The sequence below is a fragment of the Synchiropus splendidus genome, chromosome 4, assembly GCF_027744825.2.
Source record: "Synchiropus splendidus isolate RoL2022-P1 chromosome 4, RoL_Sspl_1.0, whole genome shotgun sequence".
In the NCBI taxonomy this organism is placed as follows: domain Eukaryota; kingdom Metazoa; phylum Chordata; class Actinopteri; order Syngnathiformes; family Callionymidae; genus Synchiropus; species Synchiropus splendidus.
The window spans coordinates 33,599,723-33,671,811 of record NC_071337.1 but is presented as its reverse complement, the minus strand read 5'-3'; positions in this window follow the sequence as shown (position 1 = coordinate 33,671,811).

Here is a 72,089-nt window from a genome sequence, read left to right as displayed (position 1 = left end):
AAACTAACACTCAGCATGTTCAATGAATCTAAAACTGTCATGGCTCCGCTTCCGGGCTCCTAGTCCTGGTTTTGCTTCTCTCCCTCTGTTTCCTTTGGCACACGGCTGGAGCCGATTACCCCCTGATTGCGGTCTTCAAGAACACCTGGGCTCCAGCAACGTGTGCCAGATCGTTGTCATTGTTTCCTGCCAGTTCTCCAAGGCCCTGTGTGTTTTCCACTTCCCCTGTGATGTTTCCTCTGGTTCCTGTGCTGCTGGACTCCTCTCGTTCCCCCGTGGTAACTCCTGATTCTCGTGTCTCTCCCTGTGTTCGGCTTCTTTCGTTCCATTTGTTAGCTCTCCTGGTTCTCGTGTCTCTCCCTGTGTTCGGCTTCTTTCGTTCCATTTGTTAGCTCTCCTGGTTCTCGTGTCTCTTCCTGTGTTCGGCTTTTAGTTCTGTTTGCTAACAAGTTAATTTAACTCGTGGCTCTCTTTGTTTTCGTTCTCTTGTTTCTGTGCGCTTGCTAGTTCTTTTGTTACACTGTTTAACCCTGCTGCCTTGAGTTAGTGTTTTTGGTTTCTTGCTGTTTGCCGTGTTTCTTTGTTTTCTTTTGTAGTTTATTCTCGGTTTCATTTGTGATTTAAGTTCATTTAACTCCCGGTTCGGTGACGCTTTCTGTTTTGACTTTTTACTTATGTTTGTGCACTTCCGCTAGTATTGGTTACTCTGTTTTTACATTCTGTGTTCGCTCTGTTTCTCCCGGTTCGGTGACGCTTTCTGTTCTGTTTTAGTTTGTTTAATTATTAAATATTATTTATAATTCCCTCCTGCCTCCTGTGCCTATAACCACTTGCACTTGGGTCCTACACCACGTCCCCCTACGTGGCTTTAGCTCCCTCGTCCCTTCGTTCCCGTGACAGAAACGATCTGGCCATAATTATGGACCCAGCAGTGGTGAAAGGCTGGCAGGAGGAACTAGACGCTCAGGCCACCAGTATAGGTAATATGGAGAGGATGACTCTGTCCATTTTTGAGGTGTTGGACTCAATAGCTCAATCAGTCACGCGGCTTTCCTCCCGCTCTGCTATGTCCGGTGTTCCACTTGCTTCTTCTGCTCTTCCGTCGGAGCCAATTCTGTCTGTTCCCGTCCGTGATTTTTTTTTTCGTGACTCTTGTGTTTCCCCGTCTTCGCCTCCCGTGGTCTCCGGCGCTGCTCTCAAGCCGCCGCCTCCCGTGGTCTCCGGCGCTGCTCTCAAGCCGCCGCCTCCCGTGGTCTCCGGCGCTGCTCTCAAGCCGCCGCCTCCCGTGGTCTCCGGCGCTGCTCTCAAGCCGCCGCCTCCCGTGGTCTCCGGCGCTGCTCTCAAGCCGCCGCCTCCCATGGTCTCCGGCGCTGCTCTCCAGCCAGCGGCTCTCCAGCCGCCGCCTCCCATGATCTCCGGCGCTGCTCTCCAGCCAGCGGCTCTCCAGCCGCCGCCTCCCATGGTCTCCGGCGCTGCTCTCCAGCCAGCGGCTCTCCAGCCGCCGCCTCCCGTGGTCTCCGGCGCAGCTCTCAAGCCGGCCCTTCCCGTGGTCTCCGGCGCAGCTCTCAAGCCGGCCCTTCCCGTGGTCTCCGGCGCAGCTCTCAAGCCGGCGCCTCCCGTGGTCTCCGCCGCAGCTCTCAAGCCGGCGCCTCCCGTGGTCTCCGCCGCAGCTCTCAAGCCGGCGCCTCCCGTGGTCTCCGCCGCAGCTCTCAAGCCGGCGCCTCCCGTGGTCTCCGCCGCAGCTCTCAAGCCGGCGCCTCCCGTGGTCCCCGGCGCTGCTCTCAAGCCGGCGTCTCCCGTGGTCTCCGGCGCGGCCCTCCAGCCAGCGGCTCTCCAGCTGGCGCCTCCCCAGCCGGCGCCTCCCGTGTCTTCCGGCGCGGCTCTCCAGCCGGCGCCTCCCATGTTTTCCGGCGCGGCTCTCCAGCCGGCGCCTCCCATGGTCTCTGGCGCAGCTCCCCAGCCGGCGCCTTCCCTGGTCTCCGGTGCGGCTCTCCAGCCGGCGCCTTCCCTGGTCTCCGGCGCGGCTCTCCAGCCGGCGCCTTCCCTGGTCTCTGGCGCGGCTCTCCAGCCGGCGCCTCCCCTGTTTTCCGGCGCGGCTCTCCAGCCGGCGCCTCCCCTGTTTTCCGGCGCGGCTCTCCAGCCGGCGCCTCCCCTGGTCTCCGGCGCGGCTCTCCAGCCGGCGCCTCCCCTGGTCTCCGGCGCGGCTCTCCAGCCGGTGCCTCACCTGTTCTCCGGCGCAGCTCTCCAGCCGGCGCCTCCCCTGGTCAGGCCGTCTCCTCCCGAGGGCCCCTACGCGGCTCCCAGGCCGTCTCCTCCCGAGGGCCCCTACGCGGCTCCCAGGCCGTCTCCTCCCGAGGGCCCCTACGCGGCTCCCAGGCCGTCTCCTCCCGAGGGCCCCTACGCGGCTCCCAGGCCGTCTCCTCCCGAGGGCCCCTACGCGGCTCCCAGGCCGCTGTCTCCTCCCGAGGGCCCCTACGCGGCTCCCAAGCCGCTGTCTCCTCCCGATGGCCCCTACGCGGCTCCCAAGCCGCTGTCTCCTCCCGATGGCCCCTACGCGGCTCCCAAGCCGCTGTCTCCTCCCGATGGCCCCTACGCGGCTCCCAAGCCGCTGTCTCCTCCCGATGGCCCCTACGCGGCTCCCAAGCCGCTGTCTCCTCCCGACGTCTCCAGCGTAGCTCCCAAGCCGCCGCCGCGGCCTCCCGACGTCTCCAGCGTGGCTCACAAGCCGCCGCCGCCGCGGCCTCCCGACGTCTCCAGCGTGGCTCACAAGCCGCCGCCGCCGCGGCCTCCCGACGTCTCCAGCGTGGCTCACAAGCCGCCGCCGCCGCGGCCTCCCGACGTCTCCAGCGTGGCTCACAAGCCGCCGCCGCGGCCTCCCGACGTCTCCAGCGTGGCTCCCAAGTCGCCGCCGCCGCGGCCTCCCGACGTCTCCAGCGTGGCTCCCAAGTCGCCGCCGCCGCGGCCTCCCGACGTCTCCAGCGTGGCTCCCAAGTCGCCGCCGCCGCGGCCTCCCGACGTCTCCAGCGTGGCTCCCAAGTCGCCGCCGCCGCGGCCTCCCGACGTCTCCAGCGTGGCTCCCAAGTCGCCGCCGCCGCGGCCTCCCGACGTCTCCAGCGTGGCTCCCAAGTCGCCGCCGCCGCGGCCTCCCGACGTCTCCAGCGTGGCTCCCAAGCCGCCGCCGCCGCCTCCCGACGTCTCCAGCGTGGCTCCCAAGCCGCCGCCGCCGCCTCCCGACGTCTCCAGCGTGGCTCCCAAGCCGCCGCCGCGGCCTCCCGAAGACCCCAGCCGCAACTTCCCACCCGCCACCTCTCCAGTACCCCAGCTTGTCTTCCGGGTCGCTGCAGCCCGGCTCTTCCAGTCGCTCCAATGGGCCTCCTCCTCCCCTCGTCTACGACGACCGTCCATCCAGGACTGGTGGAACACCAAGAGGTGTTCTTTAAGGGGGGGGTACTGTCATGGCTCCGCTTCCGGGCTCCTAGTCCTGGTTTTGCTTCTCTCCCTCTGTTTCCTTTGGCACACGGCTGGAGCCGATTACCCCCTGATTACGGTCTTCAAGAACACCTGGGCTCCAGCAACGTGTGCCAGATCGTTGTCATTGTTTCCTGCCAGTTCTCCAAGGCCCTGTGTGTTTTCCACTTCCCCTGTGATGTTTCCTCTGGTTCCTGTGCTGCTGGACTCCTCTCGTTCCCCCGTGGTAACTCCTGATTCTCGTGTCTCTCCCTGTGTTCGGCTTCTTTCGTTCCATTTGTTAGCTCTCCTGGTTCTCGTGTCTCTCCCTGTGTTTGGCTTCTTTCGTTCCATTTGTTAGCTCTCCTGGTTCTCGTGTCTCTTCCTGTGTTCGGCTTTTAGTTCTGTTTGCTAACAAGTTAATTTAACTCGTGGCTCTCTTTGTTTTCGTTCTCTTGTTTCTGTGCGCTTGCTAGTTCTTTTGTTACACTGTTTAACCCTGCTGCCTTGAGTTAGTGTTTTTGGTTTCTTGCTGTTTGCCGTGTTTCTTTGTTTTCTTTTGTAGTTTATTCTCGGTTTCATTTGTGATTTAAGTTCATTTAACTCCCGGTTCGGTGACGCTTTCTGTTTTGACTTTTTACTTATGTTTGTGCACTTCCGCTAGTATTGGTTACTCTGTTTTTACATTCTGTGTTCGCTCTGTTTCTCCCGGTTCGGTGACGCTTTCTGTTCTGTTTTAGTTTGTTTAATTATTAAATATTATTTATAATTCCCTCCTGCCTCCTGTGCCTATAACCACTTGCACTTGGGTCCTACACCACGTCCCCCTACGTGGCTTTAGCTCCCTCGTCCCTTCGTTCCCGTGACAAAAACATCTGCATAAGACATAAGGGGTGTCTCTAATGAAGTTAAAACTTTCCACTAAGGACGACAGCTAGAACACGTGATGAAAATTAAAACTTTCCACTGAAGATGACAAGAACACGTCACCCATTAATGACGCATTGGGGGATTGTTTATTGAAATCGGCAATGTTGCTATAAAGGTCTAGGATAAACTGACCTCTCGCTCTCGCTCTTGATCCACGCTTTTGGCTTCATCCGTTTGCTGTAAGGTCTTGTATCTTAACTTGGGACGGTGCTCTTGCTCTTGCTCTTAGGCCATTTGATTTAACTCTTTTTGTTGTTCTCTTATGGTTTTTTTTATTATTGATTGGTTGATTTTTATGATTAATTCTTTTGACTTATCTCTTTTATTGCATATACTTTGAATATATTTTTTAGGATCTTTGACTTAATCCTTTTTATTGTGTATGCATTTTGATTGTATGATTTTTGACATTTATGTATGTGCACTAGCGTCTGGCAGTGCCTTTGACTTTGTTGGGTATTAGCGTCTGGCAATACCCTTGAGTTTATTGATGTTTATTGATTTTATTGTTTTCATTATCCTTTTTTGAATTTTATTGTTTTATTACCCTTTTATCATTTTTGTATTGAATTTTATTGTTTTATTACCCTTTTATCATTTTTGGATTGAATTTGATTCTTTATTGATTTTACTGTTTTGTTATCCTTTTTATAAATTTTTTGGAGAAATACTTTTGACATAAAAACAAAATAAAACTGAGTACGAATTAAGTACTGAAAAGGCACAACGGCATTGATCCCTGACTACTAAGAATCGACTGGCTCCTGTACTACCATCAACTGGGTTATAGGTGAGTTAATACTGGATTGAATTAATGTTTGATTCCCTTTCCTGTGCACATGTAGTGAATGTCTCGACTGGTAGCATTATTCCATCCTGAATTATTATGTCAATGATAAAGTGGTAGTTCAGAAGGCTGAGGTAATATTTTATTTAAGGAATGGATTGAGGATCTAATCATGTGTCCCTAAACAAAGCTAAGTAAAGAGACTACGGTAGAAGGTGTAGCATTGTAAGGTCAAGAACCTGTTTCTCAACAGGTCGGGCGAATTAAATAACCCGCTCGGTGAAGCGCCGACACTACTCACTAATATAATAGGTGAAGTAGATACATCTATTATAGTTTTAGAACCGTGTCTGCAACAAGAGGCTGACTGAGTTGACCACACGAGGGGGCCCTTTACCAGAGAGGCAGAGGGAGGTAGTGTACTCGGAACTAGGGACGGCTTGTTACAGCCAATTGCCCTGTACACAAAACCTTGAAATCCAAAACCCGAGCGACAGAAAGTTATCAACATTTTTATGTTTGGCGTTCCGGAACCCACCTTGTCTCAGGCTGAAAACGCGTTTTCTGCATTGTGCCATAACTTTGAAGGAAAGCTTCAGAGCATGAAATTTTCACCTCCCACTATAGCAGAAAGGGTCTTTCTCGTAGTTGCACATCAAATCTAAGCTATCTGAAGTGTTTTTCCAAAGTTATCAACATTTTTACGTTTGGCATTCCGGAACCCACCTTATCTCAGCCTGAAAACGTGTTTTCTGCAATGTGCCATAACTTTGCTGGGAAGCTTCAGAACATGAATTTTTCACTTCGCATTATAACAGAAAGGGTCTTTCTAGTAGTTGCACATCAAATCTAAGCTATCTGAAGTGTTTTTCCAAAGTTATCAACATTTTTACGTTTGGCATTCCGGAACCCACCTTATATCAGCCTGAAAACGCGTTTTCTGCAATGTGCCATAAGTTTGCTGGGAAGCTTCAGAACATGAATTTTTCACTTCGCACTATAGCAGAAAGGGTCTTCCTAGTAGTTGCACATCAAATCTAAGCTGTCTGAAGTGTTTTTCCAAAGTTATCAACATTTTTATGTTTGGCGTTCCGGAACCCACCTTTTCTCTTGCTGAAAACGCGTTTTCTGCTTTGTGCCATAACTTTGCTGGGAATCTTCAGAACATGAAATTTTAACCTCCCACAATAGCATAAAGGGTCTTTCTTGTAGTTGCACATCAAATCTAAGCTGTCTGAAGTGTTTTTCCAAAGTTATCAACATTTTTATGTTTGGCGTTCCGGAACCCACCTTATCTCCGGCTGAAAACGCGTTTTCTGCATTGTTCCTTAACTTTGCAGGGAAGTTTCAGAACGTGAAATTTTCAACTCCAACTATAACAGAAAGGGTCTTTGTAGTAGTTGCACATCAAATATAAGCTGTCTGAAGTGTTTTTCCAAAGTTATCAACATTTTTATGTTTGGCGTTCCGGACCCCACCTTTTCTCAGACTGAAAACGGGTTTTCCACATTGTGCCATAACTTTGCAGGGAAGCTTCAGAACATGAAATTTTCACCTCCCACTATAGCAGAAAGGGTCTTTCTCGTAGTTGCACATCAAATCTAAGCTGTCTGAAGTGTTTTTCCAAAGTTATCAACATTTTTATGTTTGGCGTTCCGGAACCCACCTTTTCTCTTGCTGAAAACGCGTTTTCTGCTTTGTGCCATAACTTTGCTGGGAATCTTCAGAACATGAAATTTTAACCTCCCACAATAGCATAAAGGGTCTTTCTTGTAGTTGCACATCAAATCTAAGCTGTCTGAAGTGTTTTTCCAAAGTTATCAACATTTTTATGTTTGGCGTTCCGGAACCCACCTTATCTCCGGCTGAAAACGCGTTTTCTGCATTGTTCCTTAACTTTGCAGGGAAGTTTCAGAACGTGAAATTTTCAACTCCAACTATAACAGACAGGGTCTTTGTAGTAGTTGCACATCAAATCTAAGCTGTCTGAAGTGTTTTTCGAAAGTTATCAACATTTTTACGTTTGGCGTTCCGGAACCTACCTTATCTCAGGCTGAAAACGCGTTTTCTGCATTGTACCATAACTTTGCAGGGGAGCTTCAGAACATGAATTTTTCACTTCCCACTATAGCAGACAGGGTCTTTGTAGTAGTTAAACATCAAATCTAAGCTGTCTGAAGTGTTTTTCGAAAGTTATCAACATTTTTACGTTTGGCGTTCCGGAACCCACCTTATCTCAGGCTGAAAACGTGTTTTCTGCATTGTGCCATAACTTTGAAGGAAAGCTTCAGAAAATGAAAGTTTCACCTCCCACTATAGCAGAAAGGGTCTTTTGTAGTAGTTGCACATCAAATATAAGCTGTCTGAAGTGTTTTTCCAAAGTTATCAACATTTTTATGTTTGGCGTTCCGGACCCCACCTTTTCTCAGGCTGAAAACGGGTTTTCCACATTGTGCAATAACTTTGCAGGGAAGCTTCAGAACATGAAATTTTCACGTCCCACTATAGCAGAAAGGGTCTTTCTCGTAGTTGCACATCAAATCTAAGCTATCTGAAGTGTTTTTCCAAAGTTATCAACATTTTTACGTTTGGCATTCCGGAACCCACCTTATCTCAGCCTGAAAACGCGTTTTCTGCAATGTGCCATAACTTTGTTGGGAAGCTTCAGATCATGAAATTTTCACCTCCCACTATAGCAGAAAGGGTCTTTCTAGTAGTTGCAAATCAAATCTAAGCTGTCTGAAGTGTTTTTCCAAAATTATCAACATTTATATGTTTGGCATTCCGGAACCCACCTTATCTCAGCCTGAAAACGCGTTTTCTGCAATGTGCCATAACTTTGCAGGGAAGCTTCAGAACATGAAATTTTCACCTCCCACTATAGAAGAAAGGGTCTTTCTAGTAGCTGCACATCAAATCTAAGCTGTTTGAAGTGTTTTTACAAAGTTATCAACATTTTTATGTTTGGCGTTCCGGAACCCACCTCATCTCTGGCTGAAAACGCGTTTTCTGCTTTGTGCCATAACTTTGCTGGGAATCTTCAGAACATGAAATTTTAACCTCCCACAATAGCATAAAGGGTCTTTCTTGTAGTTGCACATCTAATCTAAGCTGTCTGAAGTGTTTTTCCAAAGTTATACACATTTTTATGTTTGGCCTTCCGGAACCCACCTTATCTCAGGCTGAAAACGCGTGTTCTGCATTGTTCATTGACTTTGCAGAGAAGCATCAGAACATGAAATTTTCAACTCCCACTATAACAGACAATGTCTTTCTAGTCGTTGCACATCAAATCTAATCTGTCTGAAGTGTTTTTGGAAAGATATCAACATTTTTATGTTTGGTGTTCCCGAACCCACCTTATCTCAGGCTGAAAACGCGTTTACTGCATTGTGCCATAACTTTGAAGGAAAGCTTCAGAAAATGAAAATTTCACCTCCCACTATAGCAGAAAGGGTCTTTTGTAGTTGTTGCACATCAAATCTAAGCTGTCTGAAGTGTTTTTCCAAAGTTATCAACATTTTTATTTTTGGCGTTCCGGAACCCACCTTATCCAAGGCTGAAAACGCGTTTTCTGCTTTGTGCCATAACTTTGCTGGGAAGCTTCAGAACATGAAATTTTAACCACCCACAATTGCATAAACGGTCTTTCTTGTAGTTGCACATCAAATCAAAGCTGTCTGAAGTGTTTTTCCAAAGTTATCAACATTTTTATGTTTGGCGTTCCGGAATCCACCTTTTCTCAGGCTGAAAACGCTTTTTTTGCATTGTGCCATAACTTTGGAGGGAAGCTTCAGAACACGAAATTTTCACCTCCCACTATAGCAGAAAGGGTCTTTCTCGTAGTTGCACATCAAATCTAAGCTGTCTGAAGTGTTTTTCCAAAGTCATCAACATTCTTATGTTAGGTGTTCCGGAATCAACCTTATCTCCGGCTGAAAACACGTTTTACGCATTGTGCCATAACTTTGCAGGAAAGCTTCAGAACATGAAATTTTCAACTCCCACTATAGCAGAAAGGGTCTTTCTAGTAGTTGCACATCAAATCAAAGCTGTCTGAAGTGTTTTTCCAAAGTTATCAATAATTTTATGTTTGGCGTTCCGGAATCGACCTTATCTCAGGCTGAAAACGCGTTTCCTGCATTGTGGCATAACTTTGCAGCTAAGCTTCAGAACATGAAATTTTCACCTCCCACTGAAGCAGAAAGGGTCTTTCTAGTAGTTGCACATCAAATCTAAGCTGTCTGAAATGTTTTTCCAAAGTTATCAACATTTTTATGTTTGGCGTTCCGGAATCAACCTTATCTCAGGCTGAAAACGCGTTTTACGCATTGTGCCATAACTTTGCAGGAAAGCATCAAAACATGAAATTTTCACCTCCCACTATAGCAGAAAGGGTCTTTCTAGTAGTTGCACATCAAATCTAAGCTGTCTGAAGTGTTTTTCCAAAGTTATCAATATTTTTGTGTTTGGCGTTCCGGAATCGACCTTATCTCAGGCTGAAAACGCGTTTCCTGAATTGTGGCATAACTTTGCAGGGAATCTTCAGAACACGAAATTTTCACTCCCACTGTAGCAGAAAGGGTCTTTCTAGTCGTTGCACATCAAATCTAAGCTGTCTGAAGTGTTTTTCCAAAATTTTCAATATTTTTATTTTTGGTCTACGGGAACCCACCTTATCTCAGGCTGAAAACGCGTTTTACGCATTGTGCCATAACTTTGCATAAAGCTTTAGAACATGAAATTTTCACCTCCCACTATAGCAGAAAGGGTCTTTCTAGTAGTTGCAGATTAAATCTAAGCTGTCTGGAATGTTTTTCCAAAGTTATCAACTTTTTTATGTTTGGCGTTCCGGAACCCACCTTATCTCAGGCTGAAAACGCGTTTTCTTCATTGTTCTTTAACATTGCATAAAGCTTCAGAACATGAAATTTTCAACTCCCACTATAACAGAAAGGGTCTTTCTTGTAGTTGCACATCAAATCTAAGTTGTCTGAAGTGTTTTTCGAAAGCTATAAACATTTTTATGTTTGGAGTTCCGGAATCGACCTTATCTCAGGCTGAAAACGCGTTTTCTGCATTGTGCCATAACTTTGCAGGGAAGCTTCAGATCATGAAATTTTCACCTCCCACTATAGCAGAAAGGGTCTTTCTAGTAGTCGCACATCAAATCTAAGCTGTCTGAAGTGTTTTTCCAAAGTTATCAACATTTTTATGTTTGGCGTTCCGGAACCCACCTCATCTCTGGCTGAAAACGCGTTTTCTGCTTTGTGCCATAACTTTGCTGGGAATCTTCAGAACATGAAATTTTAACCTCCCACAATAGCATAAAGGGTCTTTCTTGTAGTTGCACATCTAATCTAAGCTGTCTGAAGTGTTTTTCCAAAGTTATCAACATTTTTATGTTTGGCCTTCCGGAACCCACCTTATCTCAGGCTGAAAACGCGTGTTCTGCATTGTTCCTTGACTTTGCAGAGAAGCATCAGAACATGAAATTTTCAACTCCCACTATAACAGACAATGTCTTTCTAGTCGTTGCACATCAAATCTAATCTGTCTGAAGTGTTTTTGGAAAGATATCAACATTTTTATGTTTGGTGTTCCCGAACCCACCTTATCTCAGGCTGAAAACGCGTTTTCTGCATTGTGCCATAACTTTGCTGGGAAGCTTCAGAACATGATATTTTAACCACCCACAATTGCATAAAGGGTCTTTCTTGTAGTTGCACATCAAATCAAAGCTGTCTGAAGTGTTTTTCCAAAGTTATCAACATTTTTATGTTTGGCGTTCCGGAATCCACCTTTTCTCAGGCTGTAAACGCTTTTTTTGCATTGTGCCATAACTTTGGAGGGAAGCTTCAGAACACGAAATTTTCACCTCCCACTATAGCTGAAAGGGTCTTTCTAGTAGTTGCACATCAAATCTAAGCTGTCTGAAGTGTTTTTCCAAAGTCATCAACATTCTTATGTTTGGCTTTCCAGAAACAACCTTATCTCAGGCTGAAAACGCGTTTTACGCAATTTGCCATAACTTTGCAGGAAAGCTTCAGAACATGAAATTTTCACCTCCCACTATAGCAGAAAGTGGCTTTCTAGTAGTTGCACATCAAATCTAAGCTGTCTGAAGTGTTTTTCCAAAGTTATCAACATTCTTATGTTTGGCGTTCCGGAATCAACCTTATCTCAGACTGAAAACGTGTTTTCTGCATTGTGCTATAACTTTGCAGGGAAACTTCAGAACATGAAATTTTCACCACCAACTATAGCAGAAAGGGTCTTTCTAGTAGTTGCACATCAAATCTAAGCTGTCTGAAGTGTTTTTCCATAGTTATCAACATTCTTATGTTTGGCGTTCCGGAATCAACCTTATCTCAGGCTGAAAACACGTTTTACGCATTGTGCCATAACTTTGCAGGAAAGCTTCAGAACATGAAATTTTCACCTCCCACTTCAGCAGAAAGGGTATTTCTAGTAGTTGCACATCGAATCTAAGCTGTCTGTAGAGTTTTTCCTGAGTTATCAACGTTTTTATGTTTGGCGTTCCGGAATCGACCTTATCTCAGGCTAAAAACGCGTTTTCTGCAATGTGCCATAACTTTGCAGGGAAGCTTCAGAACATGAAATTTTCAACTTCCAGTATAGCAGAAAGGCTCTTTCCAGCAGTTGCACATCAAATCTAAGCTGTCTGAAGTGTTTTTCCAAAGTTATCAACATTTTTATGTTTGGCTTTCCGGAATCGACCTTATCTCAGGATGAAAAATCGTTTTCTGCATTGTCCCATAACTTTGCTGGGAAGCTTCAGAACATGAAATTTTCACCTCCTACTATAGCAGAAAGGGTCTTTCTAGTAGTTGCACATCAAATCTAAGCTGTCTGAAGTGTATTTCCAAAGTTATCAACATTTTTAGGATTGGCGTTGTGGAACCCACCTTATCACAGGCTGAAAACGGGTTTTCTGCATTGTGCCATAACTTTGCACGGAAGCTTCAGAACATGAAATTTTCACCTCCCACTATAGCAGAAAGGGTCTTTCTAGTAGTTGCACATCAAATCTAAGCTGTTTGAAGTGTTTTTCCAAAGTTATCAACATTCTTATGTTTGGCGTTCCGGAATCGACCTTTTCTCAGGCTGAAAACGCGTTTTCTGCATTGTGCCATAACTTTGCAGGGAAGCTTCAGAACATGAAATTTTCACGTCCCACTAGAGCAGAAAGGGTATTTCTAGTAGTTGCACATCAAATCTAAGCTGTTTGAAGTGTTTTTCGAAAGTTATCAACATTTTTATGTTTGGCGTTCCGGAATCGACCTTATCACAGGCTGAAAACGCGCTTTGTGCATTGTGCCATAACTTCTCAGGGAAGCTTCAGAAAATGAAATTTTTACCTCCCACTATAGCAGAAAGGGTCTTTCTAGTAGTTGCACATCAAATATAAGCTGTCTGAAGTGTTTTTCCAAAGTTATCAACATTTTTATGTTTGGCGTTCGGGAATTGACCTTATCTCAGGCTGAAAACGTGTTTTACGCATTGTGCCATAACTTTACAGGGAAGCTTCAGAAAATGAAATTTTGACATCCCACTATAGCAGAAAGGTACTTTCTAGTAGTTGCACATCAAATCTGAGCCGTCTGAAGTGTTTTTCCAAAGTTATCAACATTTTTATGTTTGGCGTTCCGGAACCCACCTTATCTCAGGCTGAAAACGCGTTTTCTGCATTGTGCCATAACTTTGCAGGGAAGCTTCAAAACATGAAATTTTCACCTTCCACTATTGCAGAAAGTGTCTTTCTAGTAGTTGCACATCAAATCTAAGCTGTCTGATGAGTTTTTCCAAAGTTATCAACATTTTCAAGTTTGGCGTCCCGGAACCCACCTTATCTCAGGCTGAAAATGCGTTTTCCGCATTGTTCCATAACTTTGCAGGGAAGCTTCAGAACATGAAATTTTCAACTCCCACTATAACAGACAGGGTCTTTCTAGTAGTTGCACATCAAATATAAGTTGTCTGAAGTGTTTCTCGAAAACTAGCAACATTTTTATGTTTGGCGTTCCGGAAACGACCTTATCTCGGGCTGAAAACGCGTTTTCTGCATTGTGCCATAACTTTGCAGGGAAGCTTCAGAACATGAAATTTTCACCTCCCACTATAGCAGAAACGGTCTTTCTAGTCGTTGTACATCAAATCTAAGCTATCTGAAGTTTTTTTCCAAAGTTATCAACATTTTTACGTTTGGCGCTCCGCAACCCACATTATCATAGGCTAAAAACGCGTTTTTTGCATTGTGCCATAACTTTGCAAGGAAGCTTCAGAACATGAAATTTTCACATCCCACTATAGCATAAAGGGTCTTTCTAGTAGTTGCACTTCAAATCTAAGCTGTCTGAAATGTTTTTCCCAAAGTTATCAACATTTTTATGTTTGGCGTTCAGGAACCCACCTTACCTCAGGCTGAAAACGCGTTTTCTGCATTGTTCCTTAACTTTGCAGGGAAGCTTCAGAACATGAAAGTTTCAACTCCCACTATAACAGACAGGGTCTATCTAGTAGTTGCACATCAAATCGAAGTTGTCTGAAGTGTTTTTCGAAAGCTATCAACATTTTTATGTTTGGCGTTCCGGAAACGACCTTATCTCGGGCTGAAAACGCGTTTTCCGCATTGTGCAATAACTTTGCAGGGAACCTTCAGAACATGAAATTTTAACCTCCCACTGAAGCAGAATGGGTCTTTCTAGTAGTTGCACATCAAATCTAAGCTGTCTGAAGTGTTTTTCCAAAGTTATCAACATTTTTAAGTTTGGCGTTCCGGAACCCACCTTATCTCAGGCTGAAAACGCGTTTTCTGCATTGTGCCATAACTTTGCAGGGAAGCTTCAAAACATGAAATTTTCACATTCCACTATAGCAGAAAGTGTCTTTCTAGTAGTTGCACATCAAATCTAAGCTGTCTGATGAGTTTTTCCAAAGTTATCAACATTTTCAAGTTTGGCGTCCCGGAACCCACCTTATCTCAGGCTGAAAATGCGTTTTCCGCATTGTTCCATAACTTTGCAGGGAAGCTTCAGAACATGAAATTTTCAACTCCCACTATAACAGACAGGGTCTTTCTAGTAGTTGCACATCAAATATAAGTTGTCTGAAGTGTTTCTCGAAAACTAGCAACATTTTTATGTTTGGCGTTCCGGAAACGACCTTATCTCGGGCTGAAAACGCGTTTTCTGCATTGTTCCTTAACTTTGCAGCGAAGCTTCAGAACATGAAAGTTTCAACTCCCACTATAACAGACAGGGTCTTTCTAGTAGTTGCACATCAAATCTAAGCTGTCTGAAATGTTTTTTCCAAAGTTATAAACATTTTTATGTTTGGCGTTCCCGAACCCTCCTTATCTCAGGCTGAAAACGCATTTTCTGCATTGTGCCATAACTTTGCAGGGAAGCTTCAGAACATGAAATTTTCACCTCCCACTATAGCAGAAAGGGTTTTTCTAGTAGTTGCACATCAAATCTAAGCTGTCTGAAGTGTTTTTCCAAAGTTATCAACATTTTTATGTTTGGCGTTCCAGAATCGACCTTATCTCAGGCTGAAAACGCGTTTTACGCATTGTGCCATAACTTTGCAGGGAACTATTAGAACATGAAATTTTCACCTCCCACTATAGCAGAAAGGGTCTTTCTCGTAGTTGCACATCAAATCTAAGCTGTCTGAAATGTTTTTTCCAAAGTTATAAACATTTTTATGTTTGGCGTTCCCGAACCCTCCTTATCTCAGGCTGAAAACGCATTTTCTGCATTGTGCCATAACTTTGCAGGGAAGCTTCAGAACATGAAATTTTCACCTCCCACTATAGCAGAAACGGTCTTTCTAGTCGTTGTACATCAAATCTAAGCTATCTGAAGTTTTTTTCCAAAGTTATCAACATTTTTATGTTTGGCGTTCCGGAACCCACATTATCTCTGGCTGAAAACGCGTTTTCTGCTTTGTGCCATAACTTTGATGGGAATCTTCAGAACATGAAATTTTCACCTCCCACTATAGCAGAAAGGGTCTTTCTAGAAGTTGCACATCAAATCTAAGCTGTCTGAAATGTTTTTTCCAAAGTTATCAACATTTTTATGTTTGACGTTTCGGAACCCACCTTATCTCAGGCTGAAAACGCGTTTTCTGCATTGTGCCATAACTTTGCAGGAAAGCTTCAAAAATGAAATTGTCACCTTCCACTATAGCAGAAAGGGTCTTTCTAGTAGTTGCACATCAAATCTAAGCTGTCTGAAGTGTTTTTCCAAAGTTATCAACATTTTTATGTTTGGCGTTCCAGAATCGACCTTATCTCAGGCTGAAAACGCGTTTTACGCATTGTGCCATAACTTTGCAGGGAACTATTAGAACATGAAATTTTCACCTCCCACTATAGCAGAAAGGGTCTTTCTAGTAGTTGCACATCAAATCTAAGCTGTCTGAAGTGTTATTCCAAAGTGATCAACATTTTTACGTTTTGTGTTTCGGAACCCACCTTAGCTCAGGCTGAAAACGCGTTTTCTGCATTGTGCCATAACTTCTCAGGGAAGCTTCAGAACATGAAATTTTCACCTCCCACTATAGCAGAAAGGGTCTTTCTAGTAGTTGCACATCAAATCTAAGCTGTCTGAAGTGTTTTTCCAAAGTTATCAACATTTTTATGTATGGCGTTCCGGAATCGACCTTATCTCAGGCTGAAAACGCGTTTTACGCATTGTGCCATAACTTTGAAGGGACGCTTCAGAACATGAAATGTTCACCTCCCACTAAAGCAGAAAGGGTCTTTCTAGTAGTTGCACATCAAATCTAAGCTGTCTGAAGTGTTTTTCCAAAGTTATCAACATTTTTATGCTTGGCGTTCCGGAACCCACCTTACCACAGGCTGAAAACGCGTTTTCTGCATTGCGCCATATCTTTGCAGGGAAGCTTCAGAACATGAAATTTTAACCTCCCAATATAGCAGAAAGAGTCCTTCTAGTAGTTGCACATCAAATCTAAGCTGTTTGAAGTGTTTTTCCAAAGTTATCAACATTTTTATGTTTGGCGTTCCGGAATCGACCTTATCTCAGGCTGAAAACGCGTTTTACGCATTGTACCATAACTTTCCAGGGAAGCTTAAGAGCATCGAATTTTCACCACCCACTATAGCAGAAAGGGTCTTTCTAGTAGTTTCACATCAAATCGAAGCTGTCTGAAGTGTCATTCCAAAGTGATCAACATTTTTACGTTTTGCGTTTCGGAACCCACCTTAGCTCAGGCTGAAAACGCGTTTTCTGCATTGTGCCATAACTTTGCAGGAAACTTCAGAATAAGAAATTTTAACCTCCCACTGTTGCAGAAAGGGTCTTTCTTGTAGTTGCACATCAAATCTAAGCTGTCTGAAGTGTTTTTCCAAAGTTATCAACATTTTTATGTATGGCGTTCCGGAATCGACCTTATCTCAGGCTGAAAACGCGTTTTACGCATTGTGCCATAACTTTGCAGGGACGCTTCAGAACATGAAATGTTCACCCCCCACTAAAGCAGAAAGGGTCTTTCTAGTAGTTGCACATCAAATCTAAGCTGTCTGAAGTGTTTTTCCAAAGTTATCAACATTTTTATGCTTGGCGTTCCGGAACCAACCTTACCTCAGGCTGAAAACGCGTTTTTTTGCATTGCGCCATATCTTTGCAGGGAAGCTTCAGAACATGAAATTTTAACCTCCCAATATAGCAGAAAGGGTCCTTCTAGTAGTTGCACATCAAATCTAAGCTGTTTGAAGTGTTTTTCCAAAGTTATCAACATTTTTATGTTTGGCGTTCCGGAATCGACCTTATCTCAGGCTGAAAACGCGTTTTACGCATTGTACCATAACTTTCCAGGGAAGCTTAAGAGCATCGAATTTTCACCACCCACTATAGCAGAAAGGGTCTTTCTAGTAGTTTCACATCAAATCGAAGCTGTCTGAAGTGTATTTCAAAAGTTATCAACTTTTTTATGTTTGGCGTTCCGGAATCGACCTTATCTCAGGCTGAAAACGTGTTTTACGCATTGGGCCATAACTTTGCAGGGAAGATTCAGAACATGAAATTTGCACCTCCCACTATAGCAGAAAGGGTCTTTCTAGTAGTTGCACATCAAATCTAAGCTGTCTGAAGTGTTTTTCAAAAGTTATCAACATTTTTATGTTTGACTTTCCGGAAACGACCTTATCTCGGGCTGAAAACGCGTTTTCGGCATTCTGCCATAACTTTGCAGGGAAGCTTCAGAACATGAAATTTTAACCTCCCACTATAGCAGAAAGGGTCTTTCTTGTAGTTGCACATCAAATCGAAGCTGTTTGAATTGTTTTTCCAAAGTTATCAACATTTTTATGTTTGGCGTACCAGAATCTATCTTATCTCAGGCTGAAAACGTGTTTTCTGCATTGTGGCATAACTTTGCAGGGAAGCTTCAGAACATGCAATTTTAAACTTGCGCTATAGCTGAAAAGGTCTTTCTAGTAGTTGGACATCAAATCTAAGCTGTCTGAAGTGTTTTTCCAAAGTTATCAACATTATAATGTTTGGCGTTCTGGAACCCACCTTATCTCAGTCTGAAAATGTGTTTTCTGCATTGTGCCGTAACTTTGCAGGGAAACCTCAGAACATGAAAATTTCAACCTCCCGCTATAGTAGAAAGGGTCTTTCTAGTAGTTGCACATCAAATCTAAGCTGTCTGAAGTGTCTTTTCAAAGTTATCAACACTTTTATGTTTGGCGTTCCGGAATCGAACTTATCTCAGGCTGAAAACGCGTTTTACGCATGGTGCCATAACTTTGCAGGGAAGCTTCAGAACATCGAATTTTCACCTCCCACAATGGCAGAAAGGGTCTTTCTAGTAGTTGCACATCAAATCTAAGCTGTCTGAAGTGTTTTTCCAAAGTTATCAACATTTTTATGTTTGGCGTTCTGGAACCCACCTTATCTCAGTCTGAAAACGTGTTTTTTTGCATTGTGCCATAACTTTGCAGGGATGCCACAGAACATGAAATTTTCACCTCCCACTATAGTAGAAAGTAGTCTAGTAGTTGCACATCAAATCTAAGCTGTCTGAAGTGTTTTTCCAAATTTATCAACATTTTTATGTTTGGCGTTCCGGAACACATCTTATCTCAGGCTGAAAACGCGTTTTCTGCATTGTGCCATACCTTTGCAGGGAAGCTTCAGAACATGAAATTTTCACCTCCCACTATAGCAGAACGGGTCTTTCTAGTAGTTTCACCTGAAATCTAAGCTGTCTGAAGTGTTTTTCCAAAGTTATCAACATTTTTATGTTTGGCGTTCCGGAACCGACTTTATCTCAGGCTGAAAACCTTTTTTTCCGCATTGTGCCATAACTTTGCAAGGAAGCTTCAGAACATGAAATTTTAAACTTCCACTATAGCAGAAAGGGTCTTTCTAGTAGTTGCTCATCAAATCTAAGCTGTCTGAAGTGTTTTTCCAAAGTTTTCAACATTTTTATGTTTGGCGTTCGGGAACCCACCTTTTCTCAAGCTGAAAACGCGTTTTCTGCATTGTGCCATAACTTTGCAGGAAACTTCAGAATAAGAAATTTTAACCTCCCACTGTTGCAGAAAGGGTCTGTCTTGTAGTTGCACATCAAATCGAAGCTGTCTGAAGTGTTTTTCCAAAGTTATCAACATTTTCATGTTTGGCGTTCCGGAATCGACCTTATCTCAGGCTGAAAACGCGTTTTACGCATTGTGCCATAACTTTGCATAAAGCTTCAGAAATGAAATTTTAACCTCCCACTGTTGCAGAAAGGGTCTTTCTCGTAGTTGCACATCAAATCGAAGCTGTCTGAAATGTTTTTCCAAAGTTATCAACATTTTTATGTTTGCCGTTCTGGAACCCACCTCATCTCAGGCTGAAAACGTGTTTTCTGCATTGTGCCATAACTTTGCAGGGAAGCTTCAGAACATGACATTTTCACCTCCCACTATATCAGAAAGGATCTTTCTAGTAGTTGCACATCAAATCTAAGCTGTCTGAAGTGGTTTTCCAAAGTTTTCAACATTTTTATGTTTGGCGTTCCGGAACACATCTTATCTCAGGCTGAAAACGCGTATTCTGCACTGTGCCTTAACTTTGCAGGGAAGCTTCAGAACATGAAATTTTCACCTCCCACTATAGCAGAAAGGGTCTTTCTAGTAGTTTCACGTCAAATATAAGCTGTCTGAAGTGTTTTTCCGAAGTTATCAACATTTTTATGTTTGGCGTTCCGGAACCCACCTTATCTCAGGCTGAAAACGCGTTATCTGCATTGTGCCATAACTTTGCAGGGAAGCTTCAGAACATGACATTTAAACATCCCACTATGGCAGAAAGGGTCTTTCTAGTAGTTGCACATCAAATCTAAGCTGTCTGAAGTGTTTTTCCAAAGTTCTCAACATTTTTATGTTTGGCGTTCTGGAACCCACCTTATCTCAGGTTGAAAACGCGTTATCTGCATTGTGCCATAACTTTGCAGGAAAGCTGCAGAATATGAAATTTTCACCTCCCACTATAGCTGAAAGGGTCTTTCTAGTAGTTGCACATCAGATCGAAGCTGTTTGAAGTGTTTTTACAAAGTTATCAACATTTTTATGTTTGGCGTACCGGAATCCACCTTATCTCAGCCTGAAAACGCGTTTTCTGCATTGTGCCATAACATTGCAGGGAAGCTTCAGAACATGAAATGTTCACCTCCCACTATAGCTGAAAGGGTCTTTCTCGTAGTTGCACATCAAATCGTAGCTGTCTGAAGTGTTCTTCCAAAGTTTTCAACATTTTTATGTTTGGTGTTCTGAAATCAACCTCATCTCAGGCTGAAAACGCGTTTTCTGCATTGTGCCATAACTTTGCAGGGAAGTTTCAGAGCATGAAATTTTAACCTGCCACTATAGCAGAAAAGGTCATTCTAGTAGTTGCACATCAAATCTTAGCTGTCTTGAAGTGTTTTTCTACAGTTATCAACATTTTTATGTTTGGCGTTCCGGAACCCACGTTATCTCAGCCTGAAAACGCGTTTTACATATTTTGCCATAACTTTGCAGGGAAGCTTCAGAACATGAAATTTTAACATCCCACTATAGCAGAAAGGGTATTTCTAGTAGTTGCACATCACAACTAAGCTGTCTGAAGTGTTTTTCGAAAGTTATCAACACTTTTATGTTTGGCGTTCCGAAACCCACCTTATCTCAGGCTGCAAACGCGTTTTACGCATTGTGCCATAACTTTGCATAAAGCTTCAGAACATGAAATTTTCACCTCCCACTATAGCAGAAAGGGTCTTTCTAGTAGTTGCACTTCAAATTTAAGCTGTCTGAAGTGTTTTTCGAAAGTTATCAACATTTTTATGTTTGGCGTTCCAGAACCCACCTTATCTCAGGCTGAACACCCCGTTTTCTGCATTGTGCCATAACTTTGCAGGGATGCATCAGAAAATGACATTTTAAAGTTCCACAATAGCAGAAAAGGTCTTTATAGTAGTTGCACATCAAATCTAAGCTGTCTGAAGTGTTTTTCCAAAGTTATTAACACTTTTATGTTTGGCGTTCCGGAACCCACCTTATCTTAGGCTGAACACCCGTTTTCTGCATTGTGCCATAACTTTGCAGAGAAGCTTCAGAACATGAAATTTTCACCCCCCACTATAGCAGAAAGGGTCTTTCTAGTACTTGCACATCAAATCTAAGCTGTCTGAAGTGTATTTCCAAAGTTATCATATTTTTTATGTTTGGCGTTCCTGAATCGACCTTATCTCAGGCTGAAAACGCGTTTAACGCATTGTTCCATAACTTTGCAGGGAAGCTTCAGAACATGAAATTTTCACCTCCCACAATGGCAGAAAGGGTCTTTCTAGTAGTTGCACATCAAATCTAAGCTGTCTGAAGTGTTTTTCCAAAATTATCAACATTTTTATGTTTGGCGTTCCGGAATCGACCTTATCTCAGGCTGAAAATGCGTTTTACGCAATGTGCCATAACTTTGCAGGGAAGCTTCAGAACATCGAATTTTCAACTCCCACTATAGCAGAAAGGGTCTTTCTAGTAGTTGCACATCAAATCTAAGCTGTCTTAAGTGTTTTTCCAAAGTTTTCAACATTTTTATGTTTGGCGTTCCGGAATCGACCTTATCTCAGGCTGAAAACGCGTTTTCTGCATTGTGCCATAACTTTGCAGGGAAGCTTCAGAACATGAAATTTTCACCTCCCACTATAGCAGAAAGGGTCTTTCTAGTAGTTGCACTTCAAATCTAAGCTCTCTGAAGTGTTTTTCGAAAGTTATCAACATTTTTATGTTTGGCGTTCCGGAACCCACCTTATCTCAGGCTGAAAACGCGTTTTCAGCATTGTGCCATAACTTTGCAGGGAAGCTTCAGAACATGAAATTTTCACCTCCCACTATAGCAGAAAGGGTCTTTCTAGTAGTTGCACTTCAAATCTAAGCTGTCTGAAGTGTTTTTCGAAAGTTATCAACATTTTTATGTTTGGCGTTCCAGAACCCACCTTATCTCAGGCTGAACACCCCGTTTTCTGCATTGTGCCATAACTTTGCAGGGATGCATCAGAAAATGACATTTTAAAGTTCCACAATAGCAGAAAAGGTCTTTATAGTAGTTGCACATCAAATCTAAGCTGTCTGAAGTGTTTTTCCAAAGTTATTAACACTTTTATGTTTGGCGTTCCGGAACCCACCTTATCTTAGGCTGAACACCCGTTTTCTGCATTGTGCCATAACTTTGCAGAGAAGCTTCAGAACATGAAATTTTCACCCCCCACTATAGCAGAAAGGGTCTTTCTAGTACTTGCACATCAAATCTAAGCTGTCTGGTGTGTTTTTCCAAAGTTATCAACATTTTTATGTTTGGCGTTCCGGAATCGACCTCATCTCAGGCTGAAAACGCGTTTTACGCATTGTGCCATAACTTTGGTGGGAAGCTTCAGATCATCGAATTTTCACCACCCACTATATCAGAAAGGGTCTTTCTAGTAGTTGCACATAAAATCTAAGCAGTCTGAAGTGTTTTTCCAAAGTTATCAACATTTTTATGTTTGGCGTACCGGAATCTATCTTGTCTCAGGCTGAAGACGTGTTTTCTGCATTGTGCCATAACTTTGCAGGCAAGCTTCAGAACATGAAATTTTCACATCCCACTATAGCAGAAATGGTCTTTCTAGTAGTTGCACATCAAATCTAAGCTGTCTGAAGTGTTTATCCAAAGTTATCAACATTTTTATATTTGGCGTTCAGAACCCACCTTATCTCAGGCTGAAAACGTGTTTCTTTCTTTGTGCCATAACTTTGCAGGGAAGCTTCAGAACATGAAATTTTCACTTCTGACTATAGCAGAAAGGGACTTTCTCGCAGTTGCACATCAAATCTAAGATGTCTGAAGTGTTTTTCCAAAGTTATCAACATTTTTATGTTTGGCGTTCCGGAATCGACTTTATCTCAGGCTGAAAACGTGTTTTCCGCATTGTGCCATAACTTTGCAAGGAAGCTTCAGAACATGAAATTCCAAACTTCCACTATAGCAGAAAAAGTCTTTCTGGTAGTTGCACATCAAATCTAAGCTGTCTGAAGTGTTTTTCCAAACTTTTCAACATTTTTACGTTTGGCGTTCGGGAACCCACCTTATCTCAAGCTGAAAACGCGTTTTCTGCATTGTGCCATAACTTTGCAGGGAAGCTTCAGAACATGAAATGTTCACCTCCCACTATAGCAGAAAGGGTTTTTCTAGTAGTTGCACATCAAATCTAAGCTGTCTGAAGTATTTTTCCAAAGTTATCAACATTTTTATGTTTGGCGTTCCGGAATCGACCTTATCTCAGGCTGAAAACGCATTTTCTGCATTGTGCCATAACTTAGCAAGGAAGCTTCAGAACATGAAATTTTAAAATTGCGCTATAGCAGAAAAGGTCTTTCTAGTAGTTGTACATCAAATCTAAGCTGTCTGAAGTGTTTTTCCAAAGTTATCCACATTTTAATGTTTGGCGTTCCGGAATCGACCTTATCTCAGGCTGATAACGCGTTTTACGCATTGTGCCATACCTTTGCATAAAGCTTCAGAACATGAAATTTTCACCTCCCACGATAGCAGAAAGGGTCTTTCTAGTAGTTGCAGATCAAAACTAAGCTGTCTGAAATGTTTTTCCAAAGTTATCCACATTTTAATGTTTGGCGTTACGGAATCGACCTCATCTCAGGCTGATAACGCGTTTTACGTATTGTGCCATAACTTTGCATAAAGCTTCAGAACATGAAATTTTCTCATCCCACTATAGCAGAAAGGGTCTTTCGAGTAGTTGCACATTAAAGCTAAGCTGTCTGAAGTGTTTTTCCAAACTTATCAACATTTTTATGTTTGGCGTTCCGGAACACATCTTATCTCAGGCTGAAAACGCGTTTTCTGCATTGTGCCATACCTTTGCAGGGAAGCTTCAGAACATGAAATGTTCACCTCCCACAAAAGCAGAAAGGGTCTCTCTAGTAGTTGCACATCAAATCTAAGCTGTCTGAAGTGTTTTTCCAAAGTTATCTACATTTTCATGTTTGGCGTTCCGGAATCGACCTTTTCTCAGGCTGAAAACGCGTTATATGCATTGTGCCATAACTTTGCATAAAGCTTCAGAACATGAAATTTTCACCTCCCACTATAGCAGAAAGGGTCCTTCTAGTAGTTGCAGATCAAATCTAAGCTGTCTGAAATGTTTTTCCAAAGTTATTAACATTTTTATGTTTGCCGTTCTGGAACCCACCTTATCTCAGTCTGAAAACGTGTTTTCTGCATTGTGCCATAACTTTGCAGGGAAGCCTAAGAACATGAAATTTTCACCTACCGCTATAGTAGAAAGGGTCTTTCTAGTAGTTGCACATCAAATCTAAGCAGTCTGAAGTGTCTTTCATAAGTTATCAACATTTTTATGTTTGGCGTTCCGGAATCAACCTTATCTCAGGCTGAAAACGCATTTTCGGCATTGTGCCATAACTTTGCAGGGAAGTTTCAGAACATGAAATTTTCAACTCCCACTATAGCAGAATGGGTCTTTCTAGTAGTTGCACATCAAATCTAAGCTGTCTGAAGTGTTATTCAAAGTTGTCAACATTTTTATGTTTGGCGTTCCGGAATCGAGCTTATCTCAGGCTGAAAACGCGTTTTACGCATTGTGCCATAACTTTGCATAAAGCTTCAGAACATTACATTTTCATATCCCACTATAGCAGAAAGCGTCTTTCTCGTAGTTGCACGTCAAATCTAAGCTGACTGATGTGTTTTTCCGAAGTTATCAACATTTTTATGTTTGGCGTTCCTGAATCAACCTTATCTCAGGCTGAAAACGCGTTTTACGCATTGTGCGATGACTTTGTAGGAAAGCTTCAGAACATGAAATTTTCAATTCCCACTAAAGGAGAAAGGGTTTTTCTCCTACTTGCACATCAAATCTAAGCTGTCTGAAGTGTTTTTCCAAAGTTATCAACATTTTTATGTTTGGCATTCCATAATCGACCTTATCTCTGGCTGAAAACGCGTTTTCTGCATTGTGCCATATCTTTGCAGGGAAACTTCAGAACATGAAATTTTCACCTCCCACTATAGCAGAAAGGGTCTTTCTAGTAGTTGCACATTAAATCTAAGCTGTCTGAAGTGTTTTTTCAAAGTTATCATATTTTTATGTTTGGCGTCCGTAATTGACCTTGTCTCATGCTGAAAACGCGTTTTCTGCATTGTGCCATATCTTTGCAGGGAAACTTCAGAACATGAAATTTTCAACTCCCACTATAGCAGAAAGGCTTTTTCCATTAGTTGCACATCAAATCTAAGCTGTTTGAAGTGTTTTTCCAAAGTTATCAACATTTTTATGCTTGGCGTTCCGGAACCCACCTTATCTCAGGCTGTAAAAGCGTTTTCTGCATTGTGCCATAACTTTGGAGGGAAGCTTCAGAACATGAAATTTTCACCCCCCACTATAGCAGAAAGGGTCTTTCTAGTACTTGCACATCAAATCTAAGCTGTCTGGTGTGTTTTTCCAAAGTTATCAACATTTTTATGTTTGGCGTTCCGGAATCGACCTCATCTCAGGCTGAAAACGCGTTTTACGCATTGTGCCATAACTTTGGTGGGAAGCTTCAGATCATCGAATTTTCACCACCCACTATATCAGAAAGGGTCTTTCTAGTAGTTGCACATAAAATCTAAGCAGTCTGAAGTGTTTTTCCAAAGTTATCAACATTTTTATGTTTGGCGTACCGGAATCTATCTTGTCTCAGGCTGAAGACGTGTTTTCTGCATTGTGCCATAACTTTGCAGGCAAGCTTCAGAACATGAAATTTTCACATCCCACTATAGCAGAAATGGTCTTTCTAGTAGTTGCACATCAAATCTAAGCTGTCTGAAGTGTTTATCCAAAGTTATCAACATTTTTATATTTGGCGTTCAGAACCCACCTTATCTCAGGCTGAAAACGTGTTTCTTTCTTTGTGCCATAACTTTGCAGGGAAGCTTCAGAACATGAAATTTTCACTTCTGACTATAGCAGAAAGGGACTTTCTCGCAGTTGCACATCAAATCTAAGATGTCTGAAGTGTTTTTCCAAAGTTATCAACATTTTTATGTTTGGCGTTCCGGAATCGACTTTATCTCAGGCTGATAACGTGTTTTCCGCATTGTGCCATAACTTTGCAAGGAAGCTTCAGAACATGAAATTCCAAACTTCCACTATAGCAGAAAAGGTCTTTCTGGTAGTTGCACATCAAATCTAAGCTGTCTGAAGTGTTTTTCCAAACTTTTCAACATTTTTACGTTTGGCGTTCGGGAACCCACCTTATCTCAAGCTGAAAACGCGTTTTCTGCATTGTGCCATAACTTTGCAGGGAAGCTTCAGAACATGAAATGTTCACCTCCCACTATAGCAGAAAGGGTTTTTCTAGTAGTTGCACATCAAATCTAAGCTGTCTGAAGTATTTTTCCAAAGTTATCAACATTTTTATGTTTGGCGTTCCGGAATCGACCTTATCTCAGGCTGAAAACGCATTTTCTGCATTGTGCCATAACTTAGCAAGGAAGCTTCAGAACATGAAATTTTAAAATTGCGCTATAGCAGAAAAGGTCTTTCTAGTAGTTGTACATCAAATCTAAGCTGTCTGAAGTGTTTTTCCAAAGTTATCCACATTTTAATGTTTGGCGTTCCGGAATCGACCTTATCTCAGGCTGATAACGCGTTTTACGCATTGTGCCATACCTTTGCATAAAGCTTCAGAACATGAAATTTTCACCTCCCACGATAGCAGAAAGGGTATTTCTAGTAGTTGCAGATCAAAACTAAGCTGTCTGAAATGTTTTTCCAAAGTTATCCACATTTTAATGTTTGGCGTTCCGGAATCGACCTTATCTCAGGCTGATAACGCGTTTTACGCATTGTGCCATAACTTTGCATAAAGCTTCAGAACATGAAATTTTCTCATCCCACTATAGCAGAAAGGGTCTTTCGAGTAGTTGCACATTAAAGCTAAGCTGTCTGAAGTGTTTTTCCAAACTTATCAACATTTTTATGTTTGGCGTTCCGGAACACATCTTATCTCAGGCTGAAAACGCGTTTTCTGCATTGTGCCATACCTTTGCAGGGAAGCTTCAGAACATGAAATGTTCACCTCCCACTATAGCAGAAAGGGTCTTTCTCGTTGTTGCACATCAAATCTAAGCTGTCTGAAATGTTTTTCCAAAGTTATTAACATTTTTATGTTTGCCGTTCTGGAACCCACCTTATCTCAGTCTGAAAACGTGTTTTCTGCATTGTGCCATAACTTTGCAGGGAAGCCTAAGAACATGAAATTTTCACCTACCGCTATAGTAGAAAGGGTCTTTCTAGTAGTTGCACATCAAATCTAAGCAGTCTGAAGTGTCTTTCATAAGTTATCAACATTTTTATGTTTGGCGTTCCGGAATCAACCTTATCTCAGGCTGAAAACGCATTTTCGGCATTGTGCCATAACTTTGCAGGGAAGTTTCAGAACATGAAATTTTCAACTCCCACTATAGCAGAATGGGTCTTTCTAGTAGTTGCACATCAAATCTAAGCTGTCTGAAGTGTTATTCAAAGTTATCAACATTTTTATGTTTGGCGTTCCGGAATCGAGCTTATCTCAGGCTGAAAACGCGTTTTACGCATTGTGCCATAACTTTGCATAAAGCTTCAGAACATTACATTTTCATATCCCACTATAGCAGAAAGCGTCTTTCTCGTAGTTGCACGTCAAATCTAAGCTGACTGATGTGTTTTTCCGAAGTTATCAACATTTTTATGTTTGGCGTTCCTGAATCAACCTTATCTCAGGCTGAAAACGCGTTTTACGCATTGTGCGATGACTTTGTAGGAAAGCTTCAGAACATGAAATTTTCAATTCCCACTAAAGGAGAAAGGGTTTTTCTCCTACTTGCACATCAAATCTAAGCTGTCTGAAGTGTTTTTCCAAAGTTATCAACATTTTTATGTTTGGCGTTCTGGAACCCACCTTATCTCAGGCTGTAAAAGCGTTTTCTGCATTGTGCCATAACTTTGGAGGGAAGCTTCAGAACATGAAATTTTAACCTGCCACTATAGCAGAAAGGGTCCTTCTAGTAGTTGCACATCAAATCTAACCTGTCTGAAGTGTTTTTCCAAAGTTATCAACATTCTTATGTTTGGCGTTCCAGAATCGACCTTATCTCAGGCTGAAAACACGTTTTCTGCATTGTGCCATAACTTTGCAGGGAAGCTTCAGAACATGAAATTTTCAACTCCCACTACAGCAGAAAGGGTCTTTCTAGTAGTTGCACGTCAAATCTAAGCTGTCTGAAGTGTTTTTTCCAAAGTTATCAACATTTTTATGTTTGGCATTCCAGAATCGACCTTATCTCTGGCTGAAAACGCGTTTTCTGCATTGTGCCATAACTTTGCAAGGAAACTTCAGAACATGAAATTTTCACCTCCCACTATAGCAGAAAACGTCTTTCTAGTAGTTGCACATCAAATCTAAGCTGTCTGAAGTGTTTTTTCAAAGTTATCATATTTTTATGTTTGGCGTTCCGTAATTGACCTTGTCTCATGCTGAAAACGCGTTTTCTGCATTGTGCCATAACTTTGCAGGGAAGCTTCAGAACATGAAATTTTCAACTCCCACTATACCAGAAAGGCTTTTTCCAGTAGTTGCACATCAAATCTAAGCTGTCTGAAGTGTTTTTCCAAAGTTATCAACATTTTTTTGTTTGGCTTTCCGGAATCAACCTTATCTCAGGCTGAAAACGCGTTTTACGCATTGTGCCATAACCTTGCAGGAAAGCTTCAGAACATGAAATTTTCAACTCCCACAATAGCAGAAATGGTCTTTCTAGTAGTTGCACATCAAATCTAAGCTGTCTGAAGTGTTTTTCCAAAGTTGTCAACATTTTTATGTTTGGCTTTCCGTAATCGACCTTATCTCAGCCTGAAAACGCGTTTCCTGCATTGTGGCATAACTTTGCAGGGATGCTTCAGAACATGAAATTTTCACCTCCCACTATAGCAGAAAGGGTCTTTCTAGTAGTTGCACATCAAATCTAAGCTGTCTGAAGTGTTTTTCCAAAGTTATCATATTTTTATGTTTGGCGTTCCGTAATTGACCTTGTCTCATGCTGAAAACGCGTTTTCTGCATTGTGCCATAACTTTGCAGGGAAGCTTCAGAACATGAAATTTTCAACTCCCACTATAGCAGAAAGGCTTTTTCCAGTAGTTGCACATCAAATCTAAGCTGTCTGAAGTGTTTTTCCAAAGTTATCAACATTTTTATGTTTGGCTTTCAGGAATCGACCTTATCTCAGGCTGAAAACGCGTTTTCTGCATTGTGCCATAACTTTGCAGGGAAGCTTCAGGAAATTAAATTTTCACCTCCCACTATAGCAGAAAGGGCTTTTCTAATAGTTGCACATCAAATCTAAGCTGTTTGAAGTGTTTTTCCAAAGTTATCAACATTTTTATGTTTGGCGTTCCGGAACCCACCTTATCTCAGGCTGGAAAAGCGTTTTCTGCATTGTGCCATAACTTTGGAGGGAAGCTTCAGAACATGAAATTTTAACCTCCCACTATAGCAGAAAGGGTCCTTCGAGTAGTTGCACATCAAATCTAACCTGTCTGAAGTGTTTTTCCAAAGTTATCAACATTCTTATGTTTGGCGTTCCAGAATCAACCTTATCTCAGGCTGAAAACGCGTTTTCAGCATTGTGCCATCACTTTGCAGGGAAGCTTCAGAACATGAAATTTTCACCTCCCACTATAGCAGAAAGGGTCTTTCTAGTAGTTGCACATCAAATCTAAGCTTTTTGAAGTGTTTTCCAAAGATAATACCATTTTTATGTTTGGCGTTCCAGAAACAACCTTATCTCAGGTTGAAAACGCTTTTTACGCAATTTGCCCTAACTTTGCAGGAAAGCTTCAGAACATGAAATTTTCACCTCCCACTATAGCAGAAAGTGTCTTTCTAGTAGTTGCACATCAAATCTAAGCTGTCTGAAGTGTTTTTCCAAAGTTATCAACATTTTTATGTTTGGCGTTCCGGAATCAAGCTTATCTCAGGCTGAAAACGCGTTTTACGCATTGTGCCATGACTTTGCAGGAAAGCTTCAGAACATGAAATTTTCAATTCCCACTAAAGCAGAAAGGATTTTTCTCCTACTTGCACATCAAATCTAAGCTGTCTGAAGTGTTTTTCCAAAGTTATCAACATTTTTTTGTTTGGCTTTCCGGAATCAACCTTATCTCAGGCTGAAAATGCGTTTTACGCATTGTGCCATAACCTTGCAGGAAAGCTTCAGAACATGAAATTTTCAACTCCCACAATAGCAGAAATGGTCTTTCTAGTAGTTGCACATCAAATCTAAGCTGTCTGAAGTGTTTTTCCAAAGTTGTCAACATTTTTATGTTTGGCTTTCCGTAATCGACCTTATCTCAGCCTGAAAACGCGTTTCCTGTATTGTGGCATAACTTTGCAGGGATGCTTCAGAACATGAAATTTTCACCTCCCACTATAGCAGAAAGGGTCTTTCTAGTAGTTGCACATCAAATCTAAGCTGTCTGAAGTGTTTTTCCAAAGTTATCATATTTTTATGTTTGGCGTTCCGTAATTGTCCTTGTCTCATGCTGAAAACGCGTTTTCTGCATTGTGCCATAACTTTGCAGGGAAGCTTCAGAACATGAAATTTTCAACTCCCACTATAGCAGAAAGGCTTTTTCCAGTAGTTGCACATCAAATCTAAGCTGTCTGAAGTGTTTTTCCAAAGTTATCAACATTTTTATGTTTGGCGTTCCGGAATCGACCTTATCTCAGGCTGAAAACGCGTTTTCTGCATTGTGCCATAACTTTGCAGGGAAGCTTCAGAACATTAAATTTTCACCTCCCACTATAGCAGAAAGGGTTTTTCTAATAGTTGCACATCAAATCTAAGCTGTTTGAAGTGTTTTTCCAAAGTTATCAACATTTTTATGTTTGGCGTTCCGGAACCCACCTTATCTCAGGCTGTAAAAGCGTTTTCTGCATTGTGCCATAACTTTGGAGGGAAGCTTCAGAACATGAAATTTTAACCTCCCACTATAGCAGAAAGGGTCCTTCGAGTAGTTGCACATCAAATCTAACCTGTCTGAAGTGTTTTTCCAAAGTTATCAACATTCTTATGTTTGGCGTTCCAGAATCAACCTTATCTCAGGCTGAAAACGCGTTTTCAGCATTGTGCCATCACTTTGCAGGGAAGCTTCAGAACATGAAATTTTCACCTCCCACTTTAGCAGCAAGGGTCTTTCTAGTAGTTGCACATCAAATCTAAGCTTTTTGAAGTGTTTTTCCAAAGATAATACCATTTTTATGTTTGGCGTTCCAGAAACAACCTTATCTCAGGCTGAAAACGCGTTTTACGCATTGTGCCATGACTTTGCAGGAAAGCTTCAGAACATGAAATTTTCAATTCCCACTAAAGCAGAAAGGGTTTTTCTCCTACTTGCACATCAAATCTAACCTGTCTGAAGTGTTTTTCCAAAGTTATCAACATTCTTATGTTTGGCGTTCCAGAATCGACCTTATCTCAGGCTGAAAACACGTTTTCTGCATTGTGCCATAACTTTGCAGGGAAGCTTCAGAACATGAAATTTTCAACTCCCACTACAGCAGAAAGGGTCTTTCTAGTAGTTGCACGTCAAATCTAAGCTGTCTGAAGTGTTTTTTCCAAAGTTATCAACATTTTTATGTTTGGCATTCCAGAATCGACCTTATCTCTGGCTGAAAACGCGTTTTCAGCATTGTGCCATCACTTTGCAGGGAAGCTTCAGAACATGAAATTTTCACCTCCCACTATAGCAGAAAGGGTCTTTCTAGTAGTTGCACATCATATCTAAGCTTTTTGAAGTGTTTTTCCAAAGATAATACCATTTTTATGTTTGGCGTTCCAGAAACAACCTTATCTCAGGTTGAAAACGCGTTTTATGCAATTTGCCCTAACTTTGCAGGAAAGCTTCAGAACATGAAATTTTCACCTCCCACTATAGCAGAAAGTGTCTTTCTAGTAGTTGCACATCCATTCTAAGCTGTCTGAAGTGTTTTTCCAAAGTTATCAACATTTTTATGTTTGGCGTTCTGGAACCCAGCTTATCTCAGGCTGAAAACGCATTTTCTGCATTGTGCCATAACTTTGCAGGGAGACTTCAGAACATGAAATTTTCTCCTCCCACTATAGCAGAAAGGGTATTTCTAGTAGTTGCATATCAAATCTAAGATGTCTGAAGTGTTTTTCCAAAGTTATCAACATTTTTTTGTTTGGCTTTCCGGAATCAACCTTATCTCAGGCTGAAAACGCATTTCCTGCATTGTGGCATAACTTTGCAGGGTCGCTTCATAACATGAAATTTTCACCTCCCACTATAGCAGAAAGGGTCTTTCTAGTAGTTGCACATCAAATCTAAGCTGTCTGAAGTGGTTTTCCAAAGTTATCATATTTTTATGTTTGGCGTTCCGTAATTGACCTTGTCTCATGCTGAAAACGCGTTTTCTGCATTGTGCCATAACTTTGCAGCGAAGCTTCAGAACATGAAATTTTCAACTCCCACTATAGCAGAAAGGCTTTTTCCAGTAGTTGCACATCAAATCTAAGCAGTCTGAAATGTTTTTCCAAAGTTATCAACATTTTTATGTTTGGCTTTCCGGAATCGACCTTATCTCAGGCTGAAAACGCGTTTTCTGCATTGTGCCATAACTTTGCAGGGAAGCTTCAGAACATTAAATTTTCACCTCCCACTATAGCAGAAAGGGTTTTTCTAATAGTTGCACATCAAATCTAAGCTGTTTGAAGTGTTTTTCCAAAGTTATCAACATTTTTATGTTTGGCGTTCCGGAACCCACCTTATCTCAGGCTGTAAAAGCGTTTTCTGCATTGTGCCATAACTTTGGAGGGAAGCTTCAGAACATGAAATTTTAACCTGCCACTATAGCAAAAAGGGTCCTTCGAGTAGTTGCACATCAAATCTAACCTGTCTGAAGTGTTTTTCCAAAGTTATCAACATTCTTATGTTTGGCGTTCCAGAATCAACCTTATCTCAGGCTGAAAACGCGTTTTCAGCATTGTGCCATCACTTTGCAGGGAAGCTTCAGAACATGAAATTTTCACCTCCCACTATAGCAGAAAGGGTCTTTCTAGTAGTTGCACATCAAATCTAAGCTTTTTGAAGTGTTTTTCCAAAGACAACACGATTTTTATGTTTGGCGTTCCAGAAACAACCTTATCTCAGGTTGAAAACGCGTTTTACGCAATTTGCCCTAACTTTGCAGGAAAGCTTCAGAACATGAAATTTTCACCTCCCACTATAGCAGAAAGTGTCTTTCTAGTAGTTGCACATCAAATCTAACCTGTCTGAAGTGTTTTTCCAAAGTTATCAACATTTTTATGTTTGGCGTTCTGGAACCCACCTTATGTGAGGCTGAAAACGCGTTTTCTACATTGTGCCGTAACTTTGCAGGGAGACTTCAGAACATGAATTTTTTTCCTCCCACTATAGCAGAAAGGGTATTTCCAATAGTTGCACATCAAATCTAAGTTGTCTGAAGTGTTTTCCAAAGTTATCAACATTCTTATGTTTGGCTTTCCAGAAACAACCTTATCTCAGGCTGAAAACGCGTTTTACGCAATTTGCCATAACTTTGCAGGAAAGCTTCAGAATATGAAATTTTCACCTCCCACTATAGCAGAAAGGGTCTTTCTAGTAGTTCCACATCAAATCTAAGCTGTCTGAAGTGTTTTTCCAAAGTTATCTACATTTTTATTTTTGGCGTTCTGGAACCCACCTTATCTCAGCCTGAAAACGAGTTTTACATATTTTGCCATAACTTTGCAGGGAAGCTTCACAACATGAAATTTTAAAATCCCACTATAGCAGAAAGGGTCTTTCTAGTAGTTGCACATTAAATCTAAGCTGTCTGAAGTGTTTTTCTTAAGTTATCAACATTCTTATGTTTGGCGTTCCAGAATCAGCCTTATCTCCGGCTGAAAACGCGTTTTACGCATTGTGCCATAACTTTGCAGGGAAGCTTCAGAACATGAAATTTTAACCTCCCACTATAGCAGAAAGGGTCTTTCTAGTAGTTGCACATCAGATCTAAGCTGTCGAAAGTGTTTTTCCAAAGTTATCAACATTTTTATGCTTGGCGTTTCGGAATCGACCTTATCTCAGCCTAAAAACGCGCTTTACATATTTTGCCATAACTTTGCAGGGAAGCTTCAGAACATGACATTTTCTCCTCCCACTGTAGCAGAAAGGGTCTTTCTAGTAGTTGCACATCAAATCTAAGCTGTCTGAAGTGTTTTTCCAAAGTTATCAACATTTTTATGTTTGGCGTTCTGGAAACCACCTTATCTCAGGCTGAAAACAGGTTTTCTGCATTGTGCCATAACTTTGCAGGGAAGCTTCAGAAAATGAAATTTTCACCTCCCACTATAGCAGAAAGGGTCTTTCTAGTAGTTGCACATCAAATCTAAGCTGTCTGAAGTGTTTTTCCAAAGTTATCAACATTTTTATGTTTGGCGTTCTGGAACCCACCTTATCTCAGGCTGAAAACGCGCTTTCTGCATTGTGCCATAACTTTGCAGGGAGACTTCAGAACAGGAAATTTTCTTCTCCCACTATAGCAGAAAGGGTATTTCTAGTAGTTGCACATCAAATCTAAGTTGTCTGAAGTGTTTTTCCAAAGTTATCAACATTCTTATGTTTTGCGTTCCGGAACCCACCTTATCTCAGCCTGAAAACGCGTTTTACATATTTTGCCATAACTTTGCAGGGAAGCTTCAGAACATGAAATTTTAACATCCCACTATAGCAGAAAGGGTCTTTCTAGTAGTTGCACATCAAATCTAAGCTGTCTGAAGTGTTTTTCTAAAGTTATCAACATTCTTATGTTTGGCGTTCCCGAATCAACCTTATCTCAGGCTGAAAACGCGTTTTACGCATTGTGCCATAACTTTGCAGGAAAGCTTCAGAACATGAAATTTTCAACTCCCACTATAGCAGATAGGGTCTTTCTAGTAGTTGCACATCAAATCTAAGCTGTCTGAAGTGTTTTTCCAAAGTTATCAACATTTTTATGTTTGGCGTTCTGGAAACCACCTTATCTCAGGCTGAAAACAGGTTTTCTGCATTGTGCCATAACTTTGCAGGGAAGCTTCAGAACATGACATTTTCACCTCCCACTATAGCAGAAAGGGTCTTTCTAGTAGTTGCACATCAAACCTAAGCTGTCTGAAGTGTTTTTCCAAAGTTATCAACATTCTTATATTTGGCGTTCCGGAATCAACCTTATCTCAGGCTGAAAACGCGTTTTACGCATTGTGCCATAACTTTGCAGGAAAGCTTCAGAACATGAAATTTTCAACTCCCACTATAGCAGAAAGGGTCTTTCTAGTAGTTGCACATCAAATCTAAGCTGTCTGAAGTGTTTTTCCAAAGTTATCAATATTTTTATGTTTGGCGTTCCGGAATCGACCTTAGCTCAGGCTGAAAACGCGTTTCCTGCATTGTGGCATAACTTTGCAGGGATGCTTCAGAACATGAAATTTTCACTTCCCACTGTAGCAGAAAGGGTCTTTCTAGTAGTTGCACATCAAATTTAAGCTGTCTGAAGTGTTTTTCCAAAGTTATCAACATTTTTATGTTTGGCGTTCTGGAACCCACCTAATCTCAGGCTGAAAACGCGTTTTCTGCATTGTGCCATAACTTTTCAGGGAAGCTTCAGAACAAGAAATGTTCGCCTCCCACTATAGCAGATAGGGTCTTTCTAGCAGTTGCACATCAAATCTAAGCTGTCTGAAGTGTTTTTTTAAAGTTATCAACATTTTTATGTTTGGCGTTCTGGAACCCACCTTATCTCAGGCTGAAAACACGTTTTCTGCATTGTGCCATAACTTTGCAGGGAAGCTTCAGAACATGAAATTTTCACCTCCCACTATAGCAGAATGGGTCTTTCTAGTAGTTGCACATCAAATCTAAGCTGTTTGAAGTGTTTTTCCAAAGTTAACACCATTTTGATGATTGGCGTTCCAGAAACAACCTTATCTCAGACTGAAAACGTGTTTTCTGCATTGTGCCATAACTTTGCAGGGAAACTTCAGAACATGAAATTTTAACCTCGCACTATAGCAGAAAGGGTCTTTCTAGTAGTTGCACATCAAACCTAAGCTGTCTGAAGTGTTTTTCCAAAGTTATCAACATTCTTATGTTTGGCGTTCCGGAATCAACCTTATCTCAGGCTGAAAACGCGTTTTACGCATTGTGCCATAATTTTGCAGGAAAGCTTCAGAACATGAAATTTTCAACTCCCACTATAGCAGAAAGGGTCTTTCTAGTAGTTGCACTTCAAATCTAAGCTGTCTGCAGTGTTTTTCCAAAGTTATGAATATTTTTATGTTTGGCGTTCCGGAATCGACCTAATCTCAGGCTGAAAACGCGTTTTCTGCATTGTGCCATAACTTTGCAGGGAAGCTTCAGAACATGAAATTTTCACCTCCCACTATAGCAGAATGGGTCTTTCTAGTAGTTGCTCAACAAATCTAAGCTGTTTGAAGTGTTTTTCCAAAGTTAACACCATTTTTATGATTGGCGTTCCAGAAACAACCTTATCTCAGGCTGAAAACGCGTTTTACGCAATTTGCCATAACTTTGCAGGAAAGCTTCAGAACATGAAATTTTCACCTCCCACTATAGTAGAAGGTGGCTTTCTAGTAGTTGCACATCAAATCTAAGCTGTCTGAAGTGTTTTTCCAAAGTTATCAACATTTTTTTGTGTGGCGTTCTGGAACCCACCTTATCTCAGGCTGAAAACGCGTTTTCTGCATTGTGCCATAACTTTGCAGGGAGACTTCAGAACATGAAATTTTCTCCTCCCACTATATCAGAAAGGGTATTTCTAATAGTTGCACATAAAATCTAAGTTGTCTGAAGTGTTTTTCCAAAGTTATCAACATTCTTATGTTTGGCGTTCCGGAATCAACCTTATCTCAGGCTGAAAACGCGTTTTACGCATTGTGCCATAACTTTGCAGGAAAGCTTCAGAACATGAAATTTTCAACTCCCACTATAGCAGAAAGGGTCTTTCTAGTAGTTGCACATCAAATCTAAGCTGTCTGAAGTGTCTTTCCAAAGTTATCAACATTTTTATGTTTGGCGTTCCGGAACTCTCCTTATCTCACGCTTAAAACGCGTTTTCTGCATTGTGCCATAACTTTGCAGGGAAGCTTTAGAACTTAAAATTTTCACCTCCCACTTCAGCAGAAAGGGTATTTCTAGTAGTTCCACATCAAATCTAAGCTGTCTGTAGAGTTTTTCCTGAGTTATCAACATTTTTATGTTTGGCGTTCCGGAATCGACCTTATCTCAGGCAGAAAACGCGTTTTCTGCATTGTGCCATAACTTTGCAGGGAAGCTTTAGAACATGAAATTTTCACCTCCCACTAGAGCAGAAAGGGTATTTCTAGTAGTTGCACAACAAATCTAAGCTGTCTGAAGTGTTTTTCGAAAGTTATCAACATTTTTATGTTTGGCGTTCCGGAATCGACCTTATCTCAGGATGAAAAATCGTTTTCTAGATTGTCCCAAAGCTTTGCAGGGAAGCATCAGAACATGAAATTCTGACCTCCCAATATGGCAGAAAGGGTCTTTCTAGTAGTTGCACATCAAATATAAGCTGTCTGAAGTGTTTTTCCAAAGTTATCAACATTTTTATGTTTGGCGTTCTGGAACCCACCTTATCTCAGGCTGATAACGCGTTTTCTGCATTGTGCCATAACTTTGCAGGGCGACTTCAGAACATGAAATTTTCTCCTCCCTCTATATCAGAAAGGGTATTTCTAGTAGTTGCACATCAAATCTAAGTTGTCTGAAGTGTTTTTTCAAAGTTATCAACATTCTTATGTTTGGCGTTCCGGAATCAAACTTATCTCAAGCAGAAAACGCGTTTTACGCAATTTGCCATAACTTTGCAGGAAAGCCACAGAACATGAAATTTTCACCTCCCACTATAGCAGAAAGGTTCTTTCTAGTAGTTGTACATCAAATCTAAGCTGTCTGTAGAGTTTTTCCTGAGTTATCAACATTTTTATGTTTGGCGTTCTGAAATCAACCTCATCTCAGGCTGAAAGCGCGTTTTACGCATTGTGCCATAACTTTGCAGGGAAGCTTCAGAACATGATATTTTCACCTCCCACTATAGCAGAAAGGGTCTTTCTCGTAGTTGCACATCAAATCTAAGCTGTCTGAAGTGTTTTTCGAAAGTTTTCAACATTTTTTTGTTTGGTGTTCCTGAATCGACCTTATCTCAGGCCGAAAACGCGTTTTCTGCATTGTGCCATAACTTTGCAGGGAAGCTTCCGAACATGAAATTTTCACCTCCCACTATAGCAGAAATGGTCTTTCTAGTAGTTGCACATCAAATCTAAGCGGTCTGATGTGTTGTTCCAAAGTTATCAACATTTTTATGTTTGGCGTTCTGGAACTCTCCTTATCTCACGCTTAAAACGCGTTTTCTGCATTGTGCCATAACTTTGCAGGGAAGGTTTAGAACATAAAATTTTCACCTCCCACTTCAGCAGAAAGGGTATTTCTAGTAGTTGCAGATCAAATCTAAGCTGTCTGAATTGTTTTTCCAAAGTTATCAACATTTTTATGTTTGGCGTTCTGGAATTTACCTTATGTGAGGCTGAACACGAGTTTTCTGCATTGTGCCAAAACTTTTCAGGGAAGCTTCAGAACATGAAATTTTCACGTCCCACTATAGCAGAAAGGGTATTTCTCGTAGTTGCACATAAAATCTAAGCTGTCTGAAGTGTTTTTCCAAAGTTATCAATATTTTTATGTTTGGCGTTCCGGAATCGACCTTATCTCAGGCTGAAAACGCGTTTCCTGCATTGTGGCATAACTTTGCAGGGATGCTTCAGAACATGAAATTTTCACCTCCCACTGTAGCAGAAAGGGTCTTTCTAGTAGTTGCACATCAAATTTAACCTGTCTGAAGTGTTTTTCCAAAATTATCAACATTTTTATGTTTGGCCTTCTGGAACCCACCTTATCTCAGGCTGATAACGCGTTTTCTGCATTGTGCCATAACTTTGCAGGGCGACTTCAGAACATGAAATTTTCTCCTCCCACTATATCAGAAAGGGTATTTCTAGTAGTTGCACATCAAATCTAAGTTGTCTGAAGTGTTTTTTCAAAGTTATCAACATTCTTATGTTTGGCGTTCCGGAATCAAACTTATCTCAAGCTGAAAACGCTTTTTACGCAATTTGCCATAACTTTGCAGGAAAGCCTCAGAACATGAAATTTTCACCTCCCACTATAGCAGAAAGGTTCTTTCTAGTAGTTGTATATCAAATCTAAGCTGTCTGAAGAGTTTTTCCTGAGTTATCAACATTTTTATGTTTGGCGTTCTGAAATCAACCTCATCTCAGGCTGAAAGCGCGTTTTACGCATTGTGCCATAACTTTGCAGGGAAGCTTCAGAACATGATATTTTCACCTCCCACTATAGCAGAAAGGGTCTTTCTCGTAGTTGCACATCAAATCTAAGCTGTCTGAAGTGTTTTTCGAAAGTTTTCAACATTTTTTTGTTTGGTGTTCCTGAATCGACCTTATCTCAGGCCGAAAACGCGTTTTCTGCATTGTGCCATAACTTTGCAGGGAAGCTTCAGAACATGAAATTTTCACCACCCACTATAGCAGAAAGGGTCTTTCTAGTAGTTGCAGATCAAATCTAAGCTGTCTGTAGAGTTTTTCCTGAGTTTTCCTATTTATTATGTTTGGCGTTCCGGAATCGACCTTATCTCAGGCAGAAAACGCGTTTTCTGCATTGTGCCATAACTTTGCAGGGAAGCTTTAGAACATGAAATTTTCACCTCCCACTAGAGCAGAAAGGGTATTTCTAGTAGTTGCACAACAAATCTAAGCTGCCTGAAGTGTTTTTCGAAAGTTATCAACATTTTTATGTTTGGCGTTCCGGAATCGACCTTATCTCAGGATGAAAAATCGTTTTCTAGATTGTCCCATAACTTTGCAGGGAAGCATCAGAACATGAAATTTTCACCTCCCACTATACCAGAAAGGGTCTTTCTAGTACTTGCACATCAAATCTAAGCTGTCTGAAGTGTTTTTCCGAAGTCATTAACATTTTTATGTTTGGCGTTCCGGAATTTACCTTATGTGAGGCTGAACACGAGTTTTCTGCATTGTGCCAAAACTTTTCAGGGAAGCTTCAGAATATGAAATTTTCACGTCCCACTATAGCAGAAAGGGTATTTCTCGTAGTTGCACATAAAATCTAAGCTGTCTGAAGTGTTTTTCCAAAGTTATCAATATTTTTATGTTTGGCGTTCCGGAATCGACCTTATCTCAGGCTGAAAACGCGTTTCCTGCATTGTGGCATAACTTTGCAGGGATGCTTCAGAAAATGAAATTTTCATCTCCCACTGTAGCAGAAAGGGTCTTTCTAGTAGTTGCACATCAAATTTAACCTGTCTGAAGTGTTTTTCCAAAGTTATCAACATTTTTATGTTTGGCGTTCTGGAACCCACCTTATCTCAGGCTGATAACGCGTTTTCTGCATTGTGCCATAACTTTGCAGGGCGACTTCAGAACATGAAATTTTCACCTCCCACTATATCAGAAAGGGTATTTCTAGTAGTTGCACATCAAATCTAAGTTGTCTGAAGTGTTTTTTCAAAGTTATCAACATTCTTATGTTTGGCGTTCCTGAATCAAACTTATCTCAAGTTGAAAACGCGTTTTACGCAATTTGCCATAACTTTGCAGGAAAGCCTCAGAACATGAACACAATTTTCACCTCCCACTATAGCAGAAAGGTTCTTTCTAGTAGTTGTCCATCAAATCTAAGCTGTCTGTAGAGTTTTTCCTGAGTTATCAACATTTTTATGTTTGGCGTTCTGAAATCAACCTCATCTCAGGCTGAAAGCGCGTTTTACGCATTGTGCCATAACTTTGCAGGGAAGCTTCAGAACATGATATTTTCATATCCCACTATAGCAGAAAGGGTCTTTCTAGTAGTTGCGCATCAAATCTAAGCTGTCTGAAGTGTTTTTCCAAAGTTATCAACATTCTTATGTTTGGCGTTCCGGAACCCACCTTATCTCAGCCTGAAAACGCGTTTTACATATTTTGCCATAACTTTGCAGGGAAGCTTCACAACATGAAATTTTAACATCCCACTATAGCAGAAAGGGTCTTTCTAGTAGTTGCACATCAAATCTAAGCTGTCTGAAGTGTTTTTCCAAAGTTATCAACACTTTGATGTTTGCCGTTCCGGAATCGACCTTATCTCAGGCTGAAAACACAATTTACGCATTCTTCCATAACTTTGCAGGGAAGCTTCAGAACATGAAATTTTCATATCCCACTATAGCAGAAAGGGTCTTTCAAGTAGTTGCGCATCAAATCTAACCTGTCTGAAGTGTTTTTCCAAAGTTATCAACATTCTTATGTTTGGCGTTCCGGAACCCACCTTATCTCAGCCTGAAAACGCGTTTTATATATTTTGCCATAACTTTGCAGGGAAGCTTCACAACATGAAATTTTAACATCCCACTATAGCAGAAAGGGTCTTTCTACTAGTTGCACATCAAATCTAAGCTGTCTGAAGTGTTTTTCTAAAGTTATCAACATTCTTATGTTTGGCGTTCCAGAATCAACCTTATCTCAGGCTGAAAACGCGTTTTACGCATTGTGCCATAACTTTGCAGGGAAGCTTCAGAACATGAAATTTTAACCTCCCACTATAGCTGAAAGGGTCTTTCTAGTAGTTGCACATCAGATCTAAGCTGTCGAAAGTGTTTTTCCAAAGTTATCAACATTTTTATGTTTGGCGTTTCGGAATCGACCTTATCTCTGCCTAAAAACGCGCTTTACTTATTTTGCCATAACTTTGGAGGGAAGCTTCAGAACATGACATTTTCACCTCCCACTATAGCAGAAAGGGTCTTTCTAGTAGTTGCACATCAAATCTAAGCTGTCTGAAGTGTTTTTCCAAAGTTATCAACATTCATATGTTTGGCGTTCCGGAACCCACCTTATCTCAGGCTGAAAACGCGCTTTCTGCATTGTGCCATAACTTTGCAGGGAGACTTCAGAACAGGAAATTTTCTTCTCCCACGATAGCAGAAAGGGTATTTCTAGTAGTTGCACATCAAATCTAAGCTGTCTGAAGTGTTTTTCTAAAGTTATCAACATTCTTATGTTTGGCGTTCCAGAATCAACCTTATCTCAGGCTGAAAAAGCGTTTTACGCATTGTGCCATAACTTTGCAGGAAAGCTTCAGAACATGAAATTTTCAACTCCCACTATAGCAGAAAGGGTCTATCTAGTAGTTGCACATCAAATCTAAGCTGTCTGAAGTGTTTTTCCAAAGTTATCAACATTCTTATGTTTGGCGTTCCGGATCCCACCTTATCTCAGCCTGAAAACGCGTTTTACATATTTTGCCATAACTTTGCAGGGAAGCTTCACAACATGAAATTTTAAAATCCCACTATAGCAGAAAGGGTCTTTCTAGTAGTTGCACATTAAATCTAAGCTGTCTGAAGTGTTTTTCTTAAGTTATCAACATTCTTATGTTTGGCGTTCCAGAATCAGCCTTATCTCCGGCTGAAAACGCCTTTTACGCATTGTGCCATAACTTTGCAGGGAAGCTTCAGAACATGAAATTTTAACCTCCCACTATAGCAGAAAGGGTCTTTCTAGTAGTTGCACATCAGATCTAAGCTGTCGAAAGTGTTTTTCCAAAGTTATCAACATTTTTATGCTTGGCGTTTCGGAATCGACCTTATCTCAGCCTAAAAACGCGCTTTACATATTTTGCCATAACTTTGCAGGGAAGCTTCAGAACATGACATTTTCTCCTCCCACTGTAGCAGAAAGGGTCTTTCTAGTAGTTGCACATCAAATCTAAGCTGTCTGAAGTGTTTTTCCAAAGTTATCAACATTTTTATGTTTGGCGTTCTGGAAACCACCTTATCTCAGGCTGAAAACAGGTTTTCTGCATTGTGCCATAACTTTGCAGGGAAGCTTCAGAAAATGAAATTTTCACCTCCCACTATAGCAGAAAGGGTCTTTCTAGTAGTTGCACATCAAATCTAAGCTGTCTGAAGTGTTTTTCCAAAGTTATCAACATTTTTATGTTTGGCGTTCTGGAACCCACCTTATCTCAGGCTGAAAACGCGCTTTCTGCATTGTGCCATAACTTTGCAGGGAGACTTCAGAACAGGAAATTTTCTTCTCCCACTATAGCAGAAAGGGTATTTCTAGTAGTTGCACATCAAATCTAAGTTGTCTGAAGTGTTTTTCCAAAGTTATCAACATTCTTATGTTTTGCGTTCCGGAACCCACCTTATCTCAGCCTGAAAACGCGTTTTACATATTTTGCCATAACTTTGCAGGGAAGCTTCAGAACATGAAATTTTAACATCCCACTATAGCAGAAAGGGTCTTTCTAGTAGTTGCACATCAAATCTAAGCTGTCTGAAGTGTTTTTCTAAAGTTATCAACATTCTTATGTTTGGCGTTCCCGAATCAACCTTATCTCAGGCTGAAAACGCGTTTTACGCATTGTGCCATAACTTTGCAGGAAAGCTTCAGAACATGAAATTTTCAACTCCCACTATAGCAGATAGGGTCTTTCTAGTAGTTGCACATCAAATCTAAGCTGTCTGAAGTGTTTTTCCAAAGTTATCAACATTTTTATGTTTGGCGTTCTGGAAACCACCTTATCTCAGGCTGAAAACAGGTTTTCTGCATTGTGCCATAACTTTGCAGGGAAGCTTCAGAACATGACATTTTCACCTCCCACTATAGCAGAAAGGGTCTTTCTAGTAGTTGCACATCAAATCTAAGCTGTCTAAAGTGTTTTTCGAAAGTTTTCAACATTTTTATGTTTGGCGTTTCGGAATCGACCTTATCTCTGGCCGAAAACGCGTTTTCTGCATTGTGCCATAATTTTACTGGGAAGCTTCAGAACACGAAAATTTCACCTCCCACTATAGCAGAAAGGGTCTTTCTAGTAGTTGCACATCAAATCTAAGCTGTCGAAAGTGTTTTTCCAAAGTTATCAACATTTTTATGTTTGGCGTTTCGGAATCGACCTTATCTCCAGCTGAAAACGCGTTTTCTGCATTGTGCCATAACTTTGCAGGAAAGCTTCAGAACATGAAATTTTAACCTCCCACTATAGCAGAAAGGGTCTTTCTAGTAGTTGCACATCAGATCTAAGCTGTCGAAAGTGTTTTTCCAAAGTTATCAACATTTTTATGCTTGGCGTTTCGGAATCGACCTTATCTCAGCCTAAAAACGCGCTTTACATATTTTGCCATAACTTTGCAGGGAAGCTTCAGAACATGACATTTTCTCCTCCCACTGTAGCAGAAAGGGTCTTTCTAGTAGTTGCACATCAAATCTAAGCTGTCTGAAGTGTTTTTCCAAAGTTATCAACATTTTTATGTTTGGCGTTCTGGAAACCACCTTATCTCAGGCTGAAAACAGGTTTTCTGCATTGTGCCATAACTTTGCAGGGAAGCTTCAGAAAATGAAATTTTCACCTCCCACTATAGCAGAAAGGGTCTTTCTAGTAGTTGCACATCAAATCTAAGCTGTCTGAAGTGTTTTTCCAAAGTTATCAACATTTTTATGTTTGGCGTTCTGGAACCCACCTTATCTCAGGCTGAAAACGCGCTTTCTGCATTGTGCCATAACTTTGCAGGGAGACTTCAGAACAGGAAATTTTCTTCTCCCACTATAGCAGAAAGGGTATTTCTAGTAGTTGCACATCAAATCTAAGTTGTCTGAAGTGTTTTTCCAAAGTTATCAACATTCTTATGTTTTGCGTTCCGGAACCCACCTTATCTCAGCCTGAAAACGCGTTTTACATATTTTGCCATAACTTTGCAGGGAAGCTTCAGAACATGAAATTTTAACATCCCACTATAGCAGAAAGGGTCTTTCTAGTAGTTGCACATCAAATCTAAGCTGTCTGAAGTGTTTTTCTAAAGTTATCAACATTCTTATGTTTGGCGTTCCCGAATCAACCTTATCTCAGGCTGAAAACGCGTTTTACGCATTGTGCCATAACTTTGCAGGAAAGCTTCAGAACATGAAATTTTCAACTCCCACTATAGCAGATAGGGTCTTTCTAGTAGTTGCACATCAAATCTAAGCTGTCTGAAGTGTTTTTCGAAAGTTTTCAACATTTTTATGTTTGGCGTTTCGGAATCGACCTTATCTCTGGCCGAAAACGCGTTTTCTGCATTGTGCCATAATTTTACTGGGAAGCTTCAGAACACGAAAATTTCACCTCCCACTATAGCAGAAAGGGTCTTTCTAGTAGTTGCACATCAAATCTAAGCTGTCGAAAGTGTTTTTCCAAAGTTATCAACATTTTTATGTTTGGCGTTTCGGAATCGACCTTATCTCCAGCTGAAAACGCGTTTTCTGCATTGTGCCATAACTTTGCAGGGAAGCTTCAGAACATGAAATTTTCTCCTCCCACTATAGCAGAAACGGTATTTCTAGTAGTCTCACATCAAATCTAAGCTGTCTGAATTGTTTTTCCAAAGTTATCAACATTTTTATGTTTGGCGCTCCGGAATCGACCTTATCTCAGGCTCAAAACGCGTTTTCTGCATTGTGCCATAACTTTGCAGGGAAGCTTCAGAACATGAAATTTTCACCTCCCACTATAGCAGAAAGGGTCTATCTAGTAGTTGCACATCAAATCTAAGCTGTCTGAAGTGTTTTTCCAAAGTTATCAACATTCTTATGTTTGGCGTTCCGGAATCAACTTTATCTCAGGCTGAAAACGCGTTTTACGCATTGTGCCATAACTTTGCAGGAAAGCTTCAGAACATGAAATTTTCAACTCCCACTATAGCAGAAAGGGTCTTTCTAGTAGTTGCACATCAAATCTAAGCTGTCTGAAGTGTTTTTCCAAAGTTATCAATATTTTTATGTTTGGCGTTCCGGAATCGACCTTATCTCAGGCTGAAAACGCGTTTCCTGCATTGTGGCATAACTTTGCAGGGATGCTACAGAACATGAAATTTTCACCTCCCACTGTAGCAGAAAGGGTCTTTCTAGTAGTTGCACATCAAATCTAAGCTGTCTGAAGTGTTTTTCCAAAGTTATCAACATTCTTATGTTTGCCGTTCCGGAATCGACCTTATCTCAGGCTGAAAACACAATTTATGCATTCTTCCATAACTTTGCAGGGAAGCTTCACAACAAGAAATTTTAACATCCCACTATAGCAGAAAGGGTCTTTCTAGTAGTTGCACATCAAATCTAAGCTGTCTGAAGTGTTTTTCTAAAGTTATCAACATTCTTATGTTTGGCGTTCCAGAATCAACCTTATCTCAAGCTGAAAACGCGTTTTACGCATTGTGCCATAACTTTGCAGGGAAGCTTCAGAACATGAAATTTTAACCTCCCACTATAGCAGAAAGGGTCTTTCTAGTAGTTGCACATCAAATCTAAGCTGTCTGAAGTGTTTTTCCAAAGTTATCAATATTTTTATGTTTGGCGTTCCGGAATCGACCTTATCTCAGGCTGAAAACGCGTTTCCTGCATTGTGGCATAACTTTGCAGGGATGCTACAGAACATGAAATTTTCACCTCCCACTGTAGCAGAAAGGGTCTTTCTAGTAGTTGCACATCAAATCTAAGCTGTCTGAAGTGTTTTTCCAAAGTTATCAACATTCTTATGTTTGCCGTTCCGGAATCGACCTTATCTCAGGCTGAAAACACAATTTATGCATTCTTCCATAACTTTGCAGGGAAGCTTCACAACAAGAAATTTTAACATCCTACTATAGCAGAAAGGGTCTTTCTAGTAGTTGCACATCAAATCTAAGCTGTCTGAAGTGTTTTTCTAAAGTTATCAACATTCTTATGTTTGGCGTTCCAGAATCAACCTTATCTCAAGCTGAAAACGCGTTTTACGCATTGTGCCATAACTTTGCAGGGAAGCTTCAGAACATGAAATTTTAACCTCCCACTATAGCAGAAAGGGTCTTTCTAGTAGTTGCACATCAAATCTAAGCTGTCTGAAGTGTTTTTCTAAAGTTATCAACATTCTTATGTTTGGCGTTCCGGAATCGACCTTATCTCAGGCTGAAAACGCGTTTCCTGCATTGTGGCATAACTTTGTAGGGAAGCTTCAGAACATGAAATTTTCACCTCCCACTGTCGCAGAAAGGGTCTTTCTAGTAGTTGCACATCAAATCTAAGCTGTCTGATGTGTTGTTCCAAAGTTATCAACATTTTTATGTTTGGCGTTCCGGAACTCTCCTTATCTCACGTTTAAAACGCGTTTTCTGCATTCTGCCATAACTTTGCAGGGAAGCTTTAGAACATAAAATTTTCACCTCCCACTTCTGCAGAAAGGGTCTTTCTAGTAGTTGCAGATCAAATCTAAGCTGTCTGTAGAGTTTTTCCTGAGTTTTCCACATTATTATGTTTGGCGTTCCGGAATCGACCTTATCTCAGGCAGAAAACGCGTTTTCTGCATTGTGCCATAACTTTGCAGGGAAGCTTTAGAACATGAAATTTTCACCTCCCACTAGAGCAGAAAGGGTATTTCTAGTAGTTGCACAACAAATCTAAGCTGCCTGAAGTGTTTTTCGAAAGTTATCAACATTTTTATGTTTGGCGTTCCGGAAGCGACCTTATCTCAGGATGAAAAATCGTTTTCTAGATTGTCCCATAACTTTGCAGGGAAGCATCAGAACATGAAATTTTCACCTCCCACTATACCAGAAAGGGTTTTTCTAGTACTTGCACATCAAATCTAAGCTGTCTGAAGTGTTTTTCCGAAGTTATTAACATTTTTATGTTTGGCGTTCCGGAATTGACCTTATGTGAGGCTGAACACGAGTTTTCTGCATTGTGCCATAACTTTGCAGGGAAGCTTCAGAACATGAAAATTTCACCTCCCACTATAGCAGAAAGGGTCTTTCTAGCAGGTGCACATCAAATCGAAGCTGTCTGAAGTGTTTTTCCAAAGTTATCAACACTTTTATGTTTGCCCTTCCGGAAACGACCTTATCTCAGGCTGAAAACACAATTTACGCATTCTTCCATAACTTTGCAGGGAAGCTTCACAACAAGAAATTTTAACATCCCACTATAGCAGAAAGGGTCTTTCTAGTAGTTGCACATCAAATCTAAGCTGTCTGAAGTGTTTTTCTAAAGTTATCAACATTCTTATGTTTGGCGTTCCAGAATCAACCTTATCTCAGGCTGAAAACGCGTTTTACGCGTTGTGCCATAACTTTGCAGGAAAGCTTCAGAACATGAAATTTTCAACTCCCACTATAGCAGAAAGGGTCTTTCTAGTAGTTGCACATCAAATCTAAGCTGTCTGAAGTGTTTTTCCAAAGTTATCAATATTTTTATGTTTGGCGTTCCGGAATTGACCTTATCTCAGGCTGAAAACGCGTTTCCTGCATTGTGGCATAACTTTGTAGGGAAGCTTCAGAACATGAAATTTTCACCTCCCACTGTAGCAGAAAGGGTCTTTCTAGTGGTTGCACATCAAATCTAAGCTGTCTGGAGCGTTTTTCCAAAGTTATCAACATTTTTATGTTTGGCGTTCTGGAAACCACCTTATCTCAGGCTGAAAACAGGTTTTCTGCATTGTGCCACAACTTTGCAGGGAAGCTTCAGAACATGACATTTTCACCTCCCACTATAGCAGAAAGGGTCTTTCTAGTAGTTGCACATCAAATCTAAGCTGTCTGAAGTGTTTTTCGAAAGTTTTCAACATTTTTATGTTTGGCGTTCCTGAATCGACCTTATCTCTGGCCGAAAACGCGTTTTCTGCATTGTGCCATAATTTTACAGGGAAGCTTCAGAACACGAAAATTTCACCTCCCACTATAGCAGAAAGGGTCTTTCTACTAGTTGCACATCAAATCTTAGCTGTCTGAAGTGTTTTTCCAAAGTTATCAACATTTTTATGTTTGGCGTTCTGGAAACCACCTTATCTCAGGCTGAAAACAGGTTTTTTGCATTGTGCCATAACTTTGCAGGGAAGCTTCAGAACATGAAATTTTCATCTCCCACTATAGCAGAAAGGGTCTTTCTAGTAGTTGCACATCAAATCTAAGCTGTCTGAAGAGTTTTTCCAAAGTTATCAACATTTTTATGTTTGGCGTTCTGGAACCCACCTTATCTCAGGTTGAAAACGCGTTTTCTGCATTGTGCCATAACTTTGCAGGGAGACTTCAGAACATGAAATTTTCTCCTCCCACTATAGCAGAAACGGTATTTCTAGTAGTTGTACATCAAATCTAAGCTGTCTGTAGAGTTTTTCCGGAGTTATCAACATTTTTATGTTTGGCGTTCTGAAATCAACCTCATCTCAGGCTGAAAACGCGTTTTACGCATTGTGCCATAACTTTGCGGGGAAGCTTCAGAACATGATATTTTCACCTCCCACTATAGCAGAAAGGGTCTTTCTCGTAGTTGCACATCAAATCTAAGCTGTCTGAGGTGTTTTTCGAAAGTTTTCAACATTTTTATGTTTGGTGTTCCTGAATCGACCTTATCTCAGGCCGAAAACGCGTTTTCTGCATTGTGCCATAACTTTGCAGGGAAGCTTCAGAATGTTGTGTACACTGGAAGTTCGAAAATATTATAATCAAAACCTGCTAAATAATATTTGATATTGTTTCTGTTTTTTATCATTAATGGACCTGCTAAATAATATTTGATATTGTTTTTGATTTTTTATCATTTATTGTTTAATGTTTCAAACTTTAGTGAACCTGTATGCGTTTGATCATGCGCGTTTGAACTCACGAACAGCTGTGTGCTTGGATCTGAGAATGACCTTGAAGGCGCGCTCATCTGAAGTCATGAGAGAGCGACCATCTTGAACTTAGTTTGAACCTGTGCGCACGTGCTGACAAAATGGAGTGGATGTACTGACCTAATATGGTGAACCGGGCATCAGTGACGTATAAAAAATGATGTAAGTGCTGACGCAATTGGCACTAATATGATCTATCACCGAACATGTATCCTTTTGAGGGAGGAACTTCAAAAGGCCACCTGGAGAAAAAACAAGATAAGTTATAGATATGACTAATTGGCTTGGCGTGAGAAAACGGATGTCGGTATGTCTTCAAAGCCGTGTGTCGCTATATAAGCGCTCGGAGATGTGACCCTGAGCTCTTGCTCTTTTTGGATCTTCGCCCGCGTTTGTCCGCCGTAAGTTTTTATCTTATCTTGGGACGGTGCTCTTGCTGTTTGCTCTCGGACCATTTGATTTCAACTCATCTTTTATTTCTCTTTTACTATTTCTGAATTAATCCTTTTTATTGAAGTATTTTTGATTATATGGTTTTGAAGTATTTTAATTATACGACTTTTGAAGTATTTTTGACTATATGGTTTTGAAGTATTTTTAATTATATGGTTATTGAAGTAATTTTGATTATATGGTTTTGAAGTATTTTTAATTATACGGTTTTTGAAGTATTTTTGATTATATGGTTATTGAAGTAATTTTGATTATATGATTTAAGTATTTTAATTATACGGCTTTTGAAGTGTTTTTGATTATATGGTTTTGAAGTATTTTTGATTATATGGTTTTGAAGTATTTTAATTATACGGCTTTTGAAGTATTTTTGATTATATGGTTTTGAAGTATTTTAATTATACGGCTTTTGAAGTATTTTTGATTATATGGTTTTTGAAGTATATGTACTAGTACCAGCGTCTGGCGGTACTTTTGATATTGTTGGGTATCAGCGTCTGGCAATACCCTTGAGTTTATGGATTTTATTGTTTTTGGTTGACTTTGCTGTTTTTACTATTCTTTTATTAATTTTTTGAAGAAACATTTTTGTGACAAAAAACAAAATAAAATTGAGTACGAATTAAGTACTGAAAAGGCACAACGGCGTGGATCCCTGACTACTAAAGAATCAACTGGCTCCTACCTACTACCATCAATTGGGTTATAGGTGAGTTACTGTTTGATTTCCTCCTGTTGCACATTTAATGAGTGTCTCACATGGCAGCATTATTCCATCCTGAATTATTGTGTCAATGATTAGGTGGTAGTTTTAGGCATTTATGGGGAAAATGTTATTTGAAAGGAATGGATTTAGGATCCGATCATGAGTCCCTAAACGAAGTTAAGTAAAGAGACTACGATAAGGTGTAGCATTGTAAGGTCAAGAACCTGTTTCTTAACAGGTCGGGCTAATTAAATAACCCGCTCAGTGAAGCGCCGACACTACTCACTAATATAATAAGGTATAGTTGATATGCTTATTATAGATTTAGAACCGTGTCCGCAACAAGAGGCTGACTGAGTTGACCAACCGAGGGGCCCTTTACCAGAGAGGCAAAGGGAGGTAGTGTGCTTGGAACTAGGGACGGCTTATGTTATAGCTAATCGCCTTGTACACAAGACCTTGAAAACCTAAACCCGACGACATGGCGCCCGAACAGGGACATGATTGAAAAACGTACAATCTATTTGTGAGTAACTGGACCACAGATTAAAATTCTGGCGGGAAAAGTTCGGTAGTGAATAGATGGATCCTACAATCTCTGAGTTTTGAATCAAAGAGAAAGATTCAGGCTCTATCACTCGACAACGTACGATCGTGTTGACTCTACAATTTACCGAAAGACTGTCCCTTGGGACTGATCACCCCAAGCAGGATAGTTAAAGTATTAAGGTAATTGTAGTACAACTATATAATATAGCTGGAATACAGAAGTACAGCAAAAAGTCCCGTGAGGCCTTATAACGGGCACCCCATGGTAAAGAGTCCGCTAAGGACAACCGGGGAACTGCAGCAGGAAGCAGCGGCATAGTTCGGGAAACTGTTCATAGCCGGTAAAGTGAATTCCTTAAAAATAATTTGACTGAGATTGAAAAATGGAAATGAGCAAAGAGGTTGTGCCAAAAAGTAGTGGAGCTCTTAAGAGAAGAGCTTCCATAGCTGAGTCTGAGGTTGTGACTGCTCCCCCTGATATGTGGGTGCTGAGGTCTTTCCTGATAATCGATACACGATTAGAAAACCAGGAATTTTGGGACATCTTGCCACCCGGCTCGTATACGCTTCTGAACCCACGAAGATGTCCGAGACCAACCGATGGTGCGGGGGTGGCTCGTTGGGTGAAAGAAAAATTTGGTGAACAAGTCGAGAAGTTTGATCAAGAATACTCTGAGAACTGGGACCCAGGCGAGGCACGTCCTTTGGACACAGGGGAGTCGAAGTTACAAACGATATCAATGGCTCATTACTCGCCATATGACGACAAGAACCACGAGGGCTCCTTTCGGATGCTTTCAGAAACTTATTACAACTCCTTGAGCCATGCTAAAACGGAAGCTGTCATAATTCCTGTCTTCGGAACCGGGGTGTTTAATTACCCCCTCGAGAAGGCAGTGCAAACTTGTCTTGAACATGCTCAACATTGGGTGAACTATAACTTTGAATCCGCCCGAATGGTGATCCTCTTGGCCTCCGAGGCTGGGCTACGGCAGGAAATCATCAAACAACTGGTAGAGAGGAATAAGGTGTATCCGGTGAAAGTTCAGGATTATGCAGCGACTCACGGTTGTCTGCTTGACGCAACCTTGGTTGATGGTTTAATGAAGAAGCCCAAAGTGAGCAAGTTGTATAAGGAGTCTACCCATGACCATGACGCAGGGAGTAATACTGAAAGTTTTGCAAGTCAATACCAGCTCTACCCAAGCCCTGCTAGGCCGGGGATTTATCCCCGAGGTGAACTCCAAAATGTTCAATCGATGTACCAAGCAACTGGTACACTGCCCCTGACAAATAAGGGACCACTGGACACTGCGTTACAAGAAATAGTCAAACTTCCGACTGCGCCACCCGCCTATGAAGCTGACCCAGCTCTTAGGGACCATAGCTATGCCACGCCAGCGAGGGTCCGCTTTTTTGATTCGTCAGAAAATGACCCCGATGATGGAGAATCCCTGAGCCTGAGTGAAACTGACAGAGGAGTCATTGCAAGAAGTTTAGAGAGGATGTCAGAGCAACTTAGTGCAATAACACGGCAAATAGGAAGCCAACAAGATCAGCTCGACAGGAGTTTGAGTCAGGGAGGATTAGTATGCACTCTAGGTTCCCAGGGAAATCGCCCGCATGCTATACAACCACTCAATCCCTCTAATGGCTCCATAGGGGCCTTGGATCTCAACGCCTCGGAAAACCCTGATGTCAGAGACCCAGGATCGAGTGAGCCGGCCTTGGGTGAAATCCCAGTCATTAGAATGGATAATGGATCCATGTTTGTCATTTTACACACTTCAACGGCCAAATATAAGCCAAATGGGGACAATGTAGTAATCCCCATAAGGAAGTGGAATGGACTGGAGGAAGTGAAGGCATTCACTCCGTGGAGAAAGAAAATTGGTAAAAGGGACTTCAATCACCGTCTCTCACTTTTGGGAGAAGAGGTTCGTGATCGAAATTACCGAGCTCTGGAACAGGTCCATCAGTTAGATTTTACTGAGTGCGAGGACTCCCCCGTAGCCGCCGTTTATGTGACGCCACTGGTGCATTCGCGTTCTGTAGAAGGGCAGATACACGCTGGAGCCAGTAAAATTGCTCGGCTTGAGTTGTCTAAGGTGACCCTTGACCTTAATCCCCCCGAATCATTGGGAGTCCTCACAAATGCACAGCTAGCACGGTGGGTGACCGCCACCTATGCGACGCTGACCTCATTAGGTTACTTTGAGACAGTTACGTGTCTGATAGGGGACCGACAACTAGCAAAGACACTATACGACACAGTGTTACTTTTGAAGCAGGATAAATTTACAAAGTATTTGGAAAATTCCCCTCAGCTACAACGTGGCCTGGAGGATGAGGAGCACAGAGAGCCAGAGGAACCTCGGGTCCCCTTTCGACCCTCCTCTGCGTCTACACCACGTCCCCCAACCCCCCTACCTAGATCTCCGCGGGTTGAACAATCACCTTCACCCCCCACTGACCGTCAACCCACCCGAATGGTACAAGCAAGAAATTCTAGAGGGCGAAAGATAACGTGGGGAGAATATGATGCCACCAAATGGCCGTGCGACCCCGATGAGGAAGGATTAAGAGAACGCCCTACGGCTCATGCTTATGATCCAGTTGTACACCAGCAACCTCCGGAGCCAGATTGGAACAAAGAAATAATCACACCTCAATGGTTTCCTCATGATAGGAAGGAAAGGGCCCGGAGAATGCGATCTCCCTCCTCTGAGGAAATAGGTGGATGGCAGGGAGTGTCTAGGTCCTTTAAACAAGCATATCTTGCACGTGGATATGATGCTCATCGCAATTCCTTAACAGATATCTACTCCCACATGCCCAGGGCCACCCGCTTGCCGACAGACTCATGGGAGAGACGGTCTCCATGCCCCTCAGACTCCGACGACCAGAGTGACGATGACTCTGGCAGTGATAGTGACCCGACTCTGGGTCCGCAGCCAGACCCCCCAACTCCTTCAAGACAGGGTAGCGGGATGGCCTCCACAGGAAGGATAGGACGACAGCGTACTCAGCTGGCGGTCTCAATCCTTGCAGGGGGCCCCCCATCAGAGCCCAGACAAAACACTGACGTTAGAGTGTCGAATAAAATTACTGTAGCAGACCTGTGTAAGGCACTCCCGAAAAGGAAAGATAAGGAGTCCAACTGCGAATATGTTAGAAGGTTGAATAAGGAATTGTCTCCATCTCAAATGGCTGACCCGGTTATTAGTAAATACGTCTCCAAAGGGAACGGGCTAGACTTGGTTCAAGGTCAGACATTAATGGATTTGCTGACCTCTGATATGGCTACTCTGCTCACAAGCCAAGTGGAGGCAACCATTCGAGATCTGGTTGATAAAGTGAATAAAGGAGAGATGTCCCTTCTGCAAGCTTATTCCATACTGGCAGATGAAGGGGCTGATGAGTCGCAGGTCAAACATTTCCTGGTACAGATTAACTGCCCTGATCAGGCCAAATTGGTTCTGGAGTTCCTCCAAGCGAAGGGACTGGATGCAAAGACTGAGGTTATCTCCCGCCACAGCTCTGTGATGGCTGTTAGAAGAGCCCTCAGAAAAGAAAAAGAGAGACCTGATGTTCCCGAGGCTCGACCGTCAAAAAACGAGCAGAGGGGGAAGTCTCTTCCCCCTTTCGGAAAAGTAACGGCAAAACCCCAATACGGCCCGGCTCGCACTCAATCTACCTTTCCACCAAGAAAGGATCGAAATCAGCAAGACATCAGGCCCAATGGACAGGGTGGGGCCAAGCGCCCTCCATTCAACAAGAACGTGAATGGCTCAGCCTCGAATGCCCCCAGACAGCCTCATTGGAGGCAGGATCGTGCCGACAATCGATCCCAAGCAAAAGGCCAGGATCGTCCCCGTTCAAAACCCGTGTCCGAGGAAGAATGGAAGGCGATGACCCAAGAGCAGAGGGAGGCAGTAATACTTGCAGCGGCCCGACGAAACCAGGATATGGGAAGAGATCTGACCGCAGCCCAGAGGAGAGTGCTAGAAAAGCACGAGCCCAAAACCCAACAATGAGGCCCTATAAAGTGCAGATTTGGGTTAAAAATCAAAAAAGAGATTGTTACTATGACACTGGAACAGACATATCCATATTACCAAAGGAGTGGTTAGATGAAGAACTCGATCAGAAGGTGCTCGTAAAATTGGCTAATGGAGATGTTACTATGTTGGCTCTAGGAAGATTTAATGGTAAAATGGTGGCAATAGGGCCGAACCCTTTATTGTCTCCAAATGACTCAGAATGGATTATAGACGCCCCTTCCTCAAATTGGATGAGAGAGGTTAACAGGATCACGGCCATAGAAAAATTAGTGTGTACTTCACACATAAAGGACAAGGCACGCCTAGAGAAGATCCTTTATTCTGCCGAAGTGGCCCGATTTAAAAATGATGTAGGATTAATGAAAACTGAACCATATGTCATCAGGGGTGGCCTCCCAGGTAAACAGAAGCAGTACCCATTAGGTAAATATGAAGATCAATTGCTAGCAGTGTTCAAAGAATTGGAACAACTAGGGGTCATTGAGAAAATTAAAGAACCACCCTGCTTAATGCCAGTACAAGCAGTACCAAAAAAGGATGGTACTGTCAGACCTGTCCATAACCTAAAAATGTTGAATGACGTGACAGTGAAAGACACTAGACAAATCATCAATCCCCGACAGACCATGTTAAAAATACGCCCGGGAGAATATAACTCCAGTATTGACCTTGCAAATGGATTCTGGTCCGTACCACTGGCTGAGGAAAGCAGGCCGAAAACCTGTTTTATGATTAAAGGACAAGGCTACATGTGGACTAGGCTTCCCCAAGGATTTGTGAATTCCCCTAACGCATTTCAGGAACGTATGGAGAAACTGTTGCAAGACTTGCCAGTCACGTGTTATATAGATGACATATTCATCTCCACGGAGACAGAAGAAGAACATCTCGAACTTTTGGAAGAAGTAATCCGGAGACTGAAAGACCATGGAATGAAAATTGGAATCGCCAAATGCGAGATAGGAGTACCTCAAGTCAAATATCTGGGTGTCCTAGTCACTAAGCATGCGATAACTTCCACTGACGACTATCTCCAAAATCTGCACCCTACTACGCTTAAAGAGCTAGAGAAATGTTTAGGAAAATTGGGGTGGCTACGAAGTATGATCCCTTATTATTCCACCTTAGCGAGACCTGTCGAGATGATCAAAAATAAGGTCAGGACATTTGACAAACGATCCCTAAAGTTAATAGAACATGATAGAATGCTAACGCCAGACGAAATTGAAACCTGGAACTGCCTTATACAACAAATTCTCACGGATGGGGTGAAACTTGCTCCGTACCGAGATGGACAAAATATCTCTGTAAAAGTGTTAGAGGAAAAGGAAAATGGTGGATGCGCGGCAGTCTACGAGGAAAGCAGTGACACACCAATTTGTTACGTATCTGTCAGGTATTCACCCACTGAGAGTCGATTTGCCCCAGCAGAAAGAGAACTCAGGTTGTTATGGAAAGTTTACACGGAACTGGCTTCCAACTTAGGCCAGGTCTATGTAAAATGTACAGTACAGAATGACCTCACTAAAGAAATGGTCAAAGATACGGTGGAATTCGCTAAAGCTTATGCCTCTAGATGGGGAAAGTGGAAGCAGATGCTCTTGGATCCGAATTGGTCATTTATAATGGCCAAATCTAAGCAGCAGCCAAAAAACCCTGCAATATCCCAACCGGATTATACAGGAATATACACCCTCTTTACTGATGGAAGTAAAACTGCACAAGACCCCGAGGGATATTGGGGTTTTGTGCTTTACAAACGAGATAAACCTCTGTATAAAGAAAAAGGAAGAATGGGCAAGACAGCACAGGAGGCCGAGTTACAGGCAGTTGTCAGCGGACTGCAATATGTAAAGAAGAAGGGAATAAAATCCTTACGAATTGTGACTGACAGTTGGTATGTGTCGGAAGGACTGAAAGATAACCTTAAATACTGGCAGCAGCGAGACTTCCAGAATTACAAAGGAAAAGAGTTGGAACATCGTGACCTATGGATAGTGGTGAACCAATTGCTACAACACATAAAACTTTGGGTGACCCATGTCAATAGTCACACAGGAATCCAGGATTTTGATCACATGGGAAATGACGTGGTTGACAAACTAGTGCAGACTAGGGCGGTTGTGGTAGGCACTTTGATTTTTCCTGATAAATGGAAGAATGACCAAGGGAAGCTTGTCATTCCTCAGGAAGAAAGGCTGGATTATGTCCGGCATATTCATCGTGCTTTGTTACATGTCGGAAATGAGAGAACGCGAAGATGGATGGTTGATAACGGGATTGAGGCCGGTCCTCTCAAAGACACCATATCTCTAGTTAGACATGACTGCGAGATATGCATGGAGAAGGGATTGTTACCTCCTATTGCTTATCAGGAAGGAAAAATTGCTGAAGAGTTCCCGGGCATTTCCGCGTCTATGGATGTAGGGGTCCTGGGGAGTCACTATGGCATATATAAAAAATTCCTGGTGATAGCTGACAATGGGGGAGGACATACACGAGTCTACCCCATTAAGAAAGAAACCACAAAGACAGCTAAAGAGTGTGTAATGTCATTTATTCAGGGGAATCCAGTCAAAACCCTCAGATCGGATAATGCCGCCATGTTTACTTCCAAGCACTTTCGTTCATGGTTGGAGCAGGAAGGGATACGACATGTCTTATCCATCCCGCATCAATCCAACACTAACGGAGTCGCGGAACGTGCAGTGCGCGCGGCAAAATCACAAATACTACTGTATAAGCACAGATGGCACTTACCTGAAAACCTCTTTGCCATTAACCAGCAACTCAGTCTCCCCAAGTTACGGGGCTCTACCCCTGCCCACTCTCACGAGCCCTCTGTATCGTTACAGGTGGGAAGTGAGGTGTGGATACTCGCCACCGGAAAATCTACCACAATAGTAAAAGTCGAAGGGAACGTACTTACGGGTAAAGATGGCCACAAGTACCACCCCAAGCAACTACGACTTAAGTATAAAAATCAGGATGGAAGCTGACCGAGAACATGTGCCAGGTTGGGTTCAGGGGGTTGGGGAGGACTATGTGAAGATGCTCCCCGACCGAGTCTTCCCAAATAATGGCCTTTTGGTCATGGCCTGGGATGGTGTTAATCATTCCTGGAAAAAAGGGATTGTTATGCCCTATACTCACCCCACCACCAGTGTTAGATGGTCCAACTATGAGCCTGGTGACTGTGTCCTTTGTGCTGCGCCTGTTTTTGCCCTCATTTGGTCTGGAGATGCAAAGTACAAGCATGAGCACCGTCCTAAGCGAGCGGAAGTGGGCGCTGAGCACTTGATGTGCGGGATTGAATTAATGGGGTCTGCCCCCTTCACGTTTTGCAAATGCTGCTGGGACTCGTGGGGATGTCGATATCAAATACTACGCAAAGACACCCATTGTGGGCCATGCACCTGTGGCCGACGTAACGGGGTTTGGAATGTGTGCGATACTGGCACCCCCTGGCAGATAAACCCAGCACAGTTCTTGGCGCTGCGGTATCGTTTCCACTCAAACGATCACCTTCCTCAGCCGCCGTTTGCTTTACGGGCCAGTGTCATAGACTCTTGGAACTGCCCCATTCTGATATACCAGACTGTGATGACTATTGGCTATGACAAATTGTCAACTAAACAGGAAAAGAAACTCTCAGTCGTCCCCAGGGATACCACCATGAAGTGGGAAGACTTTCTCCCTTGGAAGTGGGAGGATGGCTTGCGTTTGCCTGGAGATGGGAGCCTATCCTTGCCAGGCTATAGCCAGAGAGATTGGGAATCCACCTCCATGGGAAGGTGGTGGACCGAGCAAATATGGCCCCAAGATAGAGTGGCTAAGGGGAAAATATTCTGCCCAGACGTGTACAACTACCCGCATTTAACCAACAATAAGAGGATTTTTACAACTTCTGGAACCTTGCCCAGGCATGCTAAGGAGGTACAGGAAGCCAGGGTCTCCACTATTGAACGTAACCTTATTCTTGTTACTGAATGCGGCCCACGTGTAGTGTCTGGGACCGCCCATGTCCTTATCTTGTTCACTGGCTTCATATGGTGCCCGTTGGGGGTCTTCATAGAAGTTGACACAAAGGACTTGATGATACTGACTAATGTCTCGATCCCGGTCAGACCTGTAGCAAGGACAAAGGTGACTGGATGGTGGTCAGCCTGGCTGAGGAGGAGAGCTAAGCTCCGCCGTACTGGATTTACTGAAGCTGTCTTGGATCATGAGATGCCAGGCAGCACGTTTTTCCAGCAGCACCTAGGACCTTGCCTGGGAGGTGCGATTGGTCCAGAGGGGGAGAGGAATAATCCCAAGAACAGTTCGGCTATTATGAACCAATCAGGAGAGATCAAAAAGACGGCGTCGCAAGAACTAATGCCACCACCCTCTTCTCACCCACAGGATCTTGATAGTCCTGGGTCAGAAGACGAGGAGGTGCCTAAAGTACGCGATAAAGGCAAGCGACCAGCTAGTGGTAAGCAATCGCGATTAGCCCTCCTTCTCAAAAGAAGAAAGGGAAAGAAGAATAATGAATTTATGGGATAAATTCTGGTATTGGAGAGCTAGGCGCTGGTGGCAGTTTAAGGCGAGACAACAATTGGCATATAAAGATCAGGCCAAGGATATACAGCACCAGACACCAGCTACAATTTCCAGGAAACAAATGAAACGCGACAAAATGATCAAGGAATGGGAGAAAACCACTAGGATGTCTCCCTTGAGTCTTTTTATAATTGGAATGCTACTATTTATATTAATATTAGTAATAGCCTCATGGTCAAATATAGTCTATGAACATATGACCTATACCAGCAGTGTCACCCGACGTTGGAAATCGAAAACAGTACGTTGTAGAAACTGCACCGTCTTGACCCCGGATACGAAAGAAATATCTTTGCCAATTGCAACAGATAAAAATGGCACTCAATTTGATCAAGCTCTGTGGATAAAACAAGCAATTGTCTACCTAAATATCCATGGAGCTATAAGTGGCACTTGTGAGTATGAGAAACCAAAACTTGCTAGTCAGGAAGTGAAGAGTCAGGTGACCGCCAAGACACTTAAACGGAGACGTCGCCGAAGCGCGGAAAGCCCTGTGGACAAAATTGCCGCACGTCCCACTTGGACAGCTGCTGCTATGTCAATTACCCCCAGTCTGATCAATCAAACGGGAAATATTAATGTGATCGAAAACCATATGGCCAGTAGCATGACTACACCTGAACCTGGAAAAGATACCAGGAATAATGGCACGACAGGAATAGATATTCAGACTACTTTATCTGCCAAAAACAATGAAGGGAATCTCGGTGCAGCAATGACTGAAAAGAAGACAGTCATGGCCACATCTCCTATAGATTCCATAATCATGTATACCCCAACAATGGCCCCTGATCAAATGGAGACTAACATAATCTCAACAGCTGATGGCAAAACAGTTGACGTAAAAACGATGGCCCCAATGTTCACATCGGAGCCCGCAGATCCTCACAAGGAAGGCATGGGAGAATGTGATATCCCATTTAAAAGTGTTAACGTGTTAAATTGTGATGAATGACTCATGGACTGGCTTCTCCAGGCATCTCAGGCAGCGTATGAGAGGCTGTGTGAATATAAGGCCCAGTGTAAACGGAAGAATCAAACCCTATGTGAATACGACACCTGGAAAGATATAGTAACTCATTATGGACCTACCTCCAAGGAATTTGTAACAGTAAAAGTAAAGTTAATCAATCATGAAGAGATGAGACTTTCTGGATGGTCCTTCAATATTAACTCTGATAAAACCTGTTATTATAAAGTTTTTGCCCAACAAACAAGACGGGGCTGGTCGACGGGAGAAGATAGATATTATATGATGAAAACATGCCAGAAAATCAATACCACCCATGTGTGGAATGCCCCGCTTATTAGAAGGATTGAACAATCTATCTATAATAATAGAACATGGGAAGAAGAGCTGTGGACAACCACAGAAGCATATGGAAATGAAGAATGGGATAAAAGTAATCAAATAGGACAACTCCTGTTAGATATAGCCCCCCTACCTTTTTCAGCTAACTCTGATCCCGATGTATTAAACACTGATTCGGCTGACCCTGTTTCTAGAAGAGTTAGAAGAGAGCTGGAGTACACATGTTCTAAAGAAATGTTCCAAAAGGTAGAGACAAAAACCATGCTGGTGTTACTTGAATCCATTCTTAACACTGTAACCGCAGCGAACTCAGCTAAAAGTGAAGGAAAGAAGGAACAACAAGTTAAGTTTTTTCTCTCCATACCAGAAGAGACACAATTCGACAATTGTCTTTATTTAATGACAAATGGTTCTAAACCATGGTCGGACGGCAAGTCTCCCCCGGACACCCATTTCGGGGAAGAGGAGGTTTATCCTAGGTGTCAACCAGGGAAAAATTGCAGAAACAAAGGGCCCAAGAGTGATGAGTACGACACCAGCCCACGAGACACTGGCTTACGTAATGTTTATTGGAGGTGGCATCTGTTGACCACCATGAGTGAACAACATAGGGACAAGATTAATGGATCGGGAAAAGAGTACATTGCAGATCAGCATCCAGATAGTAAATTCTGGAAAATTTGGCTGAAATACCCTGTAGTACAGAGAAGAGTCATGTGGTACAAATTAAGGGCATTGCAAGAAGATGGTATATTATGCCATAATAAACAGTTTAATGGTAAAGGAATGGAAGAAGGAAATGACTGTCACAAAGAACCATGTGAGTGCCGAAGGGACCAAATAGGCCTCGCGATCCCTATGATGACGCAGCAACCTTGGAAAAACTGGGTCAGAAATAATCAGTCAGTTTGGTGGACTGAAGCTAAGAGATGTTTATCTCAAAAGCTTGGTATAAACATAACTCATGTCAAATACGCATATCAGCTCATTAATGAGAAGCCTAACAATACAGAGAATAGGATATTTTATCCTATGAGAGGAAAAGACTGGGCAGAGGCGATGGAGTATTGTACATCGGACCTACCAGTTAATTTATCCTGCCCAAGCGGCCAACCAACAGGTCAACAACTGAATAGTCATAAACACATTATTCTTCCCACATGTCTGAACGATAAAGCTAAAAATGATCCGACGGTTTTCTTTAGGGCATGGGAATGGTCACAGTTGGCTGGTCTCATTTTGGGACAAGGATTAGGGTGGAATTCGTTTGACACAGAAAGTTTAGAAATGCTGATATGGCCACACCTAGTATCGTACGATGAATTACAAACTCCTAGCAATGGAGGAAAAAATACCACTGTGATACATAGGTTCCTTGTAAACCCAGGATTGCCAGATTCCGTGAATCCACTCAACACATTAAGAGGAAAGGTTAGAAACTATGAAGTAAAAGTACAGACTGAGCAAGGAGAATGGGGATATGATTCAGTATACCAGGAGAATATTACTGAATGGAATAAACCATCTACGGAGGGACTCCAAAATGATGACCAAAGAACGTGGTACGCCGCTCTTAAAGAAGCAACGTTATTGTTTAACCCAAGCCAATTATGGGGCGACATTACTCAAATAAAAGGAGGAAAAAGAACCCCGGGAATGGCCCTTCAGGATCAATTAGCTAATTATCAAAATTTCTTAAAAAGGAAAGAAGTCTCCTGGAATGACTCCAATGGGGAAGTATCTATACGAGCCTGGCCTCATCTCGCAATGGAACCACTTCTCGTAGAGGCCTCGCCAAAAGATAGTGGACAGAAAAAGGGAAAAGTTGAAGATATATCTACAAGGTACACAGCTACGTTTCTGTTGCCCGATCATCTGAAGACAGTCAAACAATATTTTAAACAACACCCGGAATGGCGCCACGTAAGAACAATTCAGTCATCATTCCCGTTTGTCCATACTACTCTAATGACTACGGAAAGATTTCTGATAGCAGGGCTAGACCTCTTTCAGGCCAATAATACAAGACAAACACAGAGTCAGGTGTTTGATAAAACTGAATTTAAGAAGACTTGGTTCCCCATTATAAGTAGTGTTCAATATCCACAACTTAGATGGCAACCCCAAGACCCCGAGCATTTTAGTTTAAACGTTACAGGATACCAAGGGTGTTTTCGAGCACCTAACCTGAAGCCTAAGGCAGTTTATAGTCACGACTCTAATCCATGTGACCCACATCAGTGGGGTTATATCCCGTGTAATAGTTCTGGATGTTTTAATGGGTCCCAAGTAGCCAAGCAACTGAAAAGAGAGCATGAATCCTATTTTACTACTAGGTGGGGAACACATGGTATATTGTTGAATAATAGAGAAAAAATGTGTGGACGGCTTGGAATACATGTAGCCATACCACACTGGCCGAAAGTGGCTGCTCCGATTGGGCTTTTAGAAAGTATAAATCCAGGGTTCCTCATGTATAATCGGTACGAAACATATCGAGATCAACTATGTAACAAAGACAGAGTGTATGCAAAATCACAGACACATGTTTTTGAATTGGATGATATTATCCTATCAAAGATGACATACAGTAATTCATCTCCCTGGTACATTCCAAAAGGAGAGAGAAGCTGCGTATATGAGGAATATAGTGCCCCTGAGATCAATATAACCAAGGACCCATATGCCTGTGAGAAATTAAACGATTATTGGCATGTTGTACGTGACTTTCGGAAGAAAGTACCGACGGCAGGATGGCTAGGATTTTTTGGAATGATGTCGGAAGCTATGATGTATGGAATAGGACAGGGAGTTGTAGATACAGCGGCAGCTGTGTGGGAAATTATCGAATTTATATGGTGGTACCTAAAATGGATACTGCTTGTATTAGCGATCCTCGTAGCTCTCGCCGTAATCTCTAAAGTAGTCACTTTATGTCGGTGCCTTAATAGTATATGCTGCTATCCGTGCCGTGCAGTCCAAAGACGAAAAGGAAGACTAGAGAAAGAGTTCTTGAGACAGGCTCTTCGAGATGTCAAAGAAGAAATAAAGAAAAAGAAGCAAGAAAAGTGGAAAAAAGCCAATGGACAAAGGGTCTAGCTAAGTTCAGGTTAGGCATCCCACTTAGATATTAAGGTACCGGACACGAAAGTGCCTGAGGGGGAAGTGAATAAGGAAAATCTTAGGATGAAAATCAAAATTTTAACCTGAGTGTTGGGCATCATTTTAATAATATTAAATATTACTTAACTTCAAAGTTACCCAGTTCTCCTAAAGAGAGGACTGGTGTTGAAGGATGGACAATACACCGTGTATAACGTTACTAATACATCTTAATCAGTACCAAAGTACTAGTTTACGATATCAATTCAGGATTGATTAAAATAAGAACTAAATGACACAAATTCACAGAGCAATGTACTACGCTTCATGGCTTTTACCCACAATTATATTAAAATACCCATAAGTGTTTAAACACAGCACGGAACCAGACAATAGTTTGGACTCTCTTCTGGATGACATGGGCGTGTATTGGAGCAGATGCACTGACGCTCCGCCTACATCAACAGGGGACTCAAGGTAACGCCTCCACCCGCAAGCACCTGCAAAGAGCAGCGCAGCAAATATCTCACATTTAGTCGCGCTGAACATGGCAAGCAACCAGACGAACACCACCGGGTATCACCCCGAGAGTCCTCCCCAGGTAGGGGCAGATTTTATTGATCTTGCAATACTGTCCATTTTACAAGTAATATTTGTTCCTCCATTACATAAGCAAAAAACTTGTCTGGGATGCATCCTCGGATTAATAGTAGGGTGCATTCGCTTTTTCGTTAGAAAAGCATCCCCTTTACATGCCTCGTTCAGCCTCATTGGATGCGCGGGTTTAAATTTAAGCCCTCAGAGACCATGGCTTTGGCCGACCGCGGTCACCATAGTATACGTACTGGACAGTCTGTACACCGAATTGGCCCTTTTGTTTTGCATAGGTTCTCAGTGTACCTATTGCATTATAGCAGGAACGGCGATATATTTCATACTCATAGGTTTATTGCTGACATTAATTTGGTCAACCCTGGGGAGGTATAAAAGGGCAGCACTTAATCTTACTGCGCAATGGATAATTCTGATGATATGGATTCTGTTCAAAAAGTTAGCTGGAGGAACTTCTTTGTATGTCTCTGTGTTTTATATAGGTTACCTGATGGGGACTTGTTACCCCATAAAGATATGGAAAACTTCGAACAGCATAAGGCTGTTTGGGATGGCGTCTACTCTTCGTAGACCTTCTCAGAATTGACATTTTGTAATGTTTCTACAGGGCTCAATTGTGATTACGGACGGGAACAACAAAGCAGATCAATGGGATCCATGGCACACGCAAAAAACGAGAGTCCTGTATGCCCTAGATGTGATCATGGAGCCCCTTGATCCCGGAACCAAAGTCCGCCCTGTAGACAGAGGAAGACATAGGATTTTTAGTTGGGGACCCTCCACCAAAATGGTTGAATATTGGAGGGGTGAGCCCCGCATGAAATTTACAGCAAAGGTGTCACGCGGTGTACTTACCCAAGATCACAAAAAGCAGGTCCAAAAATTGTGGATACCGCATGAAATCAAAGGAAAGGATCGGGTTGTGTGGTCATTCGAAAAGGAGACCCCGTTCATTCTCCAGGCATGGCCACGTTTTGTGGTAATGTGCCGGGAGAACGAGCCATTGAACCATTGGCTCCCAGTTGTTTGTGCTGAACTCTGGGAGTTTACGTTCCCCGGGGATGATAAGCTGCCCCCGTTGACCACATACGCCATTAGGGCGTACCATTGTAAAATAGGACCTGGGCAGACATCCTGGATTGAACGCGGAGCATTCCATCCCCCATATATGATGGAGGGAATGGTGCTGAAAACCGAACAGGTGGGAGAAATATACAACGAAGACTTGGGAAATGTTAGCCCAGCCAGACCTTGGGGGCCAGGAAACATTCAGCCAGGCTACCAACCTCCCGGAAGGCAGATTTACCTCTGCGACACAAACTTACTGATGGTGACTCAATGGCAGAAAGATGTTGTGAGTGTGTATGAGGACTGGGAGGAGTGCGTCGACAGGGAGCATGATGAATTGTGGCATGGGGGGTTTGGTACACAACATTACCAAGGAGGATATTGTCCTAGTGGTTACTATGAGTGGATCGAAAGGTTGTTGAAAGGTAGATCAGTGGTGCCCACGGCACATGGATGGCATATGCGAAGACCAGTCACTTGGGAAAAATTCGCCCGACTGGTGATGAGTGGAGCTAAGGAGGAAGCAATGGCGGTGTTGGAGGGGAATCGCGACTGGAAGCGCCCTGCCATGCTCCAACAGTACAAACGGCAACGCGGGAGGCCCGCCCCCCGGAGACCGAACCCGGCGAGACGTTGGGCAAGGAGAGCCGCGACATCCAGTAGCACAGAGGTGGCCTCTGGAGGGAGAAGCAATCTCCCGTCCAATGACGAGGCACCTGCTAGCTCAGAGTCGGTAGCTACTCCAGCCCCAAGGGCACCCAAGTGTCGGAGGGCCTCCGTGTCTGTACCGATGTACCCTGAGCCAGCGCGGTCCTCTCCCGAACCACTGCCGAATGCCCCACCACCTTCAGAAAGTAGTGCAGTTGAGGACAGCCAGGAAGAACAGCCAAATCAACAAAGAGATGCCAGCGCAGCAAATTGTGCTTATTGTAAGGGAGAATTAGTAGCCCTTAAAGATCCACTCCTTTGTAAGCACGATGGCCATATCCTGGGAAGTTGCCACCTGTGTGGGTTAAACATGAGGGACATCAGCTTTGTCTTCCCTGATGTTGGACAGTTCGTAGCAGGCCCCGTTAATGACTCTCACACGGGGACAGATGGCCCTGTGGAGATGAACCCCGGAAGCATGCTAAACCCTGTACCCCCGGCATCACCAAGACGCCAGACACCTTCTCCTCAAACTGAAGACTCCAGTGATCTGAGCCCCACATCTTCTCAATCTGCAAGCCACTCGACTCCAGCCCCACGAAATGAATATTCACCCACCACTCCCCAATATGAGGTTCCAGCTCCCCCAGCGTCTGTGGATGGTGATGGAGAACCTAATGACTACACTGCCCCTTTGACGTCCAGCCCTGCGTCGCCTGGTGTGCCAAGATCGGCATCTGCGCTGATGTGGATCTGCTACTACGTGAACATGCTGAGAGAATTGGATGATCTCGAGTCCCTGATGAGACAACAAAATGATGACGACGAAGGAATCGGACCACTGGACTTTGACGAACTGGACAAATGGTGAAGGACGATATTTTCGGAGGGGGATGTTGTGTACACTGGAAGTTCGAAAATATTATAATCAAAACCTGCTAAATAATATTTGATATTGTTTCTGTTTTTTATCATTAATGGACCTGCTAAATAATATTTGATATTGTTTTTGATTTTTTATCATTTATTGTTTAATGTTTCAAACTTTAGTGAACCTGTATGCGTTTGATCATGCGCGTTTGAACTCACGAACAGCTGTGTGCTTGGATCTGAGAATGACCTTGAAGGCGCGCTCATCTGAAGTCATGAGAGAGCGGCCATCTTGAACTTAGTTTGAACCTGTGCGCACGTGCTGACAAAATGGAGTGGATGTACTGACCTAATATGGTGAACCGGGCATCAGTGACGTATAAAAAATGATGTAAGTGCTGACGCAATTGGCACTAATATGATCTATCACCGAACATGTATCCTTTTGAGGGAGGAACTTCAAAAGGCCACCTGGAGAAAAAACAAGATAAGTTATAGATATGACTAATTGGCTTGGCGTGAGAAAACGGATGTCGGTATGTCTTCAAAGCCGTGTGTCGCTATATAAGCGCTCGGAGATGTGACCCTGAGCTCTTGCTCTTTTTGGATCTTCGCCCGCGTTTGTCCGCCGTAAGTTTTTATCTTATCTTGGGACGGTGCTCTTGCTGTTTGCTCTCGGACCATTTGATTTCAACTCATCTTTTATTTCTCTTTTACTATTTCTGAATTAATCCTTTTTATTGAAGTATTTTTGATTATATGGTTTTGAAGTATTTTAATTATACGACTTTTGAAGTATTTTTGACTATATGGTTTTGAAGTATTTTTAATTATATGGTTATTGAAGTAATTTTGATTATATGGTTTTGAAGTATTTTTAATTATACGGTTTTTGAAGTATTTTTGATTATATGGTTATTGAAGTAATTTTGATTATATGATTTAAGTATTTTAATTATACGGCTTTTGAAGTGTTTTTGATTATATGGTTTTGAAGTATTTTTGATTATATGGTTTTGAAGTATTTTAATTATACGGCTTTTGAAGTATTTTTGATTATATGGTTTTGAAGTATTTTAATTATACGGCTTTTGAAGTATTTTTGATTATATGGTTTTTGAAGTATATGTACTAGTACCAGCGTCTGGCGGTACTTTTGATATTGTTGGGTATCAGCGTCTGGCAATACCCTTGAGTTTATGGATTTTATTGTTTTTGGTTGACTTTGCTGTTTTTACTATTCTTTTATTAATTTTTTGAAGAAACATTTTTGTGACAAAAAACAAAATAAAATTGAGTACGAATTAAGTACTGAAAAGGCACAACGGCGTGGATCCCTGACTACTAAAGAATCAACTGGCTCCTACCTACTACCATCAATTGGGTTATAGGTGAGTTACTGTTTGATTTCCTCCTGTTGCACATTTAATGAGTGTCTCACATGGCAGCATTATTCCATCCTGAATTATTGTGTCAATGATTAGGTGGTAGTTTTAGGCATTTATGGGGAAAATGTTATTTGAAAGGAATGGATTTAGGATCCGATCATGAGTCCCTAAACGAAGTTAAGTAAAGAGACTACGATAAGGTGTAGCATTGTAAGGTCAAGAACCTGTTTCTTAACAGGTCGGGCTAATTAAATAACCCGCTCAGTGAAGCGCCGACACTACTCACTAATATAATAAGGTATAGTTGATATGCTTATTATAGATTTAGAACCGTGTCCGCAACAAGAGGCTGACTGAGTTGACCAACCGAGGGGCCCTTTACCAGAGAGGCAAAGGGAGGTAGTGTGCTTGGAACTAGGGACGGCTTATGTTATAGCTAATCGCCTTGTACACAAGACCTTGAAAACCTAAACCCGACGACACAGAACATAAAAATTTCACCTCCCACTATAGCAGAAAGGTTCTTTCTAGTAGTCTCACATCAAATCTAAGCTGTCTGAAGTGTTTTTCCAAAGTTATCAACATTCTTATGTTTGGCGTTCCGGAATCAACCTTATCTCAGGCTGAAAACGCGTTTTACGCATTGTGCCATAACTTTGCAGGAAAGCTTCAGAACATGAAATTTTCACCTCCCACTGTCGCAGAAAGGGTCTTTCTAGTAGTTGCACATCAAATCTAAGCTGTCTGAAGTGTTTTTCCAAAAGTTATCAACATTTATATGTTTGGCGTTCTGGAAACCACCTTATCTCAGGCTGAAAACAGGTTTTCAGCATTGTGCCATAACTTTGCAGGGAAGCTTCAGAACATGAAATTTTCACCTCCCACTATAGCAGAAAGGGTATTTCTAGTAGTTGCACATCAAATCTAAGCTGTGTGTAGAGTTCTTCCTGAGTTATCAACGTTTTTATGTTTGGCGTTCCGGAATCAACCTTATCTCAGGCTGAAAACGCGTTTTACGCATTGTGCCATAACTTTGCAGGGAAGCTTCAGAACATGAAATTTTTACCTCCCACTAGAGCAGAAAGGGTCTTTCTAGTAATGTGCACATCAAATCTAAGCTGTCTTGAAGTGTTTTTCTAAAGTTATCAACATTTTTATGTTTGGCGTTCCGGAATCAACCTTATCTCAGGCTGAAAACGCGTTTTCTGCATTGTGCCATAACTTTGCAGGAAAGCTTCACAACATCAAATTTTCAACTCCCAATATAGCAGAAAGGGTCTTTCTCATAGTTGCTCATCAAATCTAAGCTGTCTGAAGTGTTTTTCGAAAGTTTTCAACATTTTTATGTTTGGCGTTCCTGAATCGACCTTATCTCTGGCCGAAAACGCGTTTTCTGCATTGTGCCATAATTTTGCAGGGAAGCTTCAGAACACGAAAATTTCACCTCCCACTATACCAGAAAGGGTCTTTCGAGTAGGTGCACATCAAATCAAAGCTGTTTGAAGTGTTTTTCCAAAGTTATCAACACTTGTATGTTTGGCGTTCCGGAATCGACCTTATTTCAGGCTGAAAGCACGATTTACGCATTCTGCCATAACTTTGCAGGGAAGCTTCAGAACATGAAATTTTCATATCCCACTATAGCAGAAAGGGTCTTTCTAGTAGTCTCACATCAAATCTAAGCTGTCTGAAGAGTTTTTCCAAAGTTATCAACATTTTTATGTTTGGCGCTCCGGAATCGACCTTATCTCAGGCTGAAATCGCGTTTTCTGCATTGTGCCTTAACTTTGGAGGGATGCTTCAGAACATGAAATTTTAACCTCCCACTATAGCAGAATGGGTCTTTCTACTAGTTGCACATCAAATCTTAGCTGTCTGAAGTGTTTTTCCAAAGTTATCAACATTTTTATGTTTGGCGTTCTGGAAACCACCTTATCTCAGGCTGAAAACGCGTTTTACGCATTGTGCCATAACTTTGCAGGGAGACTTCAGAACATGAAATTTTCTCCTCCCACTATAGCAGAAAGGGTATTTCTAGTAGTTGCACATCAAATCTAAGCTGTCTGAAGTGTATTTCCAAAGTTATCAACATTTTTATGTTTGGCGTTCTGGAAACCACCTTATCTCTGGCTGAAAACGCGTTTTCTGCATTGTGCCATAACTTTGCAGGGAAGCTTTAGAACATGAAATTTTCACCTCCCACTAGAGCAGAAAGGGTATTTCTAGTAGTTGCACATCAAATCTGAGCTGTCTGTAGAGTTTTTCCGGAGTTATCAACATTTTTATGTTTGGCGTTCTGAAATCAACCTCATCTCAGGCTGAAAACGCGTTTTACGCATTGTGCCATAGCTTTGCAGGGAAGCTTCAGAACATGATATTTTCACCTCCCACTATAGCAGAAAGGGTCTTTCTCGTAGTTGCACATCAAATCTAAGCTGTCTGAAGTGTTTTTCGAAAGTTTTCAACATTTTTATGTTTGGTGTTCCTGAATCGACCTTATCTCAGGCCGAAAACGCGTTTTCTGCATTGTGCCATAACTTTGCAGGGAAGCTTCAGAGCATAAAAATTTCACCTCCCACTATAGCAGAAAGGTTCTTTCTAGTAGTCTCACATCAAATCTAAGCTGTCTGAATTGTTTTTCCAAAGTTATCAACATTTTTATGTTTGGCGCTCCGGAATCGACCTTATCTCAGGCTGATAACGCGTTTTTCTGCATTGTGCAATAACTTTGCAGGGAAGCTTCAGAACATGAAATTTTTTCCTCCCACTATAGCAGAAAGGGTCTTTCTAGTAGTTGCACATCAAATCTAAGCTGTCGATAGTGTTTTTCCAAAGTTATCAACATTTTTATGTTTGGCGTTCTGAAATCAACCTCATCTCAGGCTGAAAACGCGTTTCTCGCATTGTGCCATAACTTTGCAGTGAAGCTTCAGAACATGAAATTTTAACATCCCACTATAGCAGAAAGGGTCTTTCTAGTAGTTGCACATCAAATCTAAGTTGTCTGAAGTGTTTTTCTAAAGTTATCAACAGTCTTATGTTTGGCGTTCCGGAATCAACCTTATCTCAGGCTGAAAACAGGTTTTCTGCATTGTGCCATAACTTTGCAGGGAAGCTTCAGAACATGATAATTTCACC